Raw genomic sequence first — 72,089 nt, forward strand, 5'->3', positions numbered from 1 at the left:
GTGAGTTAAGGTTCATAGGTGTGTAGAAAAGCCCTTATATAGACATATCTTTCTGACATGCTTTTATTATTGAAGATGTAGAAGACAGGGAGCACCCATCACTTTATTTGATTAGTGTGAAGGAAGTGAAGCACCATGCTGTAACAGCTTGCAAGAGTTCAGTTTTCAGATAGGGAAATGTGGAAGTTAGCATCTGTGCCAAGTACAGCGATAAACTGTAGACTCTTGCACTGTAGTCTGCTCACCATGTCTTAGGTTCACCTGCAAAAAAAGGGAATATAAAACAGTGGTTTCATTGAGGCGTGTCCTTCAAATTGCAGTTTATGCAGCAATAAATTCTGCTACCTTGAGGAACTCTGTTGGATCGTAAATGCGCAGAGCTGGAAAAAAATCCTGAGGTCATCCAGGTCGATGTCTGAACCTGACAGATGTCTAACCCGTTCAGAGAAAACCCCTACAGTAAAGGAGTCTTTGCCACTGTGTTTCACTACACTTGCAGCTTAAAAAAACACACATCCCCCTTTTTTTTGAGTCTTCCTCAAGCTTCGTTTTTTTCTGGCAATTCTCCCAGTGGACACAGTTGAGAATTGATCAAGCTTCATGTGTTTTGCTTGCAAACCTCCAACTCCAGATCCTTTATCACTACGTACTGCTGGCCAGTTATGCCCTATTTTGAACTTGTGCATTTGCTTTAACTGTGCTGATTTTGCTAATTTGCTAACTGTGCTAATTTGCTGAACTTTATCCTGTCGATTTCAACCCATCTCCTTAGGCTGTCGGGATCCTTTTGACCTCCAATCCTGTCCATGCAAGAGCTCACGATTCCTCCCACGATGACATTTTCAGCAACTTTCGCACACATTAAGGAGCGCTCCATCACAAAACGTTGTTAATGGAAGTTTTGAACAGGATGAGATGTGGGACCAGTCACGGTAGCTGACCTGCCCTCCTCTCTGATGAGATTAATAGCTTGGATGCTTGTCCATACTGCTTTCTTATAAAATGTTTGTGCTGCTACAGTTATTATTTCTTATTATAGTCTATTGCTATTTGGGCTGTTGTGCCATACGGCTTGCTGCAACCTGTGCCCTTTGGTGTTAGGCAATGCACTGGCACAAAACCAAACGATGGTCATAGACTCAAAGAGCCTACATTTCAAGTAGAAAAAAGCTAACAGATTGGGTAAAACAAGCTGTGAGGGGAGCGTGATATGAAATTTTCTGTTCAGAAAAAGGCTTCCAAATAATTGCACGCTCAATAAATATAGTGTCTGAGGCAATACTGTCCAACTCAGACAGTTAGGGTGCCCAAAAGTGTAACCAAGTGCTCATTTTTTCACACAAAAATAAGGTGATTTTTTAAAAAATTGTCTGAAAATTATGTTCCCAGTATGCAATAACAAATATATAGTTTTCATCTTAAGCATGCTTTCACCGAGCTTGTGCCTGTGCTGAAATTTTATAAATGGTTGCAGCAAGTCCACAGAGCTTACGAATTTAGTGATTCAGTGAAGAACGCCACTGTAAAATGACTGCAGGTATAATTTATCTTATCATTGGTGAGCTTTTTCCTTGTTCTGGGGAGAAAGGCATATTTCGCATGCAATCTCTGTAGGAAACGTAACATTTATTACCCTTTTATGACACTGGTAAAGTGAGTTTGTTCCTGTGTGTCTGTTTCATGTGATCCTGCCACGAGGGTGTAGGGGTGTGCAGTGTTTCTATCCTGCTTTCCTAAAGAAATGAGGTTTCCTGGTCATATCCTGAGTGAGTCTGTGTGTGCCCTCCATCCGTCATTAATAACCTGCAAACCTATAAGTCAACTTCTATCTAAATACGAAAGATTGGTAGTGCTGGGACATTAGGAAGTATAAAGGTATTTCATGAATCTAGGCATCAGATAAAGGGAGACAGGATTGTATTTTTGGCCTTATTAAGAGGCAAGTGGCAACATAAGGTTAATCAACCATAGCTGACACTGGAAGGTCCACTCAAGACAGCCAGGTTAGAGATGCTGCAGCCATGGGGAAAAGCTTAAATTCGACCTTTCACCGATTAGATCCCCGAGAATCCCCTCACAAGACATAGTCTGTAGGAAAGCAGCTTTGCTTGTTCTCCTGTGCACAAAAAGCCTTGTTATCTCCTGCTTTGATTGGTATTTTTAAATTTTAAGATTCTGAAGTCTTTGTGAAAGTTTTCATTTGTTAGCTTGGGCCCTGGAAGTAAAGAGACCCCTGAAAGGAAGCTTGAACCCTGGGCTAGTGATGGCTTGTTCCATTGAAGTGGAGGTACCAAAAGGAAAACAGCCAACAAATGAAGACTATGAGCTTCTGAAAAGGATCAGATATGTGAATAACCAGCACCAGCACCTGCTCCCAAGCAAGAGATCTCTATAAGCCCCATTTGATTTCCCCATCCTGCTTCGTCTTTGGAGAAGAAGGCCACTTTTAAGGATGTGGCCAGCATATAGAGACCAGCTTTCCCTTAGAGAAGGCAGTGATGAAAGACAAAACCCAAATTTCCAAGTGAAAAAAAAAATAATTCAGGGCTCAAAGGGTGATCTGAGGAGTGACTACAGAATGAAGAAGTTGCTGAACATCAGTGCTTGCCCAGAATGGAAGATAATGAACTGGGATCCAGCAGAGTTATCAGTTTATTTTCAAGTTACATAGGACGTAGGCAGGGAATTGCCCACAGCACCATTCTGAATTACATGGAAAAGTTTGTTCACAGCTGGAAGAGTCTCTGTGCACATTCAGCCTTTGGCACTACTGTCAATGTGGTTGAAAAATAAGCAAAAATTTCAAGAGATGTGTAGCTTTCTATTGGACCTGGACAGAAGGCCCTAAATCGTTTCACGCAGGCTGCATGACAGCCTGTTTTGCCATTGAACCTGCAGAATGCCTTTCTTTTTCCCCTGTAAGCGGAATAACCGGCTTTGAATGCCGACTGGCATGGCTATTCCCTCTGAGAACTGGGAAGGCACTCTTTTTATGTGTGAAGAGCAATGAAAGGAGAGTGAAATTTTCTTGTGAGAGATATTTTCCATCCATTTCTGGCATGGTGCAAAAGATAATACTCACCTTTGGCAAGGAAAAGAATTGCATTCACTTTGGAAAAAAATTGGCCTGGGCTGGGTGTGCTAGTTCTGGTCTTTGCTATATGAAAAGGAATGGAAATTTCTCTACTACTCTTGAGTAGAAAACATGATGAAATATTGATCATTTTGTCTTGTCTTGCTGGAACTTGTTACATTTCAGAGAAGGAAAATAAGCAATGAATGCAAAGAAATACTTGCAATCATTTTAGTTCTGGGACTTGTTTTTTATCATGCATATCTAGTTCTTGAGCAGGAAAAATAGCTGTGCATCTGACGAATAGCTTTTCATTTAAAAATGTGCCTGCATCTGTTTTTGCTACTTTGGGAAATATACTTTGTATGCTGACAAAATTCATAGCACAAAATCAATCATTTTGCAGAGAAGGAGTGTAAAGGCAAAACCTGGCCCTGCCTTAAATAAGGATAAGGGGCAACGAGTTCCTAGGATCTAGCAGAAACCACGTAGCTCGCTCCTTTGCACCATGGCTCTATGTGGCCCTGGATATAAAGTGGAGAGGGCATTTGGGATGGATGAGTTTGTGGCATAACCAGTAATATGCGCTGCTACCGTACTGCTGAGACCGTCACGCAGAAAAACAAGCCAGTTCTGCAGCCAGATGCAGCGAGTCAGGTGTATTACTCAGTGGGAACAAGAGTGGCAGAATCAGCCCCAGAGTGGGGTCTAGACCACGACCGGTGCAAAATGCTGCTCATTACAGAAGAGCTGCTGTTTTGCTGAAACGAGCCATGTGAGGAGGCCCTGACAGCTTTAGTGAAGATGATGCACAAAACACGGCAGATTAAAAGGCCTGCTTGAGAGCTATTTGGTTTCCTGACTAAAGATCTGAAAGTGCCTTTAACACAACGCAAAAAACAACAGCCCAGCTTCTTTTTATTTTATTTTATTTTTTTCTTCAGATTTCCTGGATGATGCAGCAAATTGCATGAGGCATTTTGTCTTATGCAACTTCATGTCAGGTTATACAGCTGATGCAGCCTGATGTAATTATGCTGGAAGTCAGACAAGAAGAAACACGTGTTTCTGAACGACGAGACACTGTAGTAGAAATCTCGCTGCTGTTTTGTTGTTTCCTGCAGTCGTGTTGGCTGGCCGAGAACAAAGACCTAGACTTTGCAATGACGAAGCTTTCAGAAGCGGGAGGTGATGACTTGAGCATGATGGGGCAAAACTTGAGGCAATCATGTCTGTCCTGAGGAAGGGAGATGCCTTGCTCCATAGCAAGGAGAGATCAGTATCGTTGGGACTGCTGCTGCCTTCCAAGCTTGTCCAAAAAAAAAAAAAAAAAAAAAAAAATGGAGAGCAGCTTGCAGGTTAGGGCTTCAGTGTCTCCATTTCTTCTAGGGCCAGATTTAAGACTGGGCGAAAGAGCTCAAGAATCATGTCATTTCTGATGTTGAAAATGGTCTGTACATGTGTAAGTATTTGTGACCCACTTGATATTTATCTTTCCATGCCCCTAATACTCTTTTGCTCTTGCAGGCTTACTTGCTTTCTCTAGATAGACAGATAACGTGTTATTCTTGCTTTGTGCTTTTCTACACACAACAGAACTGGTGAAGTTAAAGCCCTACCACTTTCCTGTGACAACACCAAGCTGTTTGATGATCTTTTCTTCTTCACAACCCCTTTTAGCCTTGTTAGACATGGATGCTTGATCCAGTAGAAAAGAAATGTCGCAGAAGCTGTATGACTTGCTCATGCAGTTGGAGAGGCACAGCCCAATGTAGGACATCGGTCAAGAAAACAAATATTAACCTGAGTGACTAATGGAGAAGGGTATGCAGTCATGCATCACATGAAGTGGCCTTGCACACTTGCAGCTTTGCAGCTTTCCATTTCAGTGAAGCAGGTACTTTACTTAAATACTGCTGAAAGCGAACGTCTGTATTCTTTCTGGCACGTTCTGTTTTGGGGTACAGGTATTCAGCTGGGGAAGGGAATCTAAAGCTTGCCAAAGGCTAAATTAACTCTGCGCTGGGTGGCTTGCGGCGTGTAACCCTAAGGGTGCCTGGATTGCAGACCTTTGTTTCTCAGGGTATGCCGTAGCTCACCTTTTCAGCCGCGTGATTTCGTGGATCTCGTCCAACCTATGTCTGGGGCTGTAAGATCTTGCATAATTAAATGTTCAAAAATGGGTTATATATGCCACACAGAAGCTTTCCCACGCAGCTCCATTTCAGAGCCAGACATTTCAGGGTCAGGCTGGTACATACAGCTGCTCGGGGCTGACTTTGGGCAGGGAGTCACAGGACTTCCTCATGCTATACAAAGTTCAAGCAGCCTATTTTTAGGCTGGTCTCTGATGTAATGATGTGGGAATTACCATCATACGTGACCTTGCCTCCAATGGATGTGAACACGTGTATTAAGAAGCCGTATATTGCTTTACTAGCTCAGTGTAATGAAGGTGTGCCTGCCAGTCCGCATACACCGACTCACCTTCTTCCCGGAAAATCTTCTCTACTTTATTTACATCCTTAAAACATGCCTAAATACCCCACTCATGAAACATGTGAATCTGCAAATGCAGATGTTAAAATTTGCCCGTCACATCATGAGAAGAAGAGAAGAGCAGAGCGAGGGAGAGCCCGCCTAGACATGCACCAGCCCAGCCCTGAAAAGGAAAAAATGGTTTAGGAGCTCAATTCTCATTGAAAATTACTAATACTGATACTGTACTCTGAATATTGCTTTAAGCTGGTGCTGCAGCCAAAAGAAAGAGCCCTGTCCTGCCACCTTACCCCAGCGTCCAGTCACTTATTTTTCCCCCGGTGCTGCTCTTCTCGTCGGCTTGGCGTAAGTGCTCGGGTAGCCCTGGGGTCAGGGTCCTGTCTGAGGGCACCACTGAAAATTGAATCTTCAGATCTGCACGAAACACAGTCAAAATCAGAACTGCTGTCCCATATGAAACGCTAATACTTCAAAATTCTTTGCCAAACCAAATGCAACTAAATAGTCGAAATAAAAAATGATGTTTTCCATGGAATGAAAAGTTCTGAAGAAGCAACTCATGACTGAAATACTTCAATTTAGCCTGTTGAAAGTGGACCAACACATTTCATTTTGAGTCATTTCAAAATTAAACCACATTTCCCTAGAGGAATTGTTTTCTCTCAGCAGTTGCAGTTCACATGTCCTATGTCCTTATCTTCTCCCATGAGTTGGATTGCCGGTTGAGACTGCATTTCCCTCAGCCTGAAATGGCCTTCTCTCCCAGTGCAGTTGATGTTCATGAAAATTTTTGATTTTGTGAAAACCGTATTTTCCATTCAAAGTAGAATTTTTGGCCATGTCTCTTGTCTTCCCTATAGGCACTTTCAAAGTTTTATCCATGGCCTTTTTTTTTCCCCATCTCTCTTGCTGCTTCTTAATCTCATGTATTAGTCTGTTTTCTGCAGAGACCACATCTTCCCAAATATTTGCTCAGCACCCGCAGTATCGTAGCCACTGTCCTGAAGGAGAAAACTGAATACTATTGCTATTGTTGTTTTGGGGCATTGCGTTGTTATGGCATGTTACCAACATTCGGTACTTCAGCCGCGTGAGTGGTGGCTGAATGCTTTTGTCCCACCTTTTCCTTAATTCAGGAAAAGTGCAGTTGGTGTCTGATAACTAAAGGCAAATGTATTCAAATTACAGTCTTAATAATATTTCTAAAAGGGTTGATTCTCCCCTTCCTTGCAATCATTTGCCTGTGATCAATAAATTTTTACACCTGGATTTGACAAGTGTTTCCAACTGTTTTCCACTGTGGGAACGTTCGCCAAGAGATGAGAAAAACAGGCTGGAGGTGGGTGCGCACACGTGCGTCGGAGAGCTCAGGAATGAGCATCTAATCTCTGGCAATTCCCCTAAATGCCTATGTGGCCTGTTTGATTTTCTGTTCAAAGGCTGGATGAGTCAGCTTTGCTAAGGGACAGAGTAGTGCAGAAGTACTCTTGGAGCCTGAGTGGAGGGGCAGGATGCCTCCATGCCCACCATGCCAGAGAGTCGGCCAGAAGGAACCTCTTTCTCAGGAGTCATTGGAGAAGGATGCGCTTCTTGGAGCTCTTCATTCCTTGTGCACTGCCACAGCCAGGCACAGGAGGAGTTTTTCTAGAGTTTGCAGGGTTTTCTTTTTGCACAGGTGTCCCAACTGCTTAATTTAGAGCAAGTCTCTGTATGACCTGCAGTAGGCAGGGGCTACTAGGGCTGGCCTGAAATTAAATGGCAAAAGGGCTCCTGCTCTTTGGCTTTGAATTTGATCTGCCTTCTCAAACATCTGCATGGCATGCTATGAGCTTCACTATGTAAGCTGGGGTAGAGGATTTTCTTTCTTTTCCACTTTCTTGGGATGCTGGGTTTGCTGAAGGGCACCCAGCTGGAGACTGCACCACCCAACTGGATCCTGACATGGTCTATAGGCATGACCTGGGTCATTGCTGCCACTTAGGACCAATTTGGGAAACCCTATTCTCTGCAGTCGTGGCAGACTGGTAAGCTACTACTATTTTTCTTAATTCTCTGGCATGCTTAGAATTTACAGTCTTCTTCTTTTCCAGCTCTCAGAAGTACATGGGAACTGTTTCACTAGCTGTGTCTGAAGTTCTCACAGCTGGTTTTAATTACTCACTTTCCCTCAAAGTTATTTTTAAGACTCTATTTTTGCCAACATTTGATATTCACACCCAATTCCTAACTTAATTAAGAGCTCCACCCAAAAGTAATCTGAAATGAATTCCTTTCTAGGTGTTATCATACCAAGATCATACGTCTAGTGTCTCTCTGCCAAAGCTAGTATAAATTCTAAGGCATGGTTTTCTTGCTACTAACAGAGAATTATTTTATGATACGTGTATCAGACTGTGTTTCCTGTTTGCATAGGATTTAGCAAACTTTCCTTCTGGTCACGAGTAGGAATCATGACCCTGTTTCTCTGCTAGCTGCTCAATTTGCATTATATGCAAACATGCCTAATTAAAACTCAGTTGTCAGCAGCATTCTTACACCTATCTGTCTGGGCCTATTTCTCTTTCACTCTGATAATTAGTATAATTCATTATAATTAGAGAGTCACTTTTAAGTGATAAATCAAATATTGTATCTAACAGCATTCCCTGACCCTCAACAGACTCATCCCTCCCGTGTTGATACCAAAAGCTGCAGTGCAGGCCACGTGGATGGTTTAGTGTCTGCCGTTTTCACCCAGATGTTTAATCCCATTTGTCATTTTGGTTTACACCTGCTTGAGAACTGACTGTGGTTCAGGAGCCCATGCTGCTGGCATGCTTCTCCTTGAATGTCTAATGAAAACTCCCACTGGGAATTCCCACCACGCAGACAAGAACAGAGAACGTAGGATGGAGAAGATATATTCTTCTGAGATGAACAACTAAGCAAGCCTCTCTCTAGAGGGTTGCTCATGGCTTTTCTCTGATATAATAGCACAGTCTCCTGTGCACTGCAATCTCACTTAGTTATTTTCCAATTAAAACATCTTTTATGAACTGTTGGGCCAGTTGATATTTAGAAAGAGAGGGGACAGATGCTCCATGAACTGTTTCACAGTTTCGGTGAGCCCCATGTACAGGTGAAGTATCTAAAGCCCTTGTCTTTTCAGATCTGCTCTTATTGTCTAGAATCACTTGAGATGCAGACATGGTGGAACTGAAACCTTTTTTTACCAGGGAAAGCAAAAGTAATAATAATAATTAGTAGAAGTAGTAAACTCTTTTAGGGGTTCAAATTCTGTCTCGATCAGCAGAAATGAGCGTAGGATCTGTCCATAACCTCACTGTTTGTCTGACGGTGACACATGCTATGAACAGATGTTACCTTTCATTTGAGGAGACACACTTTAAGCAGCAGATTTTTAAACAAAGGTGTCTGTTTTTGCAGTAGCAAATGCAGGCACCGATAGCTGTAGGAGCTTGACGTCAGCTAGACATCTAAGTATTTGATTGTGCCTGCAGGCAAAGTACTCAGACATTTAAATTATAGGAATTACATCTGCAGCTAGTTGTGGGTACAAAAGTGGATAGGTAATCCAGATCCCAATTTTGACTACGTTTGCCATGAAAGGTTCTCCTTCCCCTATCACCATTCCTGCATTATCCTATCAGGGTGTAACACTGGCAAATGTGTTATAAGCATTATGTGATCGGTGCCATCAAAAGAAATTATAGAGCTTTGCCTTGCAGGAAAACCCAATTTTTCTTTATGGCCACTCAGTAGTATCCAACGCTTACGGAGCAAATCTGCAGCGAGAGGCAGCAAATGCCCCGGGCATGCTAATAAAGGCAGGACATACCCGATGCTCGCGTGGAGCCCTGCTGACCCTGCCCAACGCTCTCCGGGGGTGACTGGAGCTAGCCCAGCGCACAGCTGCATTCTGTTTCCCGATTTTATGTAGTGACTGAAACCACCCTTTTTTCACTGGGTTTCAGGTCTGCGTTCATCAGCTGCTGTATAATCTTCACTGCTTTTATCACACCTTACCTCTGTAAAACACAAAATGTATCCATTAAAGCTGGTGATGTTTTCTGTGTCCTCCAAATTAGCTGCTCCCACTTGAAAAGAGAAAGAGGCAGGGCTGTGAGAAAGCTGGCAGCAGAGCCTCCTGCACTCGCCTTGCCTCACCTCGCTCCTTTTCGCCTCCATAAGAATGTGTGTATTGGTGACTAATTCCTCGCAAGGTCTGGGATTTGACAGAGACGTTATTTCTGTCAAGTAGGAGAGCTTGACGGGGTATCGTAACCTCCGGGGAGGCCCTCTAGAGAAAGACGATGCCAAGTAAGGGCTAGCAAGCTCAACAGAGGGAAAAAATAAACTCAAGGGAGGTAATCAATGATGGTGTGGGAAGTAAAAATGTCTGGTTGCTAATGACTCATAGGAAGCAATGCAAAAATTTCCTCTTCCTGAAGGTAGCAACAAATGCATTAAATAAGCACAGCTTTTTTGTTTGTTTGTTTGTTTATTTCTTAATTTTATGGTGTGTGACGCTGGGGCAGGTATCTTGGTTTTTGTTGCAGTAATACGAAGTAAATTGCTGAAGTTGAGGAATTCATAGCAGCTGCAACAAGACGGCCCTGATAACCTCCAGCAGCCCAGAGAGTTAAAGTAATAGTCACCGTGTGCAGCTTGGTTTTTGCATTGCTAAATATGGTCAATTCTTTTTGTTTTCTGAGGCTTGCATTATTGCCCTGTTTTAACCATTTCCAATGTTAAACAGTAGCACAGACGTTGCAATTAATGGGCATCCCACAGGTTGCAAGTGAGAAGTCATTCTTCAGGTTTCTCTGTTCACCATCCTACCCCTTTGGGCGGACGTTTTAAGGCACCTAGTTCGGTGAGCTGTGTAAGGCACGTCGTGCTGTGCCCTGGCTCCGGTGGGGACGTGGCCAAAGCCGTGTGCAATGGGAATGCCCCTGCCATGGTGACAGGGGTTTTGCAGCAATTTGGCCTCTCTCCCGTCGTGTGCTGCAGAACGTTTGCCACTTACGGGAATACAGAGGTACCGTGGAGGAGCTATAACCTATTTATCTCACCTCCCTGAGGAAATCTATCCTGTCAAATATGTCAGTGTTAAGGTATTTTCTTTTGTCTTTGCTAACCAGCCTCTGCTGTATGCATAAAACTGCGCCTCTATCACAGGATGAGAATAGCAATGCAGTGAGGTCATTTTCCTTTTTTTTAATAAGCCAGCTATAGTATGTGTTTTTTGATTCTTCCTATCAGATGTGTTCCATGTAGCTTGACTGGCTCTTGGGTTACAGTCATTGTGTTGCTTTATTAAACAAACCAAATAATATGTAGTCTGTTTTTATTTTTACTTTTTAGCTTTTGAGGAGAAACAACATGGCTTTATAACTAATGCTAAGCCTAACTGACAGTCACGAGCATCAAGGTAACATCAGAACAGAGAGGTTCGAGAGAACCAGTGCTATATATTTAGTCCTAAAATGCTGCTGCACTTGAAGTAGTTGCTGTAACAAAGTTTTGTTAAGGAACAGCAGTCCTGCGTAAGTGTTCAACAGCACTCGGAGGCTTGCCTGGGTATGAAGTTGCTTCTTTAATGTGATTCATTAATGATGTTCAAAACAAAATAGCTCCAAGCATACAGTAGGAGCGGTCTAGGACTCGTATTGATTTCAAACAGGTATTTGCCTTGGTAGCTTCATGCAAACTGTCCTTGTCTCATGTTTACAGATTCGCCCACCTGATTGCACTAGGTTTGGGCATCCCATAAAGGATGTACACCACACACGCCAATATAGCAGAAAGCAATGAAAGGAGGTAGAGGTGGTACGAAAACACTTAAGATGGATGGTTAACACTTCAGATGGTACAGGTATGTTATAAACATATCTTCTATACACAGCAACAAAACAGGCCTGGGAATTTTTTTTCCAGAGGTCCATGTAAGCAACTTAAAAATAATATGTAGACAAAACATATGACGGAAACATGTGCCCGGGTGTCCCTTGCAAGGCGAGTGTGGCTGGTGACAGCAGTCGAAGCAGCTGCCTCACACACAGGTCGCTGGAGGGCTGGGTTGGGACCCCCAGGCACTTACACGTGAGTAAAATCTGCAAGTTTTGGGGCTACCCCAAAAGATGCTTGGGATTCTGGGCAAGGAAATGAAACTACTTTTTATTTGCAGGTTTTCAGTGTCCTCAAGGAAAGAAGACGTTATGCAGCTTCTTCTTAAATAAATAAGACTGTGACTAATATACCTGATCATTCATCCAGCTCTCCTCCTGGTGGAAAGAATTCACAAGGTCTTGATCATTAAGAGTTCAAGGTCATATATTCAGATGTTGATGCAAGCTTTGACTCTATCTGCTGATAAATACATGAAAATTCAAAGGTTTGGATCATTTTAGTTGAGAAAGGTCATTGCAAATCTCATGGGACAAGGCTTTCATAAGAGATTTCCCATAAACACTAAGATCATTTATAAGGATTTTACATACAGCCTTTTTTAAGGCTTTGCATTTTGAAGCTCCCAGTCTTTCACTGAATGAGAGATGATAGTATTAGGCAAAATAGCTATCTAAGAATTTTTAAGTGCCTCCTTCTGTTCTTGCCCTCCTTCACCATCTTTATGTTTTAAGAGTCTTGAAAGTTTAGTTGCTTCTTGTTTAATCATATTACTTCGGTCAGTCGTACTTCATACAGCTCAGGCATTCTGTTGTCCTCGTTGCTGCAGATAAAATATTGCAGTACGCTGTTTGCTTCTGCAGGCACTAGAGATATTTTTAAAAGCGCGGGAAACATTTCCATAAGCATACTTTTCAGGGCATGCTGTTAAATGCCACTGGATTGCAGAGGTGTTGTTCTGAGCTGTGTAATGATACCAGTAATAATTCACAATTACATAGCATTTTCCATCTGACAATCTGTTATCACTTCCAGAATTCATGGTACTCCTACGAGTTTGATTCTTGTGTCCCTCTATTTTACAAGCAACAGGGTTGCAGCAGAGATTCATGCCAATTTTCCAGGCGTCCGCTTGTTTTTTTTCCTTCTCACTTCTGATTCTTAACTGCAGAGGGCTATAGGCTGATTTTTCATAAGAGCTGAGCAGCCACAATTACAAAGAAAGACAATGGATTAAGGGCATTTAGTGCTTCTACATGTCTAAAGGTCCAAACATCTTAAATTTTGTACTCTGAAACTGAGTGACTTTGGCACACAGTGTGGCTATAGCCCTGAATCAGAGTCCGGGAAATTCCCAACTCCTTTTCCTCTGAGTTCTTCAGCAGAAGGAAAATATTTCCAACTCTTTACAGTTACTATTTTGTCAGCTCTTACGTTACTATTGGTTCTTGTTTGTGTACAAGAACTGTTATGTTCTGTGCCTCTGCAAAGCATTGCTTGCTAATCAAGTGGAAAATAATTTCAGTAGCTGGACCTCCAAGACAAATATTAAGATACAAATCTGTCTTCAGAATTAATCACTATTCAGTTCCTAAGATGCTGGTTTCCCTTCTCTGAGAGCCTTTGTGCACTGAACTGACTTTCCATAAAAGAGGTGTTTCATACTTAACATGGTTTAGGCAAAATATTGCGAGGGTGCAACCCACAAATCAATCAAAAGGCGAATTAACCCCAGCTCATGGGATATGCCTAGCTTGCATGAGATCAGCGCCAATGATTTAAACACAATGGCATTTTCCAGACCGGGAGCCAGATAAATCCTTTGGAAGGCACGGATACACAAATTGTGTTTACAGTCTACAAAAGGTTAAGGCTCTTGGACTCCCGCGAGTGCCGTGTGAAGGCTGCCTGAAATTTTGCTCGTAAAGGCAGTCCTAACACGGACAAAACAAAATGTTCCCATGGACCGAAGTGAACTTTCTCCTTATGTTGGTGTGCTTCTGGGCAGAGAGCTTAGTTAGGAGACTGCTGCACCACCAAAAGTGTACTTTGCGAGTGCACCAGTCATCTCTGCGAGGCACGTGTTCGCATCCCGAGCCAAACCATGATGTCAGGGTCATAACTTGAAACCCATACCTCAGCTTTAGTCAATGCTGCGATAACAGCAGCACATGCTTTTACATGAAATACGCTGCAGCTCAAGTGAATGAAAAAAGCTCTTAAGGTAGCATGATCTGCAGGCAGCATAAGGCTGAAGCATAATATTTTCATGTGCTGCCTGCAAAGGAACTTTCCATTTATAATGGCTTGTAAACAGCTTTTCTTTAAATTGCCTGGAACATCTGCTGGTAAGGTTGTGAGGAGCTACTGGACCTCAAGGCTTATTAGTACTGTAGTCATAAGGAGATAGGAGTGAGTCATAGTGCACTGATTTTTCTCAGGGAAATACATGATGACGAATCTAACTTCCTAACTTGAACTTAATTAGGAACCCCGCTGTTTTGTAAAATATTCCTCAGTCCGTATGATAATATTGACTCACCATTCTTTTGTGTGTGTTATGTGTACTATGATGCCAGGAAAAGCAAAGCAAAGCAAAACAGATTTGTTCCTCCAACTGAGTGCGACTGGTGAGCTTGAGTGTGTGGAATACAAAGAATATTCAAATACAGAGAATGTCCAGACTACGCGTGTATAAAAGGAACTTTGTAATAAAAGTAAAACAAAACCCAGTTGAATTAGAATACCAAAGTATTTGAGAAAGTAGAGCGAAGGACTACCCTGGAGATTAAACGTGACAGCAGTTTTCTATTGTGAGATTTCACAGGGGCTGCAAACTCCTCGAAATGTAGCCATGGTTAAAATTTTTCCCTTGCTCCCACGAAAATGAAGGCTCTGACATTTCCCAAAGCTTTAAGACAGGAACCGGCTCGAGCTTCTCACCAATTTAGGCCAAAGGACTTGCGAAGTGGGGGCAGAGCAGGGTAGGGGCAGGAGGAAGGGAAGCGGTGGGAGCTGGGAGGGCGTGAAAGGCAGCGCAGAGTGATGATGGCACGGGAAGAGCCGCCAAGCTGGGAACTCGCGGGGATCGTGGTGAGTCCATCCCTGCTTCTGGGCTCCAGAAAATCTGTTTCTGTCATGCTCAGCTGCTCATGAGGTATGTTGCATGCAGTGGCGTTCTCCTGGTGGTGCACCAGCGATCGGTTTGGGCTTGCCTCCTGGGTTTGCACTGATAGCAGGTACAAGGGTTGTCACCCCTCAGTGTTCTTATCGTGAGCCTAGCAATATGTGGCATTTTCTTCAGAGCCTCCAAATCTCAGTTTCTGGAAGTCTACTCTAATTTTCGGTGTATGTGGAAAGAGAAGATGGAAAACATGCCTTCGCAGGGATCTGAAAGCCTTGCTACTTCCATACCAAAACGAACTGCATTTTTCAACGTGCTTAGAAGTCAGGGCCCGTCTGAGACAGGGAGCTTGATAAAGTCAAGGCTCTTGGTAACATCCATTATTTTATTCTGGTGCTCAGTGTACAGAGCTCCAGAAATCACATAAACTGGTACCCTTTCTATGTGTCAGCCTTGTCAAGGGTAGGAAAGACGAAGTTTTTGATTACTTGTAGAAACACTTTGCTGTCATCTTGCATCTTCCTGAAATGTTGCAGGTTATGGTAGGTCTGCTGAGTTCAGCAGAATTTGAGGATTTTGGAATTTCTGTCATTTTGGAGCCGCTTCCTTTTAGGGTAGAGAGGAGCCGAGCTACCACAAAGCCTGCGGTTTTTCCTGCTATTCCTGGCCACTGTTTTAACTTGCCTGCTGGGCTGTTCAGGGTATTCTTAGTCAGGATCAGACACATAGGTCAGTGCTCTTGTATGAAATCTTAATTGTGAGACCCTGGAAAAGTCTAACGAGCTCTGAAGAAGTTTTGAGCTTTATTTACCTGCTTCGGATCATCCAAACTTTGGATCGTTCAGAGGGTCTCATACGATCACCAGCAGAGACTCGCTCTGCTGCTTGCAGACCGGAACAATTGTTGCAACACAGTCAGAATGAGAATTTAATTAAAAACAGCAGTAAGAACTAAAAACATATTAATAGTTATGTTGCCCTAAAAAAAAAAAAAAAAAGAAAAAAAAAGCCCCACAGTTTTGTTCCTAATTAGAATTTCACAAGCTGTCATATAGGGCCACAATGAATCGATGTGGGGCTGATATCAAATCAGCAATTCAATGGAGCTTTTTAGCTGATTTAGGCTCGTAATAGAGCCTTTGAGCACTTGTAGGTACTGCCAATGTATGCTCCCCCTCTGGTGTTTTTAACACAACTTATTGCGTTAATATTATGAGTTGGTGCACTGCTCAAACCATTGCTGTAACAAGCTTCTCCTTCAGTCTGGTTGCATGATATTTATGACAATAGAAGCCCCAAGCTTTTCCATGGGCTGAAATCTATGGTGTCGCAGGTGTTCAGAAATGCCAGGTCAAGTCCGATAAGATTAGCAGAAAGCAGGATGAAAAACACAGTTCTTAATGTATTTATCTCTCTTTTTCCTGCTTCCTGAATACCGCAGATTGCTTCTCTCGAGTGCCTTAAACTCAGCAAAATGCAAACACGCTGCAGTTCACTGTCATCAACCAAACGTATGGCTCTTTCTGCAGGTCAGGAACGGTGGTTTGTTATCAGCTGAAGCAGAAGTAGCACTCAGGGCTGGGCAAATGAGTTGAGGAAAAATAGATCTATTCTATTCACAGGCTCAAAGGTGACTTGCTGGTAAGGAAATAAGCTTCTAAAAAGTCATAGGGAAAAAACCCCTTCCTCTTATGTCAACGGGGACAGCTGCTGCAGGTAGCATGTTCACGTGACTGTAAGGTCTGTGATCGTAGGCAGGGAGCACAAACTTCCTACACTTATTGCTGTACAAGTACGTAATAAAAAGAAAGCTGCTGTGCCACAGGATTTGCAAACATTGCTCAGAAAGGACTTACGGGAAGGTGGAGCCAAGCAGGCTGTAGCTCAGCCAGGAGCGTTACCTGGTACGAGGTGAGGTTTCGGGCATTGTATGATGGGCTCCCTGTTCATCTTGGAGCTGCTCATGCCCCTGCGGCTCATCCACTTCGATGGGAAACCTCAAGTCCTTTCCCAAAGAGATTGAATCTAGCAGGCATAACCAGAAGTACATAATACCTTGATTTTTAAGAAGTTGACTTTATGTATAGAACTTAAGGGTATAGTGAAAAGCAGTAAGACACCAAGGTGGATGGAACCCAAATAATCAAGATTCAGCTATTTAAACTGCCCCAGATGATTACAACATTCTGGCCATAGAAGTGAGGTGAGGAAGGACTGATGTGTTGTTTGCGTGTCCCAGCCAGGGCTGGGCAAGGGACTCACCTTCGAGGTGCCAGAAGTATCCTGACATCCCTGCAAACCTTACTGAGCGCTCTGCGTTTTCATTTTTAAAGGATGGATTTCTGAGCAAGTTGAGTCAGGAGGTGTTCTGTATTTTGGTAAGTGGTCAGATACAGTATTAAGAAGTCCAGCAGTGCTGGAACACCACGCAGGAGTTCCCTACTGCTCACCATCAGGCTGTTTGCTTGGCTTGATTTACTAAAGGGGAGATGCTAAGTGAAAAACAAAAAAACCTCAGCCAAGCATTCCTCTCTTACCACGTCCTTCATCCCTAATCATTTCAAAGAAACTCCTGCAATTATCTGGGACAACCAAGTAGCATGGATATTTGTAAAGATGGGCTTTGTTAATGTGTGGAAGAAAGCTCTTTCGAATGAAATTAAGCTTATCGCAAAAAGCTGGATTGCTGTTATCCAGGTTACTTCTTTTCTCCTTCACCCAGGAAATGGCACTTTGCATCAAACTAACTTGCCTTGGACATAATGCATACATTATAGAAAGCTAAAACTCCTGACTGTAATGTCTGAAAAGGAATATTGGTTGTTCTTTTAAAGGTTGCAAAATATAACACTGTAATAAAGCCTCTTCAAGTCTCCAAGTCTCTTTCAATCTAAGGAGTGTTCAGCTATGTGGTCCTTTGTATTTTAATTAGGATCCTGACTGGGCGAACACTGAAGCCCAGGGCCTGTTTGAAAAAATAAAAAAGTAGCATATCTATTAGAAATATTACATATGGCAAGGATGAGTATAGAGCTTGAATATTAATGAAAAGTAGGTACTAGGAGAGAAACCACGTACATACTATGTTAAAATAATTAGAAGAGACATATAGTGTTTACTGATGTGAGCTTACATGACTTCCATGTATGAAATAGATACTAATTTTCAAGGTAGCAGTCACACAGAAGGAGACTCTTCAAGTGCTGCTGATCTAATTTCTTTGATGGGCAGAGAATCCTGTTATTTATTAAGTGGAGTATTAGTGGGAAATTTTCACAGGGAATCAGCATACCTTACTATTTTACAACCACCTCTACCGTGAACTAAGTTGGCCTCTGTCTCCGAGTAGAAGATCATTAATCACGAGGAGGAAACCTGCATGGAGTTGCGCGGGTGAGCGTGCTGGGGAGGAGGGCAAAGGCTGGAAACCTCTGGGTGAGGCTGGGTGTGGAGGCGCCAGCAGTGGCGCCGAGTCACAGGATCGCTCCGGTTGGAAGCGACCTTGGGAGATCGCTATATTCATCAAGCATGCTAGTGGTAGTGCAGGGTTTGGCGAACAGCAGCTTTTTCAGTGCATTTATAACCTTGCACAGCCCTGACCTTTCTAGTCTCTGATCACAAGGGAGATGCTCCAAGCCCTCGGTTGCCTACCTCCATGCCTTCGCTGGCTCCTCTATGCCCCACTGAAGATGCTGCGACCAAAGCTGCACAAAGTGCACAAGATGAGGGCAAATCAAAGCTTTATATAGTGGAGAAATGATACACTGTCTTTTCTCTGTACCATTCCGGAGGACACCCAATATTTTCTTGGCTGTTTTGGCTGCCACTGCACACCAAGCTGGTGATTGCAGACAACTATCAGCAATGACCCTGTCATCTTTTTTTCTGTATTGTGGCTGTCAGTTCTGAGTTCAACATTATTTAGGTATGGCTTAGGCTATTTTTGCCTAGACACTTTACTTTTGTCCAGATTGAGGCTCATTTTACACTTTTTTGCCCATTCCTGTAGTGTTTTGAGGTCTTTCTTGAGTTCTTTGCCAGGGCGATGGCAATTCACTGCTTCCAAGAGCTCAGTCTCCTCTTTGGACATCTCCTTTTTGATACCCTTTTCAAGGTCACTGATGGACATGTTGAATAAAGCTAGTCCCTGCACTGATTCCTGGAGGATCTCACTGCTGACTCTTCTCCACGGCAAGTTACTGTTAAGTCCTACCCTTTGCTTCCTGCCCTTAACAAGCACAAAAGGCCACTTCCTCCAAAACCCTGGCAGCTTTACTTCTTTAATAACCTTTTACTGGTTTCTAAACCAAAATACATTTCACCATGGTCAGCTTTGACCTCTCCAAACCCCTGCTCTTTTACTTTAACCTACCTTTATGCAGATATGTGTGCATTTGTTGTATTGTAGTTGCTATAGTTTCCCTGTGTGTATGAGTTGTCTGAGTATGGAGTAGGCTGGGACAGAGCTGTGCAGCCTGGCTGTTGCTGGAATATGTCTTCTGTCGTGTCTCCTCCTCAGTTTCTTGGGAGTGTATCTGCAAATGGTCAGAATATTTAAGAGTGCCAGACAATACCTCTGACAACATCTCAGGGTTTAATAGTGTTGGAGACGAAAGTGCTGCAGCTACACTCTTCAAAATGAGCCCCTAACAAAAAGCTCCCATTAGCTCCCATTTTTAATGAGATCCTGTCTGTAAGAGTGACTGTATGGAGCTGCATAGAAAAGAAGCCTGCTATTTCTCCAGTGTGGCCTCTGAGCAGCATTTAGGTATTTTGCACTGAAGTGCAGCTCTGAGAATCCATGCACACTTGCCACTTCACCAGCGCAGCCCCACAAGTGCCTCACACTCCGCTCCCGCACGTGCACGTGGCTGCCCAAGCTCATCACATCGAAGCAGACTGATGCTTTCCTGTCCCCTGAACCTGACTGCAGTCCTTTCTGTGATGCTCTCCCATGGCCTCTCCTGCCTTGTGTTGTGCGCCTGTCATTCCTCTGGTAGATTTTACTCTGTACGCGTACGTCCTGTAGGTCACGCTTTTGGTGCATTTTTGGTGCACTTGCAGGTGTACCGACTGACGGATACTGAATCAGAAGACCTTGCAGCCCTGGGGCAGTCAGACCTGCTAGGATTAAGAGTGAGTCCTTCACAGTCTTAACCGAGGAAAGCAGCTTAGTCTCCGTGCCTCATTTTGCCCATCGCTAAAACAATCACAGACTCTACGGCAGGGAAGATTTTTCTTAGAGGAAAGACATAAAGTGTTGGATGGAGAACATAGAAATGTCTTGTTTGTAGAAGATGTTGGAATAGATGTTCCTATCCTGTTTTTCTGGTGATCATATGCTTCTTTCCATATCTGCTGCTAGAAGTGGCATAGTACTGTTTTTGAAATTGTTTTCAAAGAGTGTTTTATAGCAGAGTGTTGGTGAATGAAGTATCCAGAGGCCTTATCTTATTTTTGGCTTTCTTCCGTTTCTGGGTGTGTTGTTGTCATGCCATACTTCATAACATCTGTTCACTTCTTTGGGTGTATGCTGTACAAGACAGCGCTGAAATGGCAAAATAAACCCTGTCTGCTGTGAACGACTAATTTTCCGGAGGTTATATGTATCTGGAATGTTTTTAATGTGTTCATAAGCAGTAAGTCCATACTTCCTTTCTCACTTTTTTATGTAAATGACAAGATAAAATCTCGTATCAGTCATAGTAAATAATCAGCCTTTTTTTTAGTAATGGAAATAATAGCCAGTCTACTTACCTTTGGGGGTTTTCATTCAATTCTTATTGCTATGATTTCTGAGTTTCCATTTATAAACTGGAAATTTCAAAGAATGTGCATCTTTATTTCAATCAGTATCACCCATCAAATACTAACCACATTTTTCCCTTGCAGTTTTTATTATCAGTATTTCAGCGGAATAGAAGATTCTAGTTTACAGCAGGTGAGGATCATATTTCAGGGATGGAAAGACATGTATTTCTGGCTAAATAATGATAAGTAGAAGGAACATGGAAGAGAAACTTCAATTCTGAATTTATTTTTCAGCCTATGCTTTTCAGGGGACAGTGTCCAAAAAGGCAGGGCCGTAGGGGAAATTCTGCAACACTCAGCACTTAGGCATTGAAAGAAGTTACTGTGACCATAGTTAAAAAGCTCCTGTGGATAAGATTTTCAGTCCCCATGCAAACGCTGTGGCCGTGGTAGACATGGATAGAGCTATTCACGTTTCAATGCTGGCAGCAGATGACTGGCAAAAGGGGTGCAGAAATGTTTGAGGTGGCTGCGCAAGTAACATAGTTTTGTTCCTTCACATCAGTTCTTGCCAAGAGTACAAATGTCTTATGATAGTCCAGTCCAAAGGGTCATCACAAAGAAACTGAATTTGTAACTGTCCTCCAACCCGGCACTTTTACCTCCTGCCATTTCTCTTTTCAAATTCTCTTCCTGAGCAAGTATTTTTTTCTTATCTCCATCTTCTTCACTTTAACCACTTTCTCATATTATAGCAAAAGTTTTGCTGCAATCAAGGTGTGTTAGACTTCCTGCATTTCTAATTTATCTTATTAGACATACCAGGCTAGTCTGCCATGATGTAACTTTGACCTAATAATGTTGCCTTTTTTTTTTCATTTTTCATGCATCTTCACCACTTTAATTTTATTTTCACATCAAAACGTGTCTTGCCATGTTGGTGAAGATGGGACAATAGGCATATGGTTTCTCAAATTACTTAACTTTCCTTCTGAGATATAGGTATGATATTTGCTGTTTTCAGGACATTTCCCTGATGATGCTAATCAGTTTATTAAAAATCCTTGCAATTTTAGATAACAGTTATTTTTCCACTGAAGACCTTTTGAAACACTTTGCCTCTTTGCAGTGACTATGTAGAAGTGCTCAAGCCCTTTATAAAGTAGAACCATTTTGGAAACAGATTTAAGATAAAAATCTCTTAATTACAGGCTTTTTATACGGTTACTGCTGTTGTTTCAGTACATACAGACTATTCATACGTTACTGCCTTGATTATGCAGCCCAGCTTTTCATACTGGACTCTCACCAATTTGCTATTTTCTAAAATTGATTAGGCTCATTGTGTGCTTTTCTTTTTCTTTCAGCTTTAGGATAACTACACCTGTTACTGTGAGAGAGATTTATTGAAAGTGATGGAGTCACTTAAGATGTTGCAGCTGTACTTTCACCAGACATGAGCCGAAAATGGTCTCCAATAAAAAGCAAGTGGCAATTAGACTCCAAGTCATATGTCAATCTATATTGAATATACTACGGCCAGACGGCTAGCAGTTAGCTTTACAGCCAGTGCTAGTCCACTGAGCCCTGTGGAGTTTCACCAGGGACAATACCGGCTCTGTGAGTTTGCCAGAGTCCTGTAAAAATGGAGATTCAAGTAAAAAGTTCGGAGATTCCTTAGAAAGAAAGATTAGCCCGTAAGAATTTGTTAAAGGAGAATTTTTATGGAATATTGTAATGCAGAGCCTTTTGTCTGTCTTTACTCCACTTGCAAGCAGTGTCCGCTACTTAAAAAAACCCTGCAATATTCAAATTAGGGTGAGAAAATAATAAAGAGATTCACTGCTTCTTATAATTAATTATTTCCTCAGTCAAATCTCATGACTGTCCCAAATGAGTTTGGATCAGAATAGTCATCTATGGGAACATCTGACATCTGTGGGAACCTGCAAGTTAATTTTTCCTGTCTGGTGCATAGAAATGATGAAAGCAGAAAATAAAGGCGCTCACAGGTAAGAGAAGGCAGAGCATGGGCTTGCATATGTGGCAACCTTTAGCAACGCTGCTGGTCGCAGAACGCCGCATTTCTGCACTCCTCCTCGATGCAAGGCCCCAGCTGCACTGCAAATCAAAGATAAGGCTGTGGCTTGTCCTACCTGCAGGAGAACTAGGTGCCCTCCTCTGGTTTCTGCGTGCAGGTTTTGCCTACACCGTGCCAGAGGAGCAGGGAGAAACGGAAACAGCTTCAGCCCAGCCCCGCTGCCATCGCTGGGGGGTCTTGCCCAGTTAGGCAATGGGGGCGCGAGGGACCCAGCCTTGGGGCAGCAGCCAGCCAGCGCTGCTGCCGCTCCAGCTGCTTTCCCAGTAACTTGGGAAGAGGTTGGGTATCCTCTTTGCTCCGCGACATGCCCTTAACCTTGCTGGGGGGTAAGCGCACCGTGATGGCCGAGAGGCACTTGCGCGCCGTTGCCGCGAATATTTCTGTCACTCGAGAGGACGCTCTCCCCCGAGCTGTACAGCGGCACCGATGATAGTGTGCTTTTGCCTCTAGTGTGTGCAAAGTGTCCTGAGAATACACGGCGGAAAACAAACGCCATGTGGGATTATTTGTAAAAGCAATTGCTTGCTTGATTTCTCTTTTTTTTTTCTGTAATAAGATGCGTAACTAGAGTTTGCAGGCCACTCTGAGCCAGCAAGAAATCTGCAGCCGCTTTCAAAATCCTTCCTCTCTTCCCTTTTAGACCATTCTTAACTTATTAGAGACTTAAAGGGCATCTGGACTGTCAAGGATGGGGTGATAGGGGGAACAAGGAGATAAGTAGAAGCTAAATGACAGGGGAGCCTTCTGCAGGCACTAATAAACAGCCCGGGGGGGAAATCGGGACGAGCGTCTGCAGCGTACAATGGGGACTGCAGAGAGGGCTGCAGAGAGGAGATTAAGTCTGGAGCCTGGATAACCTTATTGCCTCCGATAACAAAGATTAGCCGCTTCAGCCACTTCCTGCTATGTGCTGCACAACCAAGACGAGAAGAAAGTGTAATTTGCAACACGAATAATCTGGATTTCTTCCCCCTCCCCACCCCCCCGAAGCCATTTTGGCCCACGCCGCCTGTAACGGGCAGCTCCTGCTTGAGCGACAAACCGTATCAATTGAAAAGCCCATTCGCTAAATGACAAAACAGAACCCGCTGAATCAATAAACTTGAAACATCAACACGTTACCGACCACTGATTTTGATCTCTATTATTAGACAGCAGTTGTTGCTCGAGTTCTTTTGTTTGCACTTTAACTGAATTCTGTTGCAAGCATAAGCTTGCTGCCCTTATGTGCTCTCTGAAAACGATATGCCTGTCTCTCCTTAAGCAAAATATTAATTAATAAACCACCGTAAAAGAAAGCTAGGAATGGACTCCGCAGAGTCACCTACAGACGCAACCCCAGTAAGCCCTAGTTTTTCATATTCACACTGTTTTTACCCAGCTTTCTGCAGTTAGCATGCTGGGGCTTATCTGCTGTCCGGGGGATCAGGGTTCCTGAGATTTAATCGTGCTCTGCGATATTAATTCCCATTTCAAACAAAAGAGCTGGATTTTTGGAGTGTCTCAATCCAGAGACAGTGACCTAGTAATTTCAAACCACTCAGGGGCTTGTTGTGAGGCAGTAAAAAGTGATGCACCTTTTCACTCTTGCTGTTACCGGGCAATTTCCACCCTGAAAAGAGAAGGAAATGAGTTGCCAGGACTTGGGAGTCTTTCATTAAGGCAAGATGTATAAATTCAAGCCCAATTTAATTTATATTGTGTATATTTTTCTCCCTCTCCATCTCTATACCCTGGTTCTCTGCCATTCTGGCAGCATGCGAGGGGAGGGAGGCACTGAAAAGTTCCCTGGCCCCAAACTTGCCCTACTTTGGGCTTTTCCTGCCAGATCTAGGTTGTTTGTTCAAAACATTCGTAAAAAAAAACAAAAACAAAAACAAACAAAGTACAAGCAAAAATCAATACCTAGTTTCAACTCCAGCAGCTTCCTGCTAATGACTAAGTTGAAATTCAACAAGAAATTAAAGTACTAGAAGGGGAAGAAGATGCTTAAAAGAACTAGAGCTGGCTGCAGCAAAGGTGGAGGAGAGCTTTAGTTTTGGTACTTTTGCATGGGCCTTCTGAAGTGCTTTAATTGTACTAATTCCTGTCATCTGAAAATATGACCTGATATTAAAGGGCAGAGACCAGCTGCTGTCATAAAAATATCTGTTTCAGTATGCCAATATCTGCATTTCTTGGGTTAACTAAACACTAAAGGAAATACTGATTTCAAAAGTTGGGAGCATCCTTTAAAGATGAGGTGACATAATATTGCCGAAAGAATGACATGCCATGGAGTTTAAAAATTAGATTTAAAGGAAATACAGACAAGGTCTGTTTATCTATACACGCACATATACACGGGCGCACAGTCAGCTAAACTTTGGCCCGAGGCAGTGCTCAGATTTCCCTCTGTATGGCCGTGAAGGAAAGTATTCAGGTGATCCGGCAAGATGTGCTCCAGAAAGGTCTAAATTAGGGACTGTGACTGACTTTGATCATTCTAGTGCAGTTTTGCTTTTGAGAAGTCCCGGTGAGGGATCTTGGTTTCCTGTTTTGAACACTTGCCTCTCTATCTGCCAACAGCTGTGACCTTGGGAAGTTTTGTTTTCAAGTGCCTTTGGAGAACCTGTGGCATTGCTGGTTCAGTATGATTTTAGACTTGTTTTTCCTTTGACTAACTTAAACGTTTGCATCTCTTCATGTTTCTGGGATTGAGCAAATCTAATGAACTGTTGCAGAGGATTTTGTCTTTAGAAGAAGAAAGACACAATTAAGGAGGAACAAGTATCCCTTCCCAGTACAGATATGCATGAGCATGCAAACTACGGGATCAGATTCAGTAGAGTGAGATAGGGAATAACTGAGTTTCTGTTGAACAGGTATTTTGCTTTACAGTAACTGTATCATATTCTTCCCTCTTATACCAAAACCCATTAAAATATTTCTTGCTTTACTCTCTATTTTATTTTATTTCTGGCTTTCTTCAAGATACACAACCATAGACTTCAGGCTGCTTTGGCAGATATAGGAAGAATTTGCCCTCAGCAACCACCGGGGAAGCCTGCTTGTTGATCTTCCTTATCATTGGCTGTCATACATAACAAATATGTTCAAGGGAAAAAGCTGTCCTCTCTGAGTATGTGTTGCTGGGAGGCAAATTGCATGATGCTCGGGGGAATTCAGCATTATGATTATATAGGAGATTATATAGCAGAGGGGCAGAATGAAGGAGGAAGCATCGAGCCCGCTGCCTCCTGCTGGCTGCTCATCCTGGAAGCAGCTGAACACACCGACCTGCGGATACAGCATTGCTCTTAGCCTGCCAGGACATCAGCTCTTGTGACTTCAGGTGTGTGGAGTAATCTCCTTGATTTACGACCAACAAAACCCGTTATAATGCAAAATGGGAAAGCTTGAGATGAAAAGCACATTCCTGGCATAAACATATTTGAAGTTATTTGTGTTATCTACTCAAGAAGACTTTTTTTACCAAGATGATCGGAAGTATTTTAGGGTCTAACTCCTGGTCAATCACTCTGAGGACCCGGGGCCTTCATGGTAATCAACATAATATGTGTACTTCTCAGTTTCTCAAGCATAGATCTGCTTGATGAAAGTGCAAACAGAAAAGAACCAATTTAATAATCTAATTTGGCCTCTAAAACATAGGCTATTGAAGAGAGTTACGTGTCTGAGACAGTGTTTTTCCAAATTAACGATTCCACTTTTAACTGGTATTTAACAAACCTGGTCCAAAAATAATAGGAGGAGATTCTTGTATAAACTTCAACTGGAAAAACTGTCTTGAGCAAATTAATCTTCCAATTACCTCTGATCATAAATAAGCATTTTGGTAGAATGTGGTGTATCCCCTAAGACATGTTAAGAACAGTCTGAAAGGATGTTATAGAAAATGTCGATATAGCACGTCAAGTATGAAATAGCAGCATCTTGCCAAGTGTCCTAGAAACACACCTCACCAACAGAGTTTTGTCCTATTTTTCAAAAGACCTTTTAAAAAATGTAATGATGAAAACATGACAATACTGGGGATGAGAGAACAAAGCAGGAAGGTCATAGACATTGGCTTTTATTTTAATATTTGATTAATGCAAATATTTAGCAGATTTTTGTTTATCCACTGAGCTGGAAATGAAAAGAGTGGGAGTCATCAGACCAACCTGTGCAGAGCAATAAAACATGGTAGAACATAGGCTTTGTGTCTTGTTAAAAGGCCTAAGAACACCAAAACAAGTTGTCAAGGTGTTATGGAGAAGGATGTGGGCTACCTAAGCCTGCCCTTGGGCTGACAAGAAGACCTGAGAACTCCACCTAGTACAACAAGGCAGAGGTTGTTATAGTTTGTTTTTTTTCTCCAAGGCTGCTTCTTCAGCACAGCCTCCCCTCTGCTGCTGAGAGTGTGGCCAAAGCTTATGTGTGCCTGCCTGCAAATGCTGCAGAGGTGTCTCCTAAGTCTTAGCTTTCTTTTTGCAAGGAGATGGCAATGTTTGCTTAGATGCACTTTATTTCTTACAAGTGGAAATAGAACAGAGCAAATGTCTTTGTGGGTAAGCAGGGTAAACTGGAGCAGATTTGCTCTCCCTCCCTCTTTCTGTAAATTTTGGGTTACATTAAAATGCTGCTACCTTTCCACCAGTAGGGCAGTGAGGTGAGAACTCGTTTGTTGAAAGGTGACCAAAGAGAGAAATAAAATATTTTTTCTTTATGATACTGTAGTTGTTACTGAAGTGATGGAAACATGACAAACGCTTCTGGCCCAGAGCCGGCTGCTGATAGAGCCCCACAGGGAAATCTATGCCATCTCCAGTTCCACCCTGACCTCCTTGTCGTAGCTGTGAGGTCCAGTAGATCTGCAGCAGATCAGCCAGACTGCCCATGAGCAGGTCTGGAGCTACTGCTGGTGCATCAGAGGTCGTGCATTTGGGGAAGTCACATGTAGAAGTCCCAGATACACAACTGACAGGGTTATGCCTTGTGGGTTCATGATTCAGGTTGCATTCGGCACATCTTGCTGATGGTAACAGTCTTTTTTTTCTGGAACAGGTGGAGCCAGTGTATTTTGGTACATATGCAAAACAGTTCATGCTGTAGGAAAAAAGCCCACAAAGACAATTACCTCTCTCCTTTTGGACTACCAAATATTTTTGTCAGGTGTTCTATCTAGTTGTGAAGGTAGATGCTTCCTGGGTTTTGATTTTCCTCATATCACTCTTCTCTTCTGTAATAAAGCAAAATAATCTGTTAATGGTAAATACTTGCAAAATGATGGTGAGAATTCAAGGAAATAACAAGGAATATGTGCATCTTGGGGTTATAATGCTAATGACATTAGCCCAGATTGGTCTTTAGAATAAGTTTCAAGGAATATTTTAATTCTATTTCCTGTTATTTTGCATCAGTTGGGTTACTTAAGGAGCTTACTTACAAATGAAATATTGACTGACTGTTAAGCAAGTCTACAACAATCAGGCAATCACATCTGGATAGGTCATATATTCCTGGAATTTTGGGTGGAATTATTCCACTGTCATAACTGGAAGGGCAGCTTGTTTATAAATGAGGAGCAAAACAGAAGTATATGAGTTAAAGAGTGTATTAGGTGGGCATATCAGAGTTAAAACCCTGTTCGTAGAGCATGTTAGGCACAGAAGATGCCATGTGGGATGCCAAGAGATGTAGAAGGAGCAACATGCAGTCGGTGGCCCTGGCACAGGGTTTCCTAGCAATGTGAGCAAAACTGAATTTTAATTCCTAGGGATGAGAACAGAATAACTCACTGTTGTCTTCAGTGGAGCAGCAAAACTTAGTTTTGTGGCAGCAGAAAAGGTTCTGGGTAGGGCAGAAGGAGATGGCTGGCAGGGTCAGGGCATCTGGAACACCTAGGGCTGATGCGTAGTAGACCTTCTCTTGGATCACCCCAGGGGGATCCCTAGGCAGCCGCACGCTTTGCCTACATGTAATCCAGCCCTGCCTGGAAGCTTTCTAAGAAGCAAACTTAAAGATAGAGGACAGCTGGTAATTAAGAAATGGGAGCCTCTTTGAAATACCGTGATTTGTATGGAAACGAGTGTGAACTGAAATACAGAGGAGATACAGGGCAGCTGGGGAGGCCAGGAGCTGGGGAGGTCGAGGAGTGAGAGAAACATGCTGCAGGGTAATTCTCAAATGGTGCAAAAGGCAGGAAGGTCTTGCAAATATTTGGATCTATATGCGGACATATCTTAGATAAATGGTCACTATGGTGACCATTATGATTCCCCTCCCCCTAAAAGCCAGCTGGTTTCTGAATATATATATTGTTTCTTGGAGAAGAGAACACACAGGACTTCTTTGTAGTGAACACAGAAGTGATTTTTTTCCCACCCTGAATTTAATTTTTTGCAGGCTGCTGAACATACATAAACTATGTCCTTTTCCCAATTTTCCAGGCTAACACAGCCCAGACTGTGCTGCCTAATGTCATAGTATGTCCTAGGCTGTGTTAAGTGGAAGAAAAGTTTGAAGTGAAAGAGGAAGTCCTAACTAGAGTGACCACGATCTTCCCTAGCGCTTGGCCATGGCCCATTTTGAGGGGAAAAGAATCAATGGCAGCAACTACGCTCTGGCCTTGCCCTGCTCGACCTAACTCTTGCCCTCAGCTGTGTGAGAGATGCTCTTCTCTTGCATGTGACAAGAGCATCTTGGCAAAACTCAATCCCACATACCTGCTGAGCTTGGAGCAAGAATAGGGCCTTACACTGCTGGCAGAAAGTGGGCTTGTGTTAACTGGATATCATTTTGAGAAGGTTTTTCAATGCTCCAAGAATAAGCCTTTTGCAAATTTTTGCCTGAAAGTTACCTGTATGTTATGTTAAAATGATACATCATCAGATAACATATTTAGTAACCATTCTATGACAGGTAATTAAACCAAGAACCATGTAGGCAGAAATATTTTGGGTTTGGAGTGGCAAATTACTTACCTATAGAGTTGTTTTTTCAGAGACTAACTCTGAATCAAAAGATTGTACGACAACTACAAAATCATCTGTGTGCTGCTGGTGTTCCCACATTGTGGTCCACCAACATAAAAGCAGATTGTGAACTAATAGCTTTGAAACACTGTAAGGATAGTAAGATACCCGTGCAGGAATTACAGAGATCGGCTTTTAGATGATAATGCTTGTCCTTACTACATCCTAACCATGCATTTGATTTATAGAGATAATAGAATTCAAATGTGTTGCAACCAAACCTAAATGTGGTTGCTCAAAATAGTCAATTTTTCTTCTTCTTCATCTCCATCTCCGTTTCTCTTTTAAACCTTTTAACCTCAATCACGAGGCACTGACATGTATTATGTATGTTTTGCATTACTGCGTGTCAGCATCCTTTCCTTTGGAGGGGAGGAAAATTCTCACTGGCACTGAGGTTGATATATTTAAGTGTAGTGCTTTTATCTCTCCTGGATTGTGTCCTGTAATCTAAATTTTGTCTCTTGGCTGTGGTTTCCATCTTTCTGTCCTGGCACGCTCCAAAACTGGACTGACGACTTCTTCTTTTTCACTAACGCTGCATTAGCGTCACTGCTGTTTATTTGGGTTTCTTAACACAGAGGGTTGCATCCTAAAATTCTGCGTGCACTAAGCAGGAGTTCAGAACATATGAAAAACTGCTGTGACCAGAGTTCATCAAAACTGCCAAAAAAACTTTTTTCTTTTCTTTTTTCCTTCTTTTTTTTTTTTTTTTTTTTTTAATATGGGAACAAGGGAAAAAATGTTCTGTGGCTGCTCGGAAGCCTAAAGAATTGGAAGAATCCTTGTAGCCTTTTCCAATTTTGTGGATTGTGCAGCATGTTTTCCCTGAACACTGAGTGAAACTTTTACTGCCGTAAGAGCTGTAGCGAGAGACTGCTGCTGAGGACCTCTATCCTAGTAGAGCACTGTGCCCAGGACACATGATCTCCATGGTCTGTTTTCACTGCAGAAATTGTCTCGTGCCACCTACACTTAAGGTGAACTGGCACTGGCGCTTGCACTCAGACCTTTCTGAGTTTGCTGGAGAAGGAGTGGGAAAAGGGGGCAGAGAAATTTTGTGTAACATTTAGCATATCTCCCAGCAATGGAATGTTTGTGCTGTGGTTGTTGCTCCAAAGAATTTGGGGATGACAGCTTAGCAGGGTTTCCACTGGAGTTAAAGGCCACCTGGAATGACAACATGAATTAGATGCCAACCGTTTGCTCCCTGAAGACCTTTGTGCTCATTTATGATTATAGTGAGACAGTCAGCAGAGGAAAAAACATGCAATCTAGAGAAACATTTGAAAAAAGTTTTGGAAATTAGACCTCTTCTGCATTCCCTCTTTTCTCCTCCTACATGCACAGTATGCACATCAAGTGACCCTTTCAGCAGGATTTCACCCATTTATACCAACAGAGAATGTGAGTGCACACCTCTAGTAGAAAAAAAATCATTGTTTCTTGAATTCTGCGTCTAAGGCAGCGCAAATCTTCCTGGGGTATTGACTGTTCTTAAAGCTTTTGGCAATACATGTTCTACGAAGGTCGTGGTGTTACTGAAAATCCTGGGGCTCTTTTTGTTTCACTGAAGTCTTTGACCAGCTCTTAAGATTTCTCAGGGAAATTACCAAGTTAAGTAAATGGGGCCATGCGCTCATACAGAGGAAAATCTTTTCTTATTAATTCTCCAGCAGTAGCATCCTGCCCTTTTCTGCCAATGTGCAGTATCTCCTTTTTCAACTTGCTGACATTCAAATTCCAAATAACTTCTTTGTCCACCAGTATTTCTTTAAGGACCCAACACCAAGTGCAGCAATGGAAACTCTGAACAGGAATTTGAAACAATATATTGGCAACCTCATATCTTTAAAGTATTCTTGCTCAGTGTTCACACTGATATATTTTTTAACTTTGGTGTGAGTGACACAATCTTGTGCAGGAAGAAGGCTGGTTATTTCTGCTGGAATTTGCAAGTACTTGTTTGTCAAACTTCAGAGACATTTTGCAAGGAAAAAATGTCCCTATAAGTTGAGGTTGGGGGGGGGGGTGCAATGTTCGCTACTGGGAAAGTAAGCTTACGTGCAGTTCTGGTAATTCTTCAGGATTACCACATAATTGAAGCTTTCAAAGCCTGTTAAGCAAATAAGGTTTCCCTCCATTTGAAAGATGTGGAAACCAATGCACAGCTTTGTAGGCAGAATTCAGGCTCCATTTAGTTGGAGGGGGAAAAAAAACAACCTGTGGACAACTTCAGTCTTCAAATTTAGAAAGATAGCTGGGCTGAGTAAGGAGAGGACGCTACTTCCTAAAGCTTGATTCTTCAAGAAACATCTGGTTCTATTTTGCATTGACTTCACGGGCCATTGGAAAACAGTGGCATGATTTCAGCTGTAGTAATTTGTTTGAACTTAGTAGGCTTTCTCTTCTCCTGAGTAAGTTGTACTTCTTCTTTAGATTTTTCAGCCCTTCAGAGACGGAGTGTGTGCTGTGAGCTCTCACAAACCTGCTTCACCACCTATATTGTAAGCTTAAGGGTGCAGCATTTTCCTACTCAACAATATTCCTGAAGTACTGCTTTCCTGCTTAAACAAACTGCCCTCAAAACAATTGGTGAACTTGGACGGGTTTCAGTAATGTGCTAGTACAAAACGTTGTTGTGTTAGCAATAGCAGCACAGGTCACTCGCAACAAGTGCTTGTTCTGGCTCCGTTGCAATCGCTCCGCTTGTTACATTGCCCTCTTACGCCGCAGCTATAAAAAGCCTTTGATAATCACCTCCATGAGGCTGGAAGTGGAGTTATGCTTACTGACAGGTACCCAAATACACAAGCGAGCACTTCCAAGAAGAGCTTGGTAGGAGGTGGCTTGCAGGGAAAAAAAACCCGGAAGCTGGGTTCCAGTAAGGCTCGATACGAAGGGTCACGTCGGCTGCGAGGGGATTTAACAAGCCTGATCAAAGTCCACACGCAGAACCTTTATTCACTGCAAGTGGAGGGCACCTTTCCAGACAGGTGTCTGTGTCCCCTCTGTGCTTGGAGTGTCGTAAAGGGGTAGTGGGCTGGGGGAAATTCTCCTGGGCCTTCAAGTCCAGCCTCCTCCATCACAGGCAACCCTGTGGCATATGCCCTTTCCTAAATCACTTGGCACTGCCAAATAAGTGCCAGTTTTGTCATGTTATGCCAAAGGAAGGAACCTATTTAAGATGCTTCCTGCTGCTATGGTTCACCAGCTTCTTTGAACTGCCAGTTTCAGTTTATTGCTGGATAATTTCTGTCTCCTTTTTCTTTCTCCTTACTGGTTTCTTCCTTTAGTTTAAATACTACTGTCCGTTCTTGCTGTTTACCCTTGCTATATAGCACAATGATGTCACACGTCGGGCTCCCTTCTGCTTCCCCAACCAGGTTACCTGTCTTAGTCATCTCTCGTGAGATTGCCTCTCCATCCTTCTGAGGACCTAAGTAGCTTTTGCCCACAATCATGCCAGACTGAGCTTAACTTTCTACTACAGAAAATAATTCACTTTATTACTCTGACAAGATAATGTCTGAGTGCTCCGTAACTGAGTATATGATCTTCCTGCGAAAGGCAATAAAGATATTTGGTGACTAAGGACTTCAGAGAGAAGCAACTTCAGGCTTGAATAATCAGTCTCTCAGTTTCCTCCATTTCTAGTAGGTAGTAAATTGTGTTGGAGATAAAACTGGTGCATCGCATGTCCCCTGGGGCATTGCAGGGGAGTTAGGCCATGCTTGGAGATTGTACAGCCCTCTTTCCCACCATGCAGTATGGATTAAACAGAAGACTAAGGGGATGCCTTATGTTTTCCATGCTTTATAGTCTCATACAGCCTAGTAACCATCCAGCTTCAAGTTGAGGGGGAAGGGCCTGTAAAAACTGAGGAGGAGGCAAACACGCCATCTGGTTCTCCAAGTTGTGCCTTTCATTAGGTAAGACTTTGATCTGGGCCTGGGTTAATCAGCAGCAGTATAATTATCTGCAAAGTATCATGTCCACAAAACACTGAAGTATCATGCCCTGAAAATCAATTCTGCCATCAAAAACACATGTGAATCTCTCTGAGAAGTCATGGAGGAATAGGTATGTATGTTTGCATATATAAATATAGTGCCTATATATGCATCTAATAATATAGTTAAGAAAAAAAGCTTTTGTCCATGGGGGCTAACTGACGCTTTAGGACAGATGGTCAGTACTGATCCATATTCATCATTCCCTTATCCATATAGAAATCATCTGGATATTTGTGCAGGAAAGCATTGAAAAAATAGAGCAAGACTGCAAGAATGATCAAGAGCGTGGGAAAACTGTCAGCGTGATGATGACTGGGGTGGGTATGCTGGCGCCAGATCAGCCCTGCAGACTTCTAGCTATCGGCCACGGTGAGGAGAGGTGTGACCCCCTACTCAGGTAGCTGCATTGGTAAGAGTTTATCGTGTAAATACAGCTAAGTTAGTAATGCATTTTTATTAGCAAGGTTTGTTCTTTTGCTTGTGGGAGGCAGTTTTACTGCAGGCAGGAAAAGTGCTGGTACCTGAATAATGACATATATGTGAGACCACGTGTGGCAGGGAGCATCATACAAGCAGATGAAGCAGTGACAGTGATAGCAAGATCAAGAATTCTTATTTTCTGCCTTCTGCCAAGCAAGAAATACTTAATGTAAAGAAATCACAACAAATGCCAAACTGACAAATAGAAGTAATATGCAGGTGTGAATGTTAAGCTCTGTGACTCATTGTCACTGGAATTACTAATGTCATATATATATAACAAGTTTCCAGATTAATCAATCACATGGTTATATGAAGAGGGAAAGTACCTGGTGCTATTATAGTTAGGGGAAAAACATTTTGGAAGGGTTTCTGGACTTATGCCAATGTCTAATCCCAGGATGAGATGCCATTTCAGGGGAGGAAGGAATTGCCCTACATTTTGCCTGATCCATTAGTTTTACACTTCCTTCGGTGCATTTGCTGCTGGCTACTGTCCAAGACGGGAAACTGGAGTAGAAAACCCTGCATCAGCTCCCCTGGATTGTTTCTTCTGTGCGCTTCCCTCTGAAAATACACTTCTCTGCAGCGTGGTTTCACCGCGGTTTGCTTCCGAGGGGCTTGGAAGGAGGGAGCCCCTGCACCCTCACCGCAGGGAAGCGCTCCCTACCGCTGCGGCTTCTCCTCTGAACCACCTCCAGCCCCATGGGAGAGGCTCTTCAGGGTCTCTGAAGTGATTTCCAGTGGTTTGCCAGTGATTAAAGGCTAACAGACCTCTGAACTTCAGCTCGGGAAGCTTCTTCCTAACATTTTGCAGTGACAGGTCCCAACTAGCATACAAATAACAAGAGGTCAATTTATGTAACAGTGACGAGCGGCAGGATTGCCAAATACCCGTGTATGGTGACATTCTAATATGCTCTTATGAATTAAGGTACATTTGGGTATATTTTCTCCAGCACTGTTAATTCTGGACTCCGCATCAAGAAGCTGCTGTATCAGACAACCTTTTCCCTGCCTGCATCTTAAATATAAAGAAATTATCAAGCATAAATTTGGGAGATTTTTTTGTAATAGAAATACTGCAAATTGGTTTCTAAATAATGCTTAAATTGGCTACCGCTTTGCAGGATCTATCTAAAACCTTGCTTTCATTGCTCATTTGAAAATGTATCTCGCTAATAGTGTATTGAATTGTTTGTGTGCAAAGTGTTCAACTTGCTTTTTCACAAAATGTTCCATTACTGGCAGTGTGCATTTCTGCTGCTTAGCTTTTTAGCCCACTGTGTTGTACAGTAATTCCCAAGAATGGCAGTGCATTGCAACATGAAAAAAAAAAAAAAAGGATAACATTCTCAAGGTTTTATCTTGACCTGCTTGTTTATGATGAATGATGCAAACGTCAAATAATTAATGTACCTTTGACAAAATGAACATCAGGGTCAGTGAAAGAATCCAATGTAAATATTGTGATCCTCACATAGTGACTGCCTCTGGTTAATGCAGCTTCATTTTCATTGTGTCAGGAAGGTTACAAATGATTTGTTCTCAGTAGGTCAGAGTAGGAGACGTAATTGGACTAAAAAAAAAAAAAAAAGAAAGAAAAAGTAAATAACTTCCTGGGAAACCTGTAGGAGAAGGCAGATGAATCCCTAGCAGTAGGAGTCTCAGAGAAGGCAGCGCAGGCTTTCCCAGTCTAAAAATTCCTCATGGGAGAATTTCTTTGCAGCCTTAATTTCCTTTGGCTGCCCCTTTCCAGCCTCCCTGGGAGACTCTTTGACTCTTTGCTTTCTCTCAACCCTAACCCTACCCAAGCTGCAGAGTGTTAGGAAAAGAGGCAAGAGCTGAAACATGGGAAATTCTCATTAGACATAAGTGTTTTTTTTTTTTTTTTTTTTTTTTTCCCCTGCCATGAAGGCGGTCAAACACGAGAAGTTGCAAAGAAATGATGTGAACTCTCCATCCTTGGAGATACTCAAAACTCAATTGGACAGTGCACTGTGCAACTTGCATCAAGTTGGCCTTGGTCTGAGCAGGGGTCCGACTAGATGACCTTCCAAAAATTCCTTCTTATTTATGTTTTTTTGTAATTCTGCATGTCTTGTACAAGACACGACATCTTCCTGGCCCATAAAGGGCTTTAATGGGCACAAGACGTGAAAAAAAGAAACAACTTTGATGGATTTTTGAGGATGAAATGTAGGGAAAATCAGAGTGAAAGGCAGGGAGAATCAACTTTAGCTGAGACGTGATTACAGATAGAGATTCATCTCTCCTACTGACTATATTCAGATACCTTTGTTTCCTGTGGTTGCCCAGGACTGCAAAAGACAGAGAATTTTGATGAGAGGAGAAAAATTTTTCTCATGATATTTGTCAGCACAAAGAAATTTTAAAGTTCATCAATTAGGATTTACCATTGATTTTGTTCTTGTCACACATTTGGGTACATTTTTGGAATATTTAATTGTAAGTACCTCTAAACCCCAATGTGTGATAGTCCTCAATTTTCACTCACACAATTAATACTTTCTCATGCCTGGCCAAAAAGTGGCAGAAGAATCAAAACTGTTTTCATCACATCCTTATTTACATGCGCAAGCCCCCACTGAAGGAAGGCTGAAGGCACTTAGGTGAGGGAGCTTATGAAAGTAGCTTATTGTCTGGGAATGAGAAGAGTTTCTCTGCACTAAAGGGAATCCCTTTGAGGTTGGCATGAGCTTCGGCATGTTTCTTTCCTACTGAAACCGGGCAAATTAGGCTAACCCTAGCTCTTTGGAAGATCTTCTGTCCATTTGAAGTATTGAAACTAAGGTCATGCTGACAGCATCTCTGTGAGTTTTAACTATTTATTAGCCAAAGGCTGATCGTGCTTGTGTGCGTATAGGCAAAGGTAGCCTGATTATTTTCTGCAGAGCTGCCAATTTGGGTTTTCTTTGGCTATACGGAGTTAGCAAATGATATGTGGGTGTATGAGAAGACAAAGGGAGAGGACCTGAAGAAATGAAGACAAATACACGCCAGGAGAACATGCTGGCGTCCTGCTATGGCAGATTAGCAGCTGCTTTGTCTCCTCCTCTTCCTCCTCCCCGTGGCCCTCGGGGTATGGACATTAGAGCCCAGCAACCAGCCTCTTCCCCGACCGGGAAGGTCAGCGACCCGACCCGGCTTTCACCAGTGCCTGCTCCCAACATCAAATGTTTAACAAGGTGATAAGAGCCTGGAGGATTAGCGTTCGGGGAAGAGGTTGTGACCTCTATAACTGGGCTCTTATTGAATAAAAATGGGCATAAGTGAGCTATTTCCAAGTCCCCATGCTGCAGCAGGAGATGGAGCAGCCCTTGGGCACTTAGAGAGGAGCAGGAGGAGGCCACGGGGTGCTCGTCCCTGCCTCAGGGGGAGGAGATGGCAGCTCTCCTGGGGTCTGGTGCCAACAAGGAGGAGAAGCAAGGGACATTTTTGATTAATTGAACCCTATGAGGCTATGGATTAGCTCAGCCAACTGCCCACCTCTTTCCCCACCAATACAGAACATTTAATAGTAGCCATGAGAGTCCCCTCCAGGCTTGCTGTCAAATACGAGTTTTCTGCCTGCCTCATCACTGTATTTCCATGAATATTTACGTAACTGCACTTCAAAATAAAGCAATATATTAGCTAAATATTCTCTGAAGAGATTAGCTGTGTGCAATTCAATTGCTGCTGGAATTAGAGCCCCTGGTGGTGACGTCGTCTCTGACCGTGACGACATAACTGGATTCTGCGTCAGTTTGAGCTTTTGCCGCTGCTGCCGTACCCTGATTTCCCCACCGGGGTGGCTGGGCTCGTGCGCTGGGCTGGAGGTGCAGCACGTGCCGGCAGGCTCCCAGCTTGGCAGCGGGGGCATCCTGCAGCACTGCTCAGCAGCAGCAACAGCAAGTGGCCTTTGCTATCCTCTGAAGCTTGTTTTCCCCTCTTGTTTTCTTTTTTTCCCTTTTTCCTTTCTCTTTCTTCATTTTCCCTTTCTTCCTTTTCTCTTTTCTTTCTTTTTTTCGTATTCTTTTTTCTTCTTCCTTTTTCCCTTTCTTTTTCCTCTTTTCCCTCTTTTTCCCTTTTCTCTTTTCCTTTTCTCTTTCGCCCTTTTCCCTTTCTCTCCCCTTTTCTTCCCCTCTTTTGCCTCCTCCCCCTTCCCTTGCTTTCCCCCACTTTCCCCCTTCCTCCCCTTTCTCTTTTTCCCCTCTTTTTCTTCTTCCTCCTCTTCCTTTTCCTCCCCCTTTTCCACATACTTGCAGTATTTCTGCTGACACACCTCGTGTGCAACTGTCAGAGATCAAAATTCACCTTCTGTCCTTCGCTGCCCGGAAGGAGCTGAATGAATACCCAACACTCAGAGCGGGAGAGGCACAGATAGCGCACTTGACGTTGGTAACTCCGAGCATGCCCTGAATCGTGCAGCAGCTAGGCCCTGCTATTTGTTTCTTGATGCTTAGAGACAGCATCAGCTTGTTTCTATTGCCGTTCGCTTGCTTGTTTGTTTTCCACTTAGCAGCTAGTTTGTTTGACTAACAGTGTTTGGAAATAATTTCCTTTACCAGCAATTTCAGTGCTGTAATATTTGTACCTGGAAATGTTAACTTTTGGCTCTCAGTTTCTGTAAGTTTTTATCTCTAATCCTGTATATACTCCAGAGTACTCTCTTAATGATTTCCTCTTATGACCTGTCCTCACAAAACAAAACTCTATTTTTAGCTATGGCCATGTTCAGTATCCCCACTAACTAATTTAATATGACGTTGCAAAATAGTCAATACGGTCATAAACATAGCTAAGGGGAAAAAGCAGGTAGTTTTTATACCCAGATCTGAGATTTTTATTGACCTCTCTCTTTTTTTCTTTTGGTGGAAAAAATTGCTAGATTCAGCATTTACTGATTTTATTTGGAAAGTACTTATGGTTTGTGCTAGTGCAACTGAATTTGAAATGCAACCAGTATATTTTGAAAGCAGTAAAATTTCCTAATGTACACACGCTTAATGTGTGTTTACAGAGACACTCTGCTTATAATAGGGAAGGTTTGTTCCAAATCACTTCAGTGCCTGAAACATTGGCACTGCGATTTTAATTACAGTGAATGCAATCTGCCCGGAGCTTTCTGCAAAGAAAAGTCTGAAGTTACAATGAGATGTTTCCAAGTATATATGTGCTCTTAATTTTCTGCTATAATTTGTTTCAAAGAATTTCTTTCAAAGTAAAGAAAGGCACAGTTAAAACAGAGATGGCTTTCACAGAAGGAAGATAAACATTTCAAGGAAAACAGCCACTCAGGAATAAACAGCTGGGAACAGCTGGAAAGTGACAGAGACCAAGGTTTGTCTATTGGGGTGAAACCGTTGGGGGCTGGGGATAAGCTGGGGCTTCTGTGACTGTGTCCGTGCTTTTGGACTATTCATTATGAGCAAGAGCGACATCTATTTACTTCAGATTGCAGTCAGAGATTTTCACTAATGAGTCATCATTAAGGGCAGTCGCTGCTGGTAAAAGATCAAAGGTAAAATCCAGTGATGTATAAAAATAAGAATAATGCTCAAAATCCCCCAGGAGAGAAAGGGAGGATTAGGTCACCCACATCTGTGTGCAGCCAAATGGCATCAGTTTGCTTTCTGCCAGGAGCTACAACTTTTTGGAGCCCGTTGCACCCAGCTTGGCAGGCCCAGCTGCTGGGGCTGGCCACTGAGGCGGGGAGCTAGAGACTCGCACGAAGCAGCATTGCACTTGCAGAATGAGGCCTCCAGGAAAGGAGTAGTCAACGACATCCCGCTGAGGCTGGAAACGCAGGCGTCTGATTAGGCTACTTTCTAGCTGCAAAGCAATCAAGCAGTCATAAACATGCATATAGCTTTGCTGGTTACACTGCTGCATCCGCTCGTACAGCCGGTTGTGGAGGCTTCTACATCCTTAGGAGCGTTGGCATCCGATTGCCAGCTGCAAGCATATGCTGCCTTGCACACCAGCGCAAGTCTCGGCCTAATTGGCCTGTAATTCCCGTTGTTTGAGAAGGAGCGGGGCTCATCCCAGCTCTGTACTCTCTGGAGCTGAAGTAGGGAGAAGGGCATAAAAAGATGGGCTAGGGGCTGTGATTGCACACTGCCTTGGCAGCCCTGCTCTGCCTGATGGTTTAGGCCCGAGATAAGCAATGCCTTTGTGAAGCCATGGGAAAGGCGTTTTCATGTCTTAAATTTAATCTAGTTTGGAAAAAAAAGCGAGATTAGCATCAGGGCATGTCCTTAGCTAGAAGTATGAAAGCTCAAAACTGACAGACTCTTTTGACTCTCCCAGTTGGGCACACTACCCTCAGCAAATATGTCCAAATGTTGTCTCTGATCGGCTCGGAGTTATGCCCATCTGTCTGGATAACAGTGGCATTAACTCACTTTCTGCATGTTTGGATAGCGCCCAAACCCGTTCTGCTCCTCCACGCAGGGGGCAAATGCCAGGCCAAGAGGTGCCTTTTATGGGCAGCCAGGATAGCCCCAAATGCGACATCTGTTCTCCAAGAGGTCCTCTGGGTCTTGCAGAAGCTTTTGTTCATTTTTGCCTCCACACCAGGGAAGGAAGGATATTCACATGTGTAGCTGCCAACAGCATTGATTGTTTTAGGAGCTCTGACAGCAGCTCAGGGTGCCAAAATGCATGTGGTAGGAAAATATTGCCCCAAATTGTGCAGCACTCAAGCCGTGTAGTGTAGGAACAAAATAAATCACAGGAGGGGGCATGCAAATGGTTACCAGGTGAGTCCAGTACATCTGGTTAATCCGGAATTTGGAAAAAAATTATAAGGCAGTGGAGTAAAATGGAAAAACTTGAGCCTTATCACTCTGGGATGAAGAAAATATGGGTTTTGTGAAAGGAGTGGCAAAAGTTTTCCCTTCTTTTTGTTTGCGACAACGATCATTGTGCTCGCAGTGGGATTGCAGACAGTTCACAAGATCCTTCGAGGCCAGCTTAGCGCAGCCAGACAAGCACAACCAGGACTGGATGTCCCCAAGGCAGGCATGCACAAGGGTGACCACAGACTGAGTGGGAAAGTGTGATAGGAAATGTGAGGTCTTGTGGCACGGTCTAAGGCAAGCACCCAGGAAGGTTTTCAATAGTAACTGAAGTGATATTAATCTATAATCTTGCTTACCTGATAGCAACTTACTCCTTTGTCTACTATACTCTCTGCCTCTGCAAGCCATATTCATGGGTACTGCTGAAAGGCTTCCTGGCTTCCATCAGCTACAGATCTGGTCAAGGCTGATAGACACGTTACTCTAAATAAACCTTCAAATATATTCAAGTCCTTATTGGGTAAGGTAGAGCATGTTTTTAAAGTGTAGCTGCTATTCTTCTATAATAATTTTTTAATAACTTTAACATTTCAGGAAAAAGAGAGTTGTGATTTTTATTACTTTGAGGAAGACAACATCATATTTTCACTCTAGCCATCAGTTTCCTAGATTGACTTTGCTATCAGGAAAAAGAAATCACAAAGCCTTCAGGACATTTGGAAAGTGAAGCCAGGCATGTAGAAACCCAGAGGAAAATGAAGGCCTGATTTTGCAGGCACTCCTTTCTTAATATCTTGGTCTGAATGCCTGGACTGTTTTGTACCCTTCATTGGGGTTGCAGTCAGCAAAGTTAAAAAAAAAAAAAAAAGGATGAATTTTGAGCCTGAAGGAACAGCTGCATTGCTTCTCTACTATGGCAAAGCTAAGCAAAATACCAGAGAGCACCAGGTAATTTAATAAGGTAATTGCATATGAGACTTAAGCAAAGCATACCAGATATATATGAATGATGCTATTGTGTTATGCTGCTGGTTTCCTAAGAAAGCATCACTTAAATGACTGTGGAATTCTAAGGTTTAATTTTGATGGAAAAACCCTTAATACACAAAAATTACTGTGATTTGATTTAAAGGATTTTTCCAGAGTAAGTCAGCTAATTTTTAAAAGTGCACTTCATTCTTCTTTACTTCAGCACTGCCAGTGATGTTTTACAAACAGGGGTAATGTCCTGTGCAATTAATGTGAAGGTCTGTTCCAGGAGAAAGTCAAAGATGGTAACATCCCTCTTAAACAAATATCCCTTTTGACACAAGAGCTTTGAAGACTGTAGCATCTGTTTAGATTGTAGAATTTTGTGCCCACATCTGCAAAGAGATAAAGCAGAATAAAGTGATTTCTGGGTTAAGACCTGTGTTTATCTTTACAATGAAAGTTAATTAAATGGCTAAATGGATAGTTCATTGTGAAAAGCATGAAAGCTGCCAGGTTATTTTTAATGAAGTTCTAACTTGAAAGAAAAAAGTTTAAGAAAATCCAACAGAAGATCAAAGATGATGACTTTAGTCAGAGAATACAGACCAACGTGTCAAGCCAATCTTTTGGCCTTGGTCTTATGCGTTTTATCTCCATCTAACCACCTAGACTACTGCAGATTAAAGGAAGCAAATATCTGAAGGCCACCAAAGGCAAGAATGAGTGCTTTCTTTACATGGAGCTGGACAGGCTCCTTGAAGGGAAATCTACTGGAAGGTTACTAAAAGAAAAGGTCTTGTGATTGCACAGTTTGCTCAGATGTAGAAGCAACATAGCTGTGTCTGCACGGCCCTCTTAGCAGAGATTTTTTAATTAGGCACAGTGTCTCCAAAGCACAACTTCCTCGCAAGCCTGCGCAGCTCTGCACAGTAAAGCAGAATCTCTCTGCACCACTGTCTTTGCATAACAAGCTCAATTACGTATGTCTTGTTCTAATAAATGGTAGTTTCCTTGTATACTCAGTGAGACAATAAGCCTGCAGAAATCATAGTTGATCAAATAATTAGAGCTTGCAATAACTTTATATAAACTGTAATATTTATCCAAAAAGCAAAAATAAATGTAAGGATCGCTCCTGTCCTTCCTGAACAAGTGTCTTTAAAAATTTTTCAGGTACATTGATGTATCTTTTCTTGGTTTATAGAACTAATATCTTGCAATGCCAAAGGGCCATAAATAAGCAACGTATTTCAGAAACATTTTATCTAACCAGAAATAAAGATTTTTTCTCTGCTTCATTTGTCTCAATTCACTACATATCCTAGTATAGAATATGTATACTCCAGGACAATAATATTTGAATATAAAGACAATATATCACCATTAATTCTTATCAAAAGAATGTTCACACTCCTTTTGAGTGCACTTGAACTAGAGGTAGAAAAAGTAGCTTGGTACTGCAAACAATGTGAAAACCAAATTGCTCATTGTAAGGAGTTTGTAGTGTATGTTTACCCTTGAGAACAAGCATCTGATTAATTAGTTTAAATTTCACAATAAGCAAATTTTTGTGAAGTATCTAGTCTCTGATATACTGAATGTATTAAAGGCAAGTGAAAGAACTTGTAGAACCCTTTCTTTGAACAATACATCACAATTTAATGCCAGAAAGGATTTTGTGCAACTTATTAGAAAGGAGTTGCGAGAATTTACGGGCTAAAAATAAAATTTTGATAACCACATAACTCTCTTCCTAATGTTCCTTTTATGAAAGTACACAGGAAATAACATGCTCTTCTGAAATAGGCCTTCAGATTTCAGGCCACAGATGTCTGCTTGCTTTATGGCAAAGTTTTATGTGCGCATGAAAATTAGCTTGATTATAGATATGTCTGGAGTGATTTTTTATCATTTTTGCTCTGTGGAGATTTTTCAGTTAATGTAGACTATAACTAGATTTTTCTGGTGGGAAAGGGGAAGACAAAAACACCTTATGAGTCATAAGCATACTGTGCAGCTCCATACACACTTGTGAGGAATTTCTTTCTGATAGCATCTTAATGACTGCTTCATGCCCTGCAGCACGCAGAATGCTATAGTTATTCCTTCAATTGAAATATACAGTCATAATTATTAGCTTATGATAAAAAAAAGATTCACGCAATTTAATAGGAAAAACTGATGTTTTAAACTGCTGAGAATATCTAGAGAACAGAAAATGTGGGATTGGCCTTGGCAAGTTGCTGAACAAAGGAAGGTGGTGTTCATTCTTCATTCTTCTGTTATTTATTTATTCTGTCTTTGCTACTGTTTCACCTTTTACACATAGATACCGTAAATGTAAATTGGCTATTTGTCATTGGTAATCCTTGAAAATGTTGTTTATTGTTCCAGAATTTTTTTCCGTATTTCCTTTGCTTTTGCACGTCATTTTCAAAGTTCACTTTGAATATATTTAATACTTCTTGTGTGCATGAAAAGACTCATTGTTTAGGTTAGAAAGGAAAGCTGCAGATATATAATATTTCCCCATAATTTTCTAATAGTGCTCTTCAGTCTTGCACAACTATATGTTTAAGAGGTAAAGACTTAGTGATTTGATGGGTAAATCTTGAACACCTTACCCTTCAGGAGGAACTCTAGGAAACAGAAAGGCAGAAGATACTTGGAAATGTGATCTAAGGCTGAAGGTATCAGCAAATGTGATACCTCATCTTTCAGTTCCCTTGGAAAATGACTATAGAAATGATTCTTTGCTGCCATGGCTGCCAGTCTGCCACATCTGGTGCACTTACAGAAGGCCTCATTTTTTAATGAATGATTTCATATCAAAGGAGAGAAGTATGGGGTTAGAACATAATTTCTGAAGTCAGAATTCGTCCAATTTACCAGGGCTAATACTTCCATTCTTCTCCAAAGAATACCATGTCAAATTAAGTATCATAAGGGGCCCAAGAGATCATTTGTGTGTCATCTGAAAAATACACCGTTAGCAGCCCAGGTTGCTACCGTTGGTCTAAGGCTGCAACTCAGTAGTCTGCTCAATTGTCATACAACAGTATCTTGCTGGTCTCTTGTCCCATCAGTGACAGCCCAGCAAAGGGAATGGGACCTGATGAGACCTAGATGCTTTAGGTATTAGGGTAGAAAATTTAGTACTGAAAATACCCATTGCCCTCATGTAATGAAATACCTTGTTTTTGTGTGCAGGGCATTTTCATTTCTCGTGCAACTGAGAAAAGAGTGCGAGAAAGTATCTCATGATTTTTTTTTTTATTTAAAATACCGTTTTTGTTAAAACCAGCACAGCAAGTGGCCAGGTGTTCTGCTTAATCAAAAAGTGCTCCACTTTTTCCTCTCTATTTCACTGTTCAGAAAGCTCTCCAGCTGTACAGCAGGCCAAAACTAATACTCCGTCTGAAATAGAAGCCATCAAAAGCCTTTACTATGAACACTTTCAGCTGCTTTAGACTCTAGATCTTATGGCTGAGATCTCTCTTAATGTTATTGGTATCACCAAAGGCTTAAAGTGAGAACAGCAATTGCATAAGGTGCTCCACAGTGTTTGAAGTCTCCACTCACCTGCTCCTAAAGTCCGTTATTTTTTGTGTTCTCAGAGGCGGGTGATCCCGGGGCAGAATCAGAGTCTTTTCAGCTATCCTTTTTGGTACTGGTGTGTGAATGCTGGAATGCTGGTCCCCCTATGTGCACGCATGGGGTATGGGGGGGGGGGTGTCCCCTGACTGTTTTCTATTATTGAGTCCTTGAGAAAGGTCCCTCTTCTTGCCCTTGACTCCTGGATTTGCAGTTCACATCCAGTGAAAGAAAGTGGATTAAGAGTCTCCATAAGGAGCACCGGCCTGGCCATATTTATGGACTTTGTGTTTAGCATTTCGGAAAGCCCAGGATGAGGCTCAAAACAGCTCAAATCATCCTCCTGCGTCATGTACATGGCAGCGAAGTATGGAGACCGGACGGAAGCTTGGGCTGAGGGAAGAGCGTGTTTCCCAGCAGCTCGGAGCAAGCAGCAGCAAGGGATGTGGGTGGGAGCGGGGCTGGCACCGGCCAAAAAGGCACTTGCGGCTCCCCAGGGAGAGCAGCTGGGCTGGAAAGGGCAGGAGGCCACCCAGTAAAACAGTGGAGAGAGGAACCTGCTTCTAGGCCCTTCAAAATCTCAGTGAAAATTTGATTTCGCTTACCCTTTTGGGAGGTTTGGGGCAGTTTTTGGCATAGGCTTCTAATGTGTGCTAGCAATTTGAGCCTGTATCCAGAGTCCCTGGAAAGTCTCTGTACTTTTGGTTTTGCAATGTAGACATGCAACACAGTTAGGGTCCCATAAAGGTTTTCAGTCTGCGACCAGCTTGTTTCACTCACGACCATTGACAGTAAACTGATGATTAGGTAAGTCCCAATATCAGGGTGCCGGATCAGCCCTAGTACTTCTCAGACTAAATACAACTAGCTAGCCACTCCTTGCTTTGTTCTGACATGCAAAATTTTGATGCTGCTTCATGGTCTTTTGCCTGATACTGATACAATGGTATTTTTGTCACACTACTGTCAGAGCAGAGAAGTTGGGGAGTTATGCCAGACCACAGCTGAATAAAGTTTAATTAAACTTGGAATAAGTAACTCTGAAAGATAAAATTCTTTTATGTTTCGGTTATGATGAGGAGGCCTTTTATGCCAACCAAAAACTTGATTTCAAACTTCAAAGGAATATTTGGAACAATTCCGATATCCTAAAAATGCAGAACACACTCAGCTGTCTTTTATTCCCCTTTTTCTTCCCTCTTCCTGCCACCAACTGTGGTTTCATTCAAACCAAAAGCATTTTAGGTTTGAATTTGATCCTAGCTCAGACTGTAAAAGCAAGCCTTCTATTAAGGCAAATTGTTTAATTGATCAGAGATCACTTTCAAGGAATGTATGACACGCTATTACTTTCCTAAAATTCCGTTAGTTTATTTAGTACAACATTAGTAGCATGATAACAATATAAATTATTAATCTGCTATTTAAATGTTAGGATTTAAAATCCAATGTCTGCATGTTCCATTTGAAACTAAGTAACAGAGTTTTTACGCACTGGGTTTTACATTGCTGAGAGGTCTGGTGTCAGAATTTGTGCTGAAAACCAAACTGGGAGAGCTGATAGGAAAAGCTCTCCATCTCCACACTTTTGCTAACATGGCCAAACCTGCAAAAACATTTGCAGAATCGTATCTTTAATACTCTCACTTTTTGCACAGGGACTGCTCATGGGTTTAGCAAAATTTCTTTACAGAACTGGAATTATAGATCTAAGTCCAAACATAATCAGAGTCCTGACCACTCTGTAGCAGATATTGAATTTGTGACAGACCTTCCTTCAACAGCTAACAGTAGGGTTTGAGAAAGGATTAGAGGAGAGGAGAAATTAGGGAGATTGCTGTGCTAATGGCTCAAGTTAATTCCTATTTATCTGGTTGTAAGGACAGCATCTCCTGAGCTAACTGACTTTTAAACAGGTAGCTCTCCCAAATTATCATTTAATTATTTCAAGCTCTGCCTACTGTAAAAGGTGATAGGATAAGGAAAAAAGTTAGACTTGGCAAAGCTTCAGTTCAGCTGTGGACTTAATCTTTGTGGATATTCTATTGGCTTGTAAATCTTAGTGCTGTGCACTAGTCATTATAATATGTGTAGAGAGTGGTGTACTGTGGTACTTCAGTATCTCCCCATGATCTCTGCACTGATAGATGCTACAACCACCATAAGGAAGACAAAGGAAATTCCATTTCAAACACATTCAGTGCTTAGTCAATAAACTTGTCTGACTTTAGGCTTAAAAGACGTCTGTGGTAGTATAATTCTGGCACCATTACTTTTAGGAAGAAAAGATTTTTCTGCTTCTTCTGTGGCACAACTTGTCGCTAAAGAAAAATCACTCTAGAAAAAATTCTTTTCAATAGGCCAGCACTCCCAGAAGTATGTATTAGCTATCAACTCAAATAAACTTGCATGTAAAGGACACTGAAATCCCACTTCCCACCCTGCCCCTCTGGTTGCTGTATGGGTTCCCAGGCACATTAATTATACTTCACTTGGCTCTGCCTCAGAGAATCCCAAGTAACAGGGGAAGAGGCTGCCGAGCTTAATCATGGCAGCTTGTATTTTGTTCCCTTGAGAGCATCTTTAATTAATGTGATGCTTATTCTCAGCACACATGTCAATTCTTCCATCTGATAGTCATTTATGAGTGGCATAGCCTCATGTGTACCACTGATGGAGATGCTGTTGGCTTTATGTAAATAAACTCCTGTAGTCCTGAGAAGTTTAAATGTGGGACTTCAATGATCAAATATAAAGGGACATTGGCAAGGTGGCAGGCAGCTAAGTGTGACCTAGTTCAGCTTCTTTTATGTTTGCAAAGCTGAATCCCTGTGGAGTGGTTTTTGTGAATGCTATGGTGAAATTACTGTAAATGCTGAAGCTGGTCTGAGAAGAGCAGTTCGCAATGACTTTTGAGATTTTAATACTTTGTTCTAGCTTTGGATAAAACAGTTCAAGCATACACTTTATTTTCTCCTTTCCTATGGAAATTCCTGCCTAGAGTTGGAAAATGATCAGCAGTATCAGTACATTCTTGCAAAAACCATTTTTGTGTTAATAAAATGGTGTATTTTGAGGAAAATCGTATTTGGATAGACTGTATGTGACTAGCTGTACTGAAGTGGGGAAAAAGGAAAAAAAAATAAGTCTTCTCGGGAGGTTTTTGGAAACCATGTTAGGGAATTCTATAACAGGACCATATATCCCTAATTATGGTCCTTTATAGCTCTAAGAAAGCTTCTATTTAATGCTGCATTCTGCCAAATTCTTACTAATACATCAACTTGGTTTTAGGCTAGAAGTTCAAGAAGACTCCCTAAAATTAGATCCTGCAAGGTTTTGTGTGGCTGATGCCTAACCTGGTTTGTAAATGGTAGCTGTGCATACAACACTGACAGGAAGAGGAATATCTACACTTGTGGGCTGGGTGCCTGGAAAGTCGAGCGCTCTAATATCCTTACAGCTGTATTTAAAAATGGCTTTTTCGTGTGTTGAGGCATATCTGAAAAATCTGCCTCGTAAGCACTTCTCCCACCCTATTCCAAGAAATCTGAAATCTGGAGTGGAAAAAAACCCATCCAAACTGTTCAGCAAAAGGGACATGAGTTGTTCTGTGTGACAGGTACAAAACTTGAGGGCCTTGTAAGCGGGAGAGGGCAAATCCAAAACTACAGGTAGTGCCATCCTCTGTAAGTGGGGCCCAGAAGGTAAAACAGCTTAGGGACCTGACCTTGTTAATCACCGCTTCTCAGACCTTTTTGAAAATATATTTTGGTTTACGTGGTAAGATCTGAGCTGGCCGCAGCTCTGTTTCTTCATGGCAAGAGAGCAAGAACTGGGTATAATTACTGACTGGCAGTATAAATACTTACCTCTAGGCCCTGCCAGCAGTCAAAGGCTATTAGCAATTCCCTGCTCTTGTAAACACTTAAAATCTGTAATTACAGCCATTTCTCACCCCCCATACCTTGGAGAAACTAACCTGTTGCCAAATACCTGATTTCTGCAGTACTTTTGCAACCAAGCTTTTTATGACAACCTGGAGGGTGTAAGCTGTAATATGGAAAGCTCTATTATGGAGATAGGACTAGCAATGATGCCATTTGGGGCTATAGCATGTGCTGCTTTGCTGGCTCAGTAACATCCCAGAGATGAAGGACATGGCTTGCTTTTCCCCTTCCAAAAAATGACGGTTGTTTTGGCTGTGTCCTGACTGTGGTTTTCAAAGTTGTGTCCTCATGGTTTAGAGAACTTTAATATGAGGCACAGGAGGAGGTAAGGTGATTTTCTCCAGAATGTTTCTCTTCAGTGCAGAGATGTTTACAAAGCATTGCTTCTTGAAGGATGAAATAGCTCTGGTAAAATGCCTTTCAGAACAACAGCAGCACGCCAAGGGGGTGAGCTGACAGCAGTGATGAGCAGACGCATCAAGGTGTACCAAAGCACCACTTCCCCAGGGGGCGCTTATCCCCTATATACCCCAGTCCCTATCCCAAGCTCTGCTCCTGAATCACCCTGCTGTCCAGCTCCATGGCCAACAGGCACTGCTACTCTGCCCTCAGTGGAAAATGGATTTTTGGGGGCTTTGCTTTCTGTTTTTGCCACTCCCCTAAAAGATTCACTCGAGGCTCTGGAGCCTCAGAAGCTGCAGAAGAGAAGTTGCTGATGCTGTTCAGAGAGAGGAGAAGGGAGATGAGTCCAGGAGATGAGCAGAGGTGTTGTACCATTGAACCTGAGACGGCCAAAGAGAATCGGTTATTTAAGGATATCATCAGCTAAATGATTGTATATTTTCTCTTCTATTTCTTAAGTATTAATTTTTTGCTATATATATTTCCTTCTTAGGTTTCTGACACATTCGTACAAATGATTCCTCACATATGAATGCTATATAACAACAGCAGAGAACATGGAGTGGTTATGCATGTACTACTCCTCTGATGCAGTAAACCAACACAGTACATGGATTGGATCCATCCGTGCAGCATCCTCATGTTCCCCAGTGGAAACAGGAAATAGCTGTTCAGGCAGTGACCACTATCCAAACCAGCAAATGCTTTTTCCTATGACCCACCTGGAAGTCCTAAAGGAATCCAGCAGACAGATGGTGTGTTTATACCATCCCACCATCAACAACACACTAGTGTTGTTTCGGTCAAAAAACGGCTCTGTGAACTCTTTGACAAAATAATGGCATTTGTCATTATATAAATAAATACAAACACAGAAAACTTCTGAATTAGGAACTTCACAGCCCCGTAGCAGTTGGCAGCTTGTTCCAGAAACTCACAGATCTAATAGTTCATAACATGCTTCCCACTTCAACTTTATAACCCTTGAGGTATTTGCAGAGAACAATCACAACCCTTTACAGCTTTTACTTCCTAACCTACCAAGCCAAACCTTTCTAAGTTATCTGGTAAAAAGGACTGTTAATTTCCTCCATTACCTTGTTTCAGTTTGTGATCACTGTTGTTGAGCATGGGCAATGAGGACACATGCTGCACTCTAAATAAGGAATTATGAAGTGGTGTGACCTTACCTGTCTCCAGTGGAAATGCTCTATCTAGTGCATCCTGATACCAGGGGTACCTTCAATTTGTTTGTGACTGAGTTACGTCTGTGACTCATAGCTGTCCTCTCCTGCACTGGGATATACCCATGTCCTTCTCTTTCTGAACCACTTCCCACTAAAGATCTTTACCTTGTATCAGAATGTTGTTATTAGTTCCCTGTGCATGTCTTTGTATTTTGAACTATTGAATTTCATCCTGCTTTTCTAATGCTTTTTCTCAAGGTCTGCCCTTGCTTTCTGTAAGATATCCCAGTTCTAATCTGTCTTGACAATGCCTTCTCACCATGTCATCATCACACCAGCTCATGCTATCAGCAGTTTTCCTCCACACAGTCCTAACTTCTTGTAAATTATCATTATTGAAAGTTTCAAACAAGATTGGTCCCAAGATCCTTAGGAGTTGCAATAGTGTAATTTTCTATTTCCCATTGCCATGTCTTCTGAAAGCAGAACCTTACAATAACTTCGCTAGTTTTCACCTTCTCCAGCTTCAGTGGTATATTCTGGCATAGATCTATCCTGAGTGCTACCAATGTCTAGAAATAAATAGTACAGCATTTTTTTTTGAGTAGAAAATCAAATCAGCTATCAAAAAACAGCATCTAGACTGTCATAATTTTGGGGGTAACCATTTATTGCTTTTAATTTCTTTTCTCCTTTTCCTCCATGTCTTCAGTGAACCTTTAGCTCAAAAACTGCCTAAATCTGCTCTGTACAGGGATGATGTCACACTTTGGAGACCCGGCCAAGTCACATTTAAAGTGCAAATGAACACAGTTTTTCTACTGCTCTTCTACACTTCTGTATTACAAGCAAACACAACATGACTTGGCACAAATAGTATTTGCGGCTCCAGAAAAATCATCTCAGAACATTATAAAGCGGTTTTCATAAGCAGAATTTAACACCACAGAAAATTTCCATGAATATTTGATCATATAAAAATAGACTTGTTTTGGCTGTGGTTTTTGTCCTTTTATGTAGTATCATTGCAAATATTCTAACAAACAAGTTTGCTGGCATCTGTGCTAATGGGAAGAATACATTCTAAATGAATTTTAGACTTCACATGTATCACATTTTAGATGTGGTTTTGGATGTCTTTTGCCATGAATCTGAATTCAGTCTTACTTCAGCAATGTGCCTATGCTCAACATCTGAACCAGTCTCTTTAGCGTTACTAAAGTTACTGTGCACAGTCTGCTCACCAAGAATTATGAATGTGAAGTCATGGCTCTGCTCCAGAAGAAGTTCTGGAAAAAAGAATTAATATGAAACATTAGAAACTGGATAACTACAGCCTTGGGAAAAAAAGCTAATAATAATGTATTATTCTGTTCACTGTAATTCTTAATGTATTATTCTGTTCACTGTAATTCTAAGTTAGGATTGATGTGCAGTAGAGGAAAATTGTTTTGGGAGGAGAGTTCAAAATCCGTCTGTGTCTGCTCAAGCCGACATTAATTCTCCCTTTGCGACAAAGAGAGTCCAGAATATGCAAAGCATAGTCAAAAAAGTCCTTTGTTGTGATTTATCTTCCTCAGTTGCTAAGCGGATTCCTATGATAGATGTCCTCAATAAGCACACCTTTGCAGAAGTGCCTACAAATATCAGCTCTGTTTTAAGAGTGTTTTTGTTACATGTAATGATACACTCCGAAGAAAATTTTCAGCAACATATACTACCTTCAACTATAAAGCCCACAGCATACCACTGAAAACAGTGTTTTGGACTAGCATCTTAGCAATCAAAACCCAGCAATCTTAGAATGATATTTTTGTGCAAATCAGCTGTGGTTTATTTTTTTCTATAGATGTCTGTTCCATTCTTTCAGAATAAAAACAAATCTAGTATAAATACTTAGGTAAATTTTATTAAAACAATTACATTAGTTCTAAGCTTACATTTAAACTACTTTGATTGTTTTCTAATATATCAAATTACTTTTTTGTTAGTCTTGTACTATTAGGTTTTGCAAGTTGTCTACTACAAAAGCAAATAAAAACACCCTTTTAAAATGCCTAAAGTAGCTCGATGAGTATATGCTAAATAAAAAGTAACACAGCACTTGAAATTCTTTTCTCATCATTCTTTTGAAATGTTTTGTCCCTGCTCAGCTGTCTCCATAAAGAATAAAGCTTGATTCCCTGTTAGTGGTTTGCTATTGTGCTCACTTGGATGAATGTCTTTAGGTTTTTATCAGTGTTAGTGTCACCCTGTTAAGAAAGCAATAAAAGGCAGAACACCTTTATTTTCTCTGTATTATAAAATAAATGCATACTTATGGTGCTGTCCAAGTCCCACACTGGGCACTGTTACAGATTTCTAGTTACTATTTTGCGTATGCAAAAGAGATTAATATTACTAGTAATTTGTAATATTATTTTCAAAACTTGTGGCAAATAGTGTTTGTTCATGTTATTCTGTGTGCCACAATCTCTTCAGTGGTGTGGAAAGATACTTGGGTTACATCCAAGCGATCTCACTTGGGTGCTTGAAAGTATCACTGTGTTACTGTGAACCTCTGCTAGGAACTAATTGGTTTGATTCGTGCTTGGAGCTAATTGCTGTGGCTGGGACATCTCACCAGCAGAGCCAGATATCCTCCTGTTCATGAAATTAGCTCACCCAAAGCTGACATGGGTTTTGAGCGGCATTGCATTCTGCTGTCTGGGTGTCTTGGGAAATGCCTGGAGTGTGATTGTTAGTGCAATCTATTTGGGGCTACAATAATCCCTATATAATAAAAAGAAGATATCCCAGTAGGTGATATCCTCTATCCTCTCCACGTTTCTGGGAGGCTTCTTGCCTTCTGAGTCCTAGTCACCCACTGTGAGAACCAGGAGTCTTTGCGCTGGCTGGACAGGCCCTCAGTAATTCTGCAGAAGAAAAAGAGCAGGGCAGGCTTTGCGGTCACGGGGTAATTCCTGGAGTGAACGCTGAGAGCTGTGTGTTACTGCGAAGGGCAAACAACCACAGAAAAGCAGATGTTAAAAAGAGATAAACTCTTTAAGGTTGAATGGTGAGATATTTTATCTATACTTTTAAAAAGCATTAGATAATTCTAAAATTAAAGAATTTGAAACCTGGGAAAATTGAAAGCAAGCATGTACTGTCCTAATTTCACTTGGGCAATGCTGTCATCCTTCATTGCTTAGCATAATACTCGCTTGTTTAGAAATCATATTTCTTGGAGTTACTTTTGTGCTTCCAGTATTTCTTCACAGTGTCACAAGACTGGAGAACGTGTGTGACCTTTCTGATGTTTTGTTCCTGAGCACATGTCATGCCAGGTGCCATGAAATCACACTTGCAAGGATGTAAACTCATCTCGGATCAAAAATGTGTACTGCAGCATGCTTTTCAGCAAGAAATACACAGCTGGTCAGAAACTATCTGAAAGAACCATCAGAAAATGATTAGCTGAAATAAGTACACTCTTAGCAATCTTAGCAATTTCTGAATAATAAAGAAGTTTTCCTTTAGGTGGACTGCCCCAGATGTACACCTGGCAACAGGTAGGTCCCCCTGCATTCCCCGATGTCCCCGGCTGTGTCCCTAGGCTGCTCGGTGTGTTAGAGCATCTGCACACCCCACGCCAGGCTGGAAAGCTGGGACCCCCTACAACCATCCGGAGACTGGCGGAGTGCCTAAGTTCCGGCCTCCCAACCCACCAGCTCCTTGGTGGCGCCCTTGCCAAAGCTGGCAGACACAGAAGTCCTGTGAACTTTGTCCCTTCCTTCTTTTGAAATATTGCAACAACGTTCCCCTTCTCAGAACTCTTCAGTGATTCTAAAAATCTGTGCACACAAATTTGGGCCTTCTCTGCCAATTTAGGTCCTAGAACTGCCATGCCGCACATTTTCACGGACATCACAGCCGTTTCACCGCCCCTGCGAAGCAGGAACATCGCAAGCCGTCCATGGCCCCCCTGCACCACCAGATGGGATGCACCGAGCCCGGCAACACTGCCGCCAGGAGCCTAGCGGGCCGGGCTGGAGATGTGCGGGGGAGACAGCGGTTTCCCCAGGGCAGCTCGGAGGAAAGCAACCGCCTCTGGTTTCTTATCCACGCGAGGCTATAAAATAGCCCCACAGACCTTAGTGGGTTATACCAGAAATGTGTTTTCATCTATACTGTAGCCTTGACTCCTCACACTGCAGGAAGGGGCTTAACTTGCCCGGACCACCAAAACCTCTCTTATACATCCGCGCGTGAACTTTGCGCTCCTGTGTTTTCTGCAGTGCCTTTTGGCGGCACCAGGAGTTTCCCCCACTGCTTCGGACCGCGAAGCTTGTGCGAGGCGGGTCTCCGCCCCGCGAGTCAGCTACTTGGGGCTTCCCCCTCGGGGCGGCTTCCCCCACGGAGCTCCCGCGGCCCTTTCCCCTGCCATCAGGCCTTGCAGAAACCGCGTTTCTGTCTGAATTTCCTGCTGCGGGGGAGCGACAGGCGCGGGCAGACGCGGGCCCGGCGGCCGCGGCGCAGCCTACGCGGGGCGCCCGAAACCGGCTCGAACCGGCCGGGCGCGGCGCGGCGCGGCGCGGGCCGGAGGGGAGGGGAGGGGAGGGGGCGGGGCGGCGCCGCGCCCTTCGCAGAAGCGCCGCCGCCGCAGCGCTCTGCCCCGGGGCCGCCCCCGCGCGCGCGGCCCCGGCGGCTTTCCAGTAACAGCCGGGCCGAGGAAACCCCGCCGCGGCGCCGGCCGCCGCCTTCTCGTAAGCGGCGGCGCGGCCTCGCCTCGGCGGCCGGCGGGGTGACGGTGGGGGGCGGAAGGCACGGGAGGGGCAGTCGCCGCCTGTGCCTGGGGGACGGTCCCGAGCAGAGGGAGTCCCCGTTGCCCTGCTAGCAGCCGCCCTGACGTAGCGTTTGCACCGCTGTAGCCCCTTCGTTTGGGTGGGTTATTGCTGCTCTAAACCGATTTCCGGTGTGGAAGAACCGTGCTGCTTTGCCCCCCCCCCCAATCCCAAATTCTCTGGATAACTTTCGGTAGTGGTACAATTTCCTATTGTACTGATGTAACTTATTGGTATAATAATCCGTTTTAACGAACACTCTGACAGCCAGCTCTGTTCTTACAGCTGACCTCCAAAGATAAATCACTTGTGTTCTTTCAAATCTGTTAAAAGTGCGCCCTTCAGTCAAACTCCAGGCAACTGGGAATAACCCAACATACTGCATCTAGGCTTTTTCGCTTACTGGGCTATGCAGCCTGCCTCTCCCACTGCCCTCTGACCGGTTTTCCGCAGAAGGTAGCAATCGTCGCCCATCAGAGCACCCCTGAAACTCGGCGCTGTTGGGGCAGCTGGCTGTCCCGCGACAGTGTCCCGGCATAAATGAGTGTGAATTGCCATCCCTGGTCTTACGTTTTCTGCTCCATCCTTCCTTGTGACTTGTAAGGCATGCCTGCCTTGCAGACCTTCGCGGTTACGTGTAGTGAATATTACATGCATGTATCTTGGCACTTAGCTAATTTGTGTCCAGATGCAAATATATCATTTGTATATTTTAAGTTTATCTGCTTATTTCAGAAGGTTGGTTTCTTAAACTGATTTATAGTTTATCTGCTAGACTTGCTGTTAATTTATTGTACTGAACTGATTTAGTGTTTGAAAGCATAGCTTGCCAGTGTTATCTGTATCATGTGGGCTTACTTTAAGGACAGCTGAACTGAGTTGGTACTGTCCATATGATGATAATTGTGTACTGCTCCAGAGTTAAATATTCTTTCCTGCGCTACTCCCTCAGTCAATATTTAAAGAACCATTAATTCAAGCATTAAAATTGAAAGCCAGCTGGCATAGCAAACTTGACCCAGGGTTGTACCAGGTTAGGCAACGTTTGTCCTACATAACAAAGCAGAGTATTATACATCCTGGAACACACTCATACAAAACAATAAAGATGAAAGAGAAGCACGTCAGCCTAGTCTGTAGTTGTCTGCATGTGCGTATACAGCCGGCCTCGGTGTAAACATTGCTGCAAAAAGCGTATTTCACAGTTCTTCTGTTTTTCAGTAGCTGTTAGAGGCCACCACACCAAAAAGGCACCTATCACCTGTAGTCAAAGAACTGGCTTTTGAAAATCTTAGTTTCAGCTCCCCAGCCCCAGCATTCCAGGGAGTCTTCCTTGGTTTGTGCACTCCACGGTGCCCAACATGTGAAATAATTTTGTGAAAAAAGAAAGAAGATGTGGTTTTAGAAAGAACTTGAAAAGATAGCTGAAATCAGTGGTAATTTGGTGCGCTCAACAAGTAAAATATCTATTTCCTTAAATTTCTGAATATGCAACAGTATAACTAATGTTTACATAGAAAGTCAATTTAATATATGAAGCAAGGCAGCTGTATTAATTTATGGGTTATAATTTCTGTTTAAGCAACTAATACCTTCACTCATTTTTCGTACTGTTATTAGTGCACAATAATAGGAGTTTCAATACAGTCTTTTTATTTTCAGTACATAAGTATGGGACAGTCGTATGTACAGAACATACTCATGGATACTTTGCAGAGGGGACCAAAACAACAGCATGTAAGACTTCAGTTCATGCCATATGTTTTTTAGAGATTTTTTTTTCCAAATAAAAAAATTTAATTTTTGTGAAAACTATTCATTTTACTCTATCTGTAATACACACCTGTATAGGTGATTTCTGTACACACACATTCTTTATTTTGAAACATATATAATATTATTATCCTGAAAGGTGTTGATGGTTTTTGTTCGTTTCACAGGTACAGATCTTGCTAAAGGAGACAGTTCCTTTGAGGAAGATGAAAGCTGCAAGTGATCCTGATCCTCTTTTACGTAATGATAGCTGAAAACTGTAGAAGCCACCACTGTTCTTCAGTAGCTTCTTGGTTCCAGCGTAAAGGTCAGAGCACTGACTGATTCTGTCATAGCTGAGATTTATTGAAAATAACATAAGCTTGGCTGATGTAAGAGAGCAAGGGGTTGAAAATAGATAGATGGCAAAAGTAGTAGTTAAGTGAGCATAAACAGAGATGTATCAGCTCCAGTTGGCTTGGACCTGTTGAAGAGGTGAACGTGGAAACTGTGAGCAATGAAACAGCTTGTTACTTGTCTCTAATCTATTCGTGTAACCACACTTACTTAATTCTTAAAGGATCACGCCAAATGATTACCTGATTTGTGCATGTTGTTTTCTGTGGCAAATCACCACCAAGTGGTTGGTCGCTCAGGCTAGGATATATGTATTGCAATTAAGAATATGGGATGTACCGGACAACTCCTTAAGCCATGTGAAGAGCTTCTGCAAATACGATAGATAAAATATATAAAAATTTAAGTGCTAAAGCCAGGGTTCCGCAGAGGAACAGGCTTCTGTTCTGGCTAGTGTTAGAAACAATGAGTGCCGCTAGGGTCTGGTATTCATCTATATGTGAGGTTGTACATGCTTCTTTTCATAAAACTTTGTTCCTGCTTTGTTCACTATGATTTTGTCAAACTCCAGATTGAAATTTTAGGGTCTACATAATTCCTGACTGAAATGAGTGATATTTGCAAAGTAGATAGCTGAGTTTCGCTTCCAGTTTGGATCAGTTCCAACTGGAAATGGTGCCACTGTTCCCAAGAATGAGATCAAGAAGGCGTATTTTTCCATGTGGAAATTAGAAGTAAAATATTACCTGTGTAGACACCACCATGCTTTGGAGCAGAGATACGGTATTTGGAAACAATGCTCTGCGTCAGGGATACATCTCTCGATCTCTTGAGGTCTCCCCCCCCCCTTTTTTTTTCTCCCAAGCTTAGCCATGTGGTGAGGACTAGTCTGGCTGACTAATTTTTGACAGAACAGCACTGAGCACATGCTCTCAAATCCTCAACCAGTGATTCCGTTGCTGCTGTTCTTATGGGTGGAAGGTATGGCCAGCACAAGGAGAGCTCATCTCTGCCTGCTCTAAATGCTCCTTCTGCTGGTGCTGCCTTGGAGGAAGAGGAGGAAATGTCCTGATGGGGTACTTGGGATGGGATATCTGGGAACAGAGGAAGGCAGGAGGCATAACAGAAATGGAGGTGGCTTGTGGAGTGTCGTTCATAACGGAAGGGAAGCAGGAACCAAGGTACATGGACAAAGATAGGAGACAAAACGAGAAGACAGAGCTCTGTGGAGAAGGTGAGGAACAAGAACTAGGGCAGCAGACAGGGCAAGAGGCTGAGACTCAGCAGGTGATGAGCTGAGGTCTAGCGTGTGGATACACAACAGCAGGAGCACACTCTTCCTCCAGGAGATGACTGAAGACATGAGACTTGATAAGAATGTTTGAAAATTTCCCAAGAACTATGGTCTGCCTGAGGAGTTGGGGTTTGGACAATGATGCTCGAGATTATCAATTATTTGTGGGAAATTCAAATGTTGTGTTAAAACATTCAATGTTGTAAAAACAATTTTCTGAGAAGTGAAAAGCTGTCAGCCAAGCCTGTAAGAGTTCAGGTAGGAAATGTCATATGGTGATGGTCTTTGTAACTATGTACCCTGTGTACATAGTTTTATTTTCAGATGTAATGCAATAAAAAACACCTTCAGAGAATGCTATTTAGCATTCTTCACTCAAATGATTGTAAGTAAGGAAATGTCAAATATTAAGGATTTTTAGCCAACTTTATTTTAGCCTTCTGTCAATTGAGTGAAACAATTTTACAGAGGGAAAAGAAGGATTTAATTAGATAATAGTGTCGTAGTATAAATGGACAGGATCTTGAATGTGCTTGTATGGAAAACCTTCATAATAGCATTTCATAATTTCAGGGTATGCTACTTTTTTTTTTTTTTAGTATTACAAAGATAGTTTCCTAAGATGTTTTAAACTAGTACATCCTTCCATTTTTTCTCTTCACTTGTAAAATTGCCCAGCTGCATGCAGCAGGCTGTTAGGAGACTGACTTCTTGGTGGGGTTTCCACTGCAACGCCAAGAGCAGTCACTGGCTGGGAAGAAGGCTGTCACCTTGTAGGCACTCACTCATGGGGAACAGTCCTGATTTCCTTATTTCTTTCACAAAATGACAGTGCTCCAGACCAGTCGTTTGTGATGGTATCCAGCAGTGGCAGTGCTCTTATAATGCTCCTGGCAACATAATATGCCTCCGCTTAAGGACACTTTTGTTCTTCTAGTGATGGTCAAAATTTTCTGAAGGCTTTTGAATAGGAGAATAGACTTTTTCCCAGGTGCTTGTTTCAGTGGAGTTGCTCAGGAAAAAGAAAAGGCATTGATATGCTTGGAAGGCTTTCTGAAATGTGCTTTATTTCTAAAAGCAGTCTGTGCTTTTAGACTGCTTTTTCTGGGAGCTGGATATGACTGAACAAGCTTGCAGACCCTCTGTTGGTGATGAGAAAGCCCTTGGGTGCTGTGCGCTTGTCTCTGATGGGCAGCAGTGTGGGCTTCACATGTATTGCTGCTCCTGCTTGAGTATTTGTGAGTTGGAAGAATGAGTAGAGGATGTGAGGGATTAGGTGAGTTAAATGTGTGAGTTCTGTGCTCTTGGATACATTCGGGGGCAAGACAAATTGAGAGAAGATAGGAAGGCGTTTGAAAACAAACCGAACATGGCCAACCAATCAATAACTGCCTGAAAAAAAAAACAAACAAAAACGTTAACTCAGTCAGAATCAAGGTTCTCAGCAAAGCTAATATATGTAGCTGGTCTTGAAATATGTAAAGGGGTGCTTTAAAAAAGAAGAGAACGACCTGTCTTCTGTATCTATGACAATAAAGTGTTGGAATGACTCGCCCAGGAAGACTGTGGTGTCTTCATCAACAGAGATTTTGCAGAACAAGCTGGACAAACAGCAGTCAGCAATAGTCTGTGCGTAGTTGGGACAGCCTTGGGACAGGGACAGGGACAGGGACAGAATAGTGGTGTGGCCTCGTGAGGACATTTCCAGCCCTGTTTTTCAACAGTGTTGTCATACTACCACTGTGCTCATATTCTTGTTTGACCTTCTGTTGCTACACTGCCAGATGTGCTTTGCCTTTGTGCAAGCTTTGCATGACAGGATTGTTTATGCTGAGCAAGGCCTTTGCATATTACTGCAACAGCACTCCTAGGAGCAAAATTTGGGTGTCTTCTGAACACCAACTCTTCTTGAAATGTCGGTGAGCTGTTTTAAAGCATTTCTGGAGTATGCTGTGTTTACTGCCTGGGTTGTTCTGAGTATAATCATTCTGTTTCAGGTCAGCCTGTGCAGAGAGCAGGAAAAGGCACAGCTCTTTGCAGTCTATTCTTGCCTTAGCCTTCTAGATCTGGTTGTTCTGAGGAGAGCAAGGGTAGGGTATGTGCCACCAACACAGTGCAGACATGAATGTGCATTTGTAGTTTCTATCCAGTGCCCAGTGAAAATGTCACAGATCATACAGTGCTTGTAATCAGTAACAGCTGTTATCCTCACCTAATGTAGAAGTAAGGTCCCCTTTTTCCCGTGCATGCAGATCCTTCGTTTCTGATTTGTGATATGCTGTCACACAGTATAAGAGGCACTGTAGTGATATAATACTGCAAGCTGGAGGCCTGATCCAAGAAATTCTTTAGGGTAAATGAGCAACACTGTTTATTGGATTCAGTGAGACTATTCAGATAGTTACTGTTAAGCATGTGCCTAAGTATTTTGCAAGAGGTAGGCTTGGGAAAAAATATTTTCTAATATTCTTATATTGACAATTTCCGTAAGCATCATTTTACCTTATAAAAATCAATTGTGGAGCAAAGCAACTTTATTAGCACATACCATAGCAGTACATTTGTTGCAATTCTGTTATTGCAACAGGTGTTTTAGTTTGTTAAGACCTAGGGATCAATAACTAAATTTACAGAAAAGCCAGCTGCTTAGGAGGAGAGTTAGTGGCTGTTTTAATGTGTCAAGTACTACTTCTTTGGCCAAAACTGATCCTCTGAAACAGTATCTTCCAAAGCATACCCGTAACAGCCTTCTTCTTTGGGAGTCTCAGACTATAAGAAAAAAAAATCTGCAAAGAGTATTCTGACACACTGATCTAATTTAAACATCTCTTGCTCCCAAAGAATAGAAGGTCACTGAGCCCTGCAGAACTAAGTATTTTCTTACTAGGTCTTCCAGTGCAAGCTATTCAGTTAACACATGCATAAAAAATCAGCAGTTGTCTAGGATGTTCTCTATTCCATTTGTAACTCCTCTACAATTTAAAACACGTGACATATACAGCCCATGCATGACTTCTTTCAGAGAAGTCATGGACCTTGCAGAGAATAGGCCAGCATTGCAATTTATATCATAGTGCTAGTCCAAAGCCCAGAACAGATTATTTCTAGTGAGCTCAAAGTTCTTTAGGTATAAAAAAAAGGAATGTAAGTATGCGTAGATGTGTTTGTATTTAAAGAAGAGAATGCTGTGGGTTATACCTCTATTTTGGCAATTTAAAACGAATAGATTTTTTTTCCTGGTATTACCTGAGAATAGTAAGAGGAAAATTTAATAAGAGTCATCTAGGAATTGCATTTAGAAAAGAAATGAGATGCAATACATATTGGAGGAAAATTCCTCCATGCCAGTGGGTATATAAAACTGTAGCTGTGTTTGCTACTCACAGCATCAGTAGTCTGTCCCAGCGCTTATACCAAAGGTGACTTGTGCCCTGTTGCCTGATGCTCCCCTGGGGAAGTGCATAGGCAACGAATCCCACTCCTTGCCTGCCACGGTCCTGTTGGACAGCCTGTCCCTGCCATCCTCAGGCCCTACTCCTGCCTCTCCCACTCGGACTGTGTCAGCAGAGTCTGAGCAGCCTTCTCGAGAGATACGTCCCCAGGAGGGCTGTGCTGTGGCATGCCAGCTCCCCCCGGGTTGCAGAAGGAGTGCTGGCATCGCCTGTCCCTTCGCCAGGGGGTCTTCATGCCTTTCGGTGAGGTGCTCAACTTTGAGAGTCTGCTGCTATGCCCCTTAAAATCAGTGGGAGGGCTCCATTTGACCTAGGTGCCAGAGGTGATCTAAGAAAAACATTTAAGCTGAAAGAAGTGAAAAGGTGAGTAAATGGTGTAATCAGTGAAAAATGAAATAATGTTACCTCTGATAAAAGCTACTGAATGTCCTTAAGGCCCCACAAACCTAGTAAATGCAAGTTTTGGGCTTCAGTATAGGGCAGAGTTCCACTGCCATTTGAGTTCAGAATGTGACGAGATGACTGAGCTATGACCTGTCTAATACAGTAGATTTCAGATTCTGAAAAGTTTATATTTTTGCTTGACAAATTCCTTCACAAATACTTAGTGGTGGTTTGTGAGTATCAACAACAAAGCTATAGCTTTGTTTTAAGAAAAAAATCCATATAACAGGAAATTCTTTCTGAAATATCTTCTCTGATTCTCTTGTAAAGTTCATCTGTGTAATGCTGTTGGGTTGCAGTTACATACAGTTGTCTTAGCAGTATAAAGTTTTAATGCCTTTACCTGTTTTGATTTCTGTGAGTTTCTGCACACGGAGAGTTCAGTCACAGTTTTGACATATCGTTACATTCAATGAATCTATGGTCTGGAATTCAGTTTTTGATTACCAAAAAAGAATAAAGGTATCTCATTTAAAAAGTAGATTTCTGCCACCTCCCCAATTTATTCTACAGATATTTCTATGAGTCTTTGTTATGATTTATTCATTTCACCTACAAGAAAGATAAACTGCCTGCAGTTTTGTCCCATTTCCCCAAATGTTAGCTTATGAGATGCTTTTTTACAAGACCAATTTAAAACCAGAACACTAATCTACTACAAAAGAAAAACCATTTTGATCATCATTTTGATGATCAAAAAAATCATTTAAACATCTGATTCCAGAATCAGATGTATGGGCAAACTGGAGCTTTCTAAATGCATTTGCATTCCTGACAGTCAGTTTCTGAGTTCAGAATTATTCTCTTCCATTTCTGTGGCTGATGTCAAATCCTTATACTGAACCCAAATGCACTGCCCTGAACTCTTTCCCTTCTGTCAAGTGAGCATGATTGCCAGAAAAAAAAAAAAATCTGAACACAAGATTTAAGACCAAAGAAAGAAGAACAAAAGTGAGCATTAGAGGAGACCTTAAGCAGTTTAGCTTAAGTGGTCTTTGGTGGTAACTCACTACCAGAAACTCTGTATCTTCTCCAAATGTAAGATAAGGAAAATAACTGTAGTGCTTCTGTTCTCCCACTACTCCAGTTCCCAGGAAGGGTCAGCTTTGCACTTCCTGCTCAGACCAGCTGCACATGACTGCACAACATTGCATGGGTGTTCAGCTGCAGATGGACCTCAGGAGCTTCAGCCTCTCCTCATTGCCCTTGTCTTCCCTGCAGCCCAAGGCTGGCTTTGTACTTTTCTGATGTTCAGGTGCCAGCAGCCTCCTATGTAGCGCAGCTGCCAGGCTGGTTTAATATCCTAAAGCTGAGGTAAAGAACATCAAGTCCTTCCTAGCAATTGATTCAGGTGCAAACAGGCGCAAGAATTTCTTTCTCCTCGCCATCCTGTTTCAGCAGGCAAGACTGCTCTTGCTGCGAAACATGGGCTTCATGGTGAGTGCTGCTTTCCTGCTTGGGACTTTCTCACCTCCTTGGTGCCTGCTCACCCAGCGAAATGACTCTAGAATGATCAGTCTGAAGGGCCTTCTCTCCTTCATGCAGTGTATTTCCTGTGGCCTCTCTAAAAATTTCCCCCTGTTGTTTTTCTCCCACTGATTATGTTCCTCTGACATGGTTTTGGAGTGCTATGTTAGAGAGACTCCTTATTTAGTCTTTATGAAGGGAAAGTCATGACTAACCATGGTAAATCTCATGGAGCTCTGTTCAGAGGGGATTTTCCCTTCCCTTTGGTGACCGGCAGGAGAAATGGCAACTGTGGCAAAGAGTTCAGAGCAATCTCCAAGGGATGACATGCTGAAGAGGTGCGCTTTGGCTGGGTTCAGGCCTAGGAGAGTCATGATGACTTAAATTCTGTGTTGATGTCCTCTTCCCTGGTAACACAATGAGGCAAAAGTAACCTTGCTCGAAGATGAGTGCTCTGTTCTAAGTCATGAGACAAACTGAGACACTGAGAGCAGGGAAAGCATGTGTGAGGTGGTTCAAAGGGAGAGGGTGTGCATTTTGCCTGGATGACTTGGTCCTTGAAGTGGTTGGTAGATGGAGGACTAGATTTATCCAGGTATCTGTGGAACAACGTTAATTTTATGCTATTGACTTTCCCCAGGTCAGAAGGGCAGCTCTCATGCCTTCAGCGGCTTTCCATATGGTAGTACCTGGTGGAAAAATGCCACTAACAGTCTGCTACGTCAAAACTGATGTACCTTTTCTCCTGCCCTCACTTTGACTCCCCTCTAAAATTATCCTTGTTCCTGTGCACTCTTCTTCCTGTATGAAATAACTTGGGTTCTTGCCTCCTATTTTAGACAAGGCAAGTCCAAACAGCAGAGAGCAATAGGGTTAGCTAATCTCCTGTGAAAAGCCAGTCACAATTCATGCCGGGACCACAGAGGAATTTTTTGGATGTCTGTATGAACTTTATCCGTCCATCTATGACTTTTATGAGGACCTATTTGTCAGGTGTGGTGGGGATGTGCATTTAGAAATACGCGTCTTCTCTAAGGCGATATAAGGGTCCCATCTTGCAGTTTGGCTAGTGACATTGCCAACTCTAACCACGACTCGCAGGCAGCAGGATTCCTGGCAGGGAAGGGACATCCGCAGTGCAGAGCGCAGAAATGCTTATCCCAGGGTACAGCTGTGTCATCATGAAACTGGAATGTACAGTATATGCTTTCCACGAGCATAGCTCCGAGAACAGAAATGTGTATATGATCAACAGCACCTGCCCCTCTATGGAGCAGTTCAGCTGTTGTGATAGCTGATGAGCTAAATTTAAAGTCTGCACATGCTTGATTCTATTTAATACCTACCAAAGGGAGGTTACAGGAAAAAAAAACCTCAGCTTTGGGATCTACATATGCAGGGTTTTGAAATATTTTTTCCTGCTGTATGCTTATACTTAGCTGGATCTTAAGTCACACCATTTCTTTTTTCTTTCTTTTTTTCTTTTTAAGTAAAAAGCCTGATAGATTATGAGTGGTTCACCTTATTACATTATATAATTTGACTGAAAATAAAGTTGTAAGTGCTACGTGATACTATTAGTAGTATTTCTCTTAGAACTTCTTACCTTTTTCTAAGATACATTGCCACACATTTTTCAAGGCATACTTTCAAAATTGCAAGGGAGCAGGTTCATTCTTGTTGAGTTTAAGAGATACAGTACAAAATTTCAACTAAATTTAATTTCTCCATTATTTCCTATAAAAAATGTTATGACCACATCTTCAGAAAGATATTCAAAGTATTAGAGGCATAAGCTAAATGTGGTTTATTAATCATGGAGGGAATTGAGATGCTGCATATAAGAAGCATGCTTTCAATTTGACTCTGTGCCAAAAAGCCTTCTTCAAATTCTTTTCCTGCTCTGGCAAAGCATAGCAAATCATCCCACCACAGACATTTCAAGGGTATTTTGAGTACTGGCAGCAAAAGCAGAGGACTGGAAGAAACCTTAAAGGTGCAGTACATGTATTTATAAATTGTGAACTCCTTAGTCATATTTATGACAATCTGTGATGCTAATGTTCGTCAGTAAGAAATACCCAGACACTTACCCTGCAAGAAAGTCACACTTCTTACTGAATTCATATTAGAAGGCATGTTGCCATACAATTCTGTCCCTCTGTGTAATATTATTGGAAATGAGATTCCCCTGCGTATATTTGAGAGGAAGTTCATTCAGGTCAGTTGATGTATTTCAGAAGTCATTATGGGCACAGGTTAAACATTAAACTATTCTCTATCTTTAAGTCTCACAAGAGCTCGAAGATCAAGAAGAATAAACAGGATGGAGAGAACTGAAACTTTGCCCAGTTTGACAGATAAAATGAGAACAACTCTCAGTCATTTATGTATTGAATTTTCCAGGGAGCCAGAAAGCAGCATTTGATTCCAACAACAACTAAGAGCAAAGAGTATAGAGAAGCAGACATGTCTGTCTAGTGTTTTGTGAAAACAAATGTTTGCAACCAGCTAAATCCTGCCTTGCAGTTGTAGTAAACAAGCAATGATGAGGCCAGTGCCATGCCTGACTAGCTGGTGTCCCTGAGCAGGTATTGTATGTCAGCAGCCCCACAGTGGGAAAGCCAAGTTCGAGTGGCAGGAATTTAGCGCTTTGCAAACTCGTGACCCCGAAAAAAGGCCACTATGCTTGTCAGAAATGTAGCACAATTGATGTTGAGCAAGGAGGGAGAGGTGGAAGCCTCCACTATGCATTGAGATCATACTCTGCTTGATATGAGAGATGCTATTTGTGCTGTGAGGGCTGCTTAATAGTTTTTTCACTTTTGAGCTGCGTAACCAGATGTATTCTCTTTCACTTGATTGAGGGAGATTTAAGATGAGCTCCTTTTTCTTCCGTACTTTGGAAACAGCTCTTGTATATAATTATCTGATGCAGATGATGGCCTTTGATTTGTTATAAGCAAAGACGTGGATCATTTTTCTGGCCTGTACAAACTGATTGCCCTCTAGGAGAACTGCTTAGCACTCTGCAAAGTGATTTACTCCTTAATCCAAGTTACACTGTAAATTACAGTAATATTACCATTAATGCACGTAAGAGTTCCTGTTGAATCTGGCATGAGTGCAACCAAAATGTTAGCCAAAATCTTGAATATATTCATGGCTGTGCATATTCCACTGTGGATTTTTGTAAGTGCGGCTTTCAGTAAGACATCTTAAATTAGCTGTTCTGAGTTTTAGATTCGTTGAATTACTTTGGTGTATTAAAATGACACCTAAAGGAGAGAGGAAGTTGCATACATTGGATACCTGACAGCCATCTATATATAGTATGTCACAGCCCAGTACGATGTTTCTGAAGCCCTCTGTTTTTCAATCATGTATTACTAGTGCTTTTGTAGCCATCAGAGAGAACTGATTTAAGAGAGGCAAGTGTGACTGTCAGAAGAGCTGTGTGGCTGAAAACTATTATAAGTTGGGCTAATAACAAGCTTTTTCTTATACCTACAAAGTCTTCCTTTTTAAAATCTTAATTGCAATCACAAGTTTCATATATTTGATCTACTAGTATTACACAGGATCTAAGAGTGGCTAAAATGCCTTATTCAAATAATGCTGATTTTGATTATGGCACAGACTGCTTAGTCTTGTGTAGTCCTTTTCATCAGTTTTGCTCTCTGAGAGAACATGCACGGATTATTTTTGTTTTCAATGGTTAATGATGATAATTATCTCCTATGGAATAGTGCAGCAATGAAGACAATATGGAAGATGTTGGCTGTCAGCTAGAACTTGGTGCCTGATAAATACTGACAGCAAAGTTTTATTTTCATTGTTTTTTTTCTCTCTCTCTCTTAGTGCATGGTGTTCCCACTCTTCACCCTCATTTTTTCTTTCCTAGTCTTCAGAATTGTACTACATGTACTATAGTTTACAGATATGAAAAGCAACTCATTAATCAGTCACATTGATCCATACAATGTTATACATCTCTTGCATGAGAAGGTAAATGAATCTCAGCACAACTGAAAACTTTTTTCCCAAGAGCTGTGTTAAAAAGTAATTAAAAGCAAAGAAGAAAACAATGGCATTAAATAGCATTTAACTTTTAATAAGTTTGCCTCTAGATTGATGACTGCAGCATAACCTCTTATTTGTGTCTCTTGTGTGCCTGGGCCAGCAAATAAGAGGACATACTTAGTACTCTTTTAATGAAAGAAGATCTCAGTTCCTGGTAGGGAAGGAGGCACAGTGTTCTTCGCTGAGTCTTCTGTGGCATTTCAGCAAAGTGCTGACTAGCACAGCCTATTCCCAGTCAATAAAAACACCTCTAGCAGTGCTTTTCTCTGCAGTCTGTGGAAAAGACCACAGACAGCCGGAGACTGAACCTTAAAGCTGAACCTAGGAGAGAAAAACAGAAAAGAGCAGGACTAAAAGAACCAATGGCTATAATATAAACTCACTTAAAAAGTAATACCGAGAAAATGTCAGAATTTCCTCTAATCTTCATCCAAGTGCAATTCTCATGTAATAGAAACAGCAGTCTGAATTGCGCAGCTTGTGTCTTTCCTTTTTACTGTATTGCCATGGTGCGTGGTGTTATATCATAGAAGAAACAGAGTAACAGAATGGGGGAATGGAGAAGTAGATAGAAAAAATAGCATGCTGTAAAGCCCTTAGGAGACATAAAGCAGCCAAGGTATGTCACTGGAATCAATGTAAATCTCTCCTCACCTAGAAAGTAAGTAAATGGCAGAGAACAGCAGAATAGAAAGGAATTTCCTCCAGTGGACATTATCCAAATAAAATCAGTCCTGCATTTTTCCTTTTACTTTAATATAAAAAGTTACTCTTCATGTTGTCTTGGTATGTTTTGAATTCCTAATGCATTATTACTTAGTGCTGCTGAGACTGGAATTCTACTCCAAAATGTGGTGAGTGTGGGACACTGCTGTTTGGTCAAGGTAACATTAACTTAGTCTTGTCAAATAGAGGTTTATTGAGTTTCCACTTAATTGCTTCATTTGACACTTGAAACTTGACTGACCCAAAACTTCACCTCGTATAACCTAGATAGGATGTGGATAGCCCCTGTATTGTCACCAGTTTAAAGAAAGAATTTTTTGTAAAAGCAGTCCAAACCCCATATTTACCTGCTGTAGCTGCTTCTGAGTATTTTGCAGTTCCATGTGAGTAAGAGTCAATGATGTTATTTATTCTTATAACATCTCTGTGGTGACTCTTAATTCATATGGATGAGGGCTTTTTTTGGATAGCAAAGTAAATTTGGCTTAAAATAGGAACATAGAACTATTACTGTTAAAAAAAACTTTAATATGAAATACAGTTCTAAAAATGTTTTTCTAACCTAAGGAAGACTATGCTGGTAGCTGTAGAATTGCAAAAGGAAACCTGGTCTGTGTCTGAAAAAAAATTTCCAATTAAGCCAATTCTACAATGTAAAAATAACAATAATGGTTTTGAGAAGTTAATCCTTAGTAAGAGTTATGACCATCACCTCTGGCCTAACACAATAAGATCAGGGTTTGGTGTTAGTTTTTGTGGATTTTATGTTTATAACTGTAAGGAGCAATTTAAAAGCACTTAAAAATTGAAGGCTAGATTTCCCATAGAATTGGAGGGCTCTGACCCTAAATTTATTTCCTGGAAAAATAGTAGAACAAATAATAGAGCAGTAAAGCCTACAACATAAGTACGTAAGTAAGGGATAGCATGATTGTCAGTAATAAGTCATGCTATGGCTGATAACAGGCCTTCTGCATTGGTGAGAAACAGTTGCTGTGACATAGCTTACATAAAAATTTTGACAATGTCTCATGTAATATCCCATAGGCAAGCTAGAGAGTTATGATCTGCACAGAAGTGTGGTTGAGTTCAGTAGTACTTGGGCAATCATAACCAGACTAGGTTTTTGGAGAAGAAAATGAAGGCTAAAATGAAAGGAAATATCAAGTGGGAATTTGGAGATCTCTATTGGGTCTGGTACTATAAAGAGCTTCATTTATGACTTTAATGATGGAATAGGGGGCTCAGTAAGTTTTCTGGGATATCAATTCGGGCGGATACAGCTGGAAAATTGTCTAGTTTATATGCTGCATTTCAAGGACTATGTAGACTGATTTGGGAATCCAGTGGAGAGAAATGGGAATTATCAGAAGCATAAAAAACATGAAAAGTAGGAAAAGATTGGCAAAAATATATTAGTTTAGTCTGGACAGGAGACTGATAAAACTAACTTCAGATGTGCAAGGGGTATTTAGGCTACAAGAAAAGCAAAATTTTAAGTGTAAGGCTAGTTTAGTGCTAGAATATGAAGATTATGAAACTATGTTTATAAAACCATTGCAAGTTTTATATAAAATATTTATATATAATTTATAAATAACATGTTAAATAAAGACCTGTCGAGATTAACCTTAGTACAGGTAATAGTGCTTTGAGCAGAGGACTTCTCATATTCCTTTTTTTATGAGTTTTTGAAAATACTGATTTTTCTTAAACCTTGATCATTTTGCCTCAGCCATTAGTGCATAAACTCAAAACATGATACATTTACTCACAACTGGATCAAATCTGATCCTAATTCAGTAGCTTAATTATTTCATAATATACATGATGGAGTCCTGAAAAGTAGTTGCAGAAAACCGCCTCTCTCAGTTTTACTGTTCCTGAAATATGGCGATTTTACAATTTTTAAATGGCACGAGCTTTGTTTATCTGCAGAGATTAAAAGCTCTGTGACACTGCTTCTGCAATATTAATAAGAGGACTAAACAGACAATTCAGTGTCCCTGTCCTATATTCAGTCTTGGAATTCTCTACTGAGTTTAAATTAAGTGGGCTGATGTTAGATTTTTGAATGTGAATACCTGTCTTGGACTGAGACCTGCACCTTAATAGCATGTCAGTCTTAAAGGAGCAAATAGACAGTAGCAAGTCTTGTTGCAAAGGAAGTGTCCTGGACAAGAACTGGTAACAAGGGCATTATCAGTCATCTGTGGTATGTCTGCCATAGAAATTATGGTGGTATGATTGTTAATTGTTGAAAGTCATATATATATGCTCCTAAACTGTACAGCACAAATGCAATGAGTTTAGCACTTCTGGGAAGCTCCACATCTATATTTCTGTGCTGTACAGGTTGTTTGCCCATGATTACTAAATCTCAGATTTCCCATAAATGCCATTGTCCCTGTTCAGAATGCCACAAGCATTAGATTTACTGGATCGTGCATGTGACATACGCATCTTGCAAATCTCAGATTTGCTGTTCACATGATGTAGAATTGATGTATACATGCATATGGGGAACGCTGGGATTCCTGATGGGCTAATTACTAGATGTTCAGAGATCCTGAAAAAAGGCACATGCGTTTTTTTGCCTGAAAAGAAAATTTGAAAGTATAAAAGAAGTGTGGCGGACATGATTAGGGAACTGAAATGAATAGTGACCTAAAGGAAGAAAACTCTTATTTCTTTGTATGTCACAGATGTATTTGCATTTTTCCTAGCAAAATTGGGACTTGACCTCAGATGACTTCATAGACTCATAAATAACATGAGTAATTGATGAGGGCTGTCCTGAT

General features: G+C 41.9%; 1 long non-coding RNA gene across 1 annotated transcript; it reads left to right on the top strand.

Moving 5' to 3' along the window:
• The first annotated feature begins 11,328 nt into the window (after nucleotides 1–11,328).
• On the top strand, nucleotides 11,329–21,857 carry LOC134153987 (uncharacterized). Its single transcript, XR_009961298.1, has 2 exons — nucleotides 11,329–11,450; nucleotides 21,725–21,857. It is a non-coding gene; the product is annotated as an uncharacterized LOC134153987 (long non-coding RNA).
• The last annotated feature ends 50,232 nt before the right edge of the window (nucleotides 21,858–72,089 follow it).

Source organism: Rhea pennata, chromosome Z (genome assembly GCF_028389875.1).
Source record: "Rhea pennata isolate bPtePen1 chromosome Z, bPtePen1.pri, whole genome shotgun sequence".
Classification (NCBI taxonomy): Eukaryota; Metazoa; Chordata; class Aves; order Rheiformes; family Rheidae; genus Rhea; species Rhea pennata.